This window comes from Theropithecus gelada, chromosome 19 (assembly GCF_003255815.1).
Source record: "Theropithecus gelada isolate Dixy chromosome 19, Tgel_1.0, whole genome shotgun sequence".
NCBI classification, from domain to species: Eukaryota; Metazoa; Chordata; class Mammalia; order Primates; family Cercopithecidae; genus Theropithecus; species Theropithecus gelada.
This window is the reverse complement of record NC_037687.1, coordinates 33,466,432-33,526,807: the sequence shown is the minus strand read 5'-3', so window position 1 is coordinate 33,526,807 and position 60,376 is coordinate 33,466,432. Positions and strand designations below refer to the sequence as shown.

The following is a 60,376-nucleotide window of genomic DNA, read 5'->3' as shown; positions in this document are numbered from 1 at the left end:
TTCAGGAAAAAACAAACAAAAAAAAACCTATGAGGCATACACAAATGCAAAAATCAACACCTTACCCCACCAAGAAACAAAACATTCATCAGAACTAGACTCAGAAATACATAGCTGTTGGACTGACATGGAACTCAAAGGAACTATGAGTAGTATCTTAAGAGTTGTAATGGAAAAGTGCACAACAGGCAAGATTAGATGGGTAATTTGAGCAGAGACACCAAAACTATAAGAATAAAATGGAAATACTGGGAATGAAAAAAGCAGATGAACAATGTCTTCTATGGGCTCATCAATATTCTTGACATAGTCAAGGAAAAGGTAAATGAATTTGACGTTTGGACAATAAAAGTTAAACTAAAACATAAGTCGGGTGGGGTAGGACAAGAAGGAACAGAGAATCCAAGAGCTCTGAGAAAATATCCATTGGTCCAACACATACACATAATTGGAATCCCAGAAGATATAGAATAAGTGGGACAGAAGAAATATTTGAAGACATAATGGCCAATATGTTTCCAAAATTTATGAATCCAGAACACAAATCTATGAAGCCCAGAGAATCTCAAGAAAGATAAATATTAAAATCACACACACACACACACACACACACACACACACACACACACACACCACCTCAGCCATATTATGTTCAAACTACTGGAAATAATCTTGAAGCAAGCCAGAGAGGGGAAAAAATTACATATAGAGGAACAAAGTTAAGAAACTTACAGCAGACTTATCAGAAGTATTGCAGGCCAGAGGACAATGTAATGGCATCTTTTAAGAGCTAAAGAAAAAAACTGTCTTCATGAAATGTTCATGAAAATCTTTCAAATTGATAAATACTCTCAGAGAAACAAAACTGAGAGAATAATACATTAAGACCTACTCTACAAGAAAAGTTCTTCAAACAGAAGGACGGTGAAACACAACAGACACTTGGAGATACACAAAGAAAAGAGATGCGGAAATGGAATACATGAATGTAATAACTTTTAAAACTTATCTAAAAAAGTAACTGGCTGTCTTAGAGTAAAAATGTACCAGGTAAACAGCATATAAAAGTAAAATATGACAAGCATAATGGATGTCAGAGAAAATGGGAATATATAAGATCTTAACATGTTAAGTTGTATATTATTTGAATGTATATTCCAATTAAAGATGTAAAGTAACAACTGAAAATGTTTAATTAGATGTAAACAATAATATAAAATAGAATTATTAAAAATGGTCATTTAGACCATAGAAGGCAAAAACAGAACAAAAACCAAAGAACAGATAGAACAAAGGATAGAGTTAACAAGGTGGATAGATTTTAATCTAACTATATATTTAAAAATATCAAATGTCAATGATCTAAATATACCAGTTAAAAGACAGAGATTCTATGATTGAATGAAAAAGCAGTATCCAACTATAAACATACTTTAAATATAAAGGCATAGATAAAAGTTAAATGGTGGGGAAAAGATACACCATGCAAACATTAACAAAAAAGCAGAAATGACTATATTATTATCAGATGAAGTAGACTTCAGAACAAGGAATACAATCAGGGATAAAGAGCAAGATTACATAATGATAAAAGGGTCTGTTTACTGGGAAAATGTATTTATTGATTGATTGATTTTTTTGAGACAGAGTCTCGTCTCACTCTTGTCTCCCAGGCTGGAGTGCAATGGCGCAATCTCAGCTCACTGCAACCTCCCCCTCCCGGCTTCAAGCGATTTTCCTGCCTCAACTTCCCAAGTAGCTGGGACTACAGGTGCCCGCCACCATGCCTGGCTTAATTTTTGTATTTTTAGCAGAGATGTGGTTTCACCATGTTGGTCTTGAACTCCCGACCTCAGGTGATCCACCTGCCTCAGCCTCCCCAAAGTGCTGGGATTACAAGTGTGAGCCACCGCGTCTGGCTGGGAAAATGTAATTCTAAATGAGTACACGTTGAATTGCAAGGAAAAATGATAGAACTGCAAATAGAGAAAGACAATTGACAATTGTCATTGGAGACTTCATCACTCCTCTTGGTAATTAATAGAACAAATAGACAAAAAATCTGTAAGGATATAGAAGACCTCAACAACATAATCAACCAACTTGACCTGGTTGACATTTGTTAATATAAAACATTCCAAACAACCCACATTCTTTTTAAGTGTTCATGAAACATTCACCAAGACAGAGTATAAATATTAATAAATTTAAAACATTATTTTGCAAACTATATTCCTTGACTATACCAGAATTAAAGTTGCAATAAACAGAGACATCTGAAAATATTTGGAAGGCTTAAATTACAAATTCCTTTTTTTTTTTTTTTTGAGATGGAGTCTTGCTGTCGCCCAGGCTGGAGTGCAGTGGCATGATCTTGGCTCACTGCAAGCTCCACCTCTCAGGTTCACACCATTCTCCTATCTCAGCCTCCGAAGTAGCTGGGACTACAGACACCCGCCACCACGCCCGGCTGATTCTTTTGTATTTTTAGTAGAGATGGGGTTTCACTGTGTTAGCCAGGATGGTCTCAATCTCCTGAGCTCATGATCCGCCTGCCTTGGCCTCCCAAAGTGCTGGGATTACAGGTATGAGCCACCGTGCCTGGCCACTAATTCCATTTTTCTAATATAGAACTGAATATTTCTTCAGTAAACCTTGTTAACTTCTTTCAAGAATTTTTAAATTGTCAAATTATTTGCATAAAGTTCATAACATTCTTTTATTCATTTAATAACTGTATCATTTGTAGTGATACCACATCTGCCATTCCAGATACTGATAACTTGTAGAATCTTTTTTTTCTTTGCCTGCAATTTTTTTGTTTCATTGACCTTCTCAAAGAACCAGCTTTTGTTTTTCAGGTTTCTATTTCATTGGCTTCCGTTCTGATTTTTATCATTTCCATTCTTGTGTTAACTTCGGGTTTCATTGCTCTTCTATTTCTAATTTGTTAGGTGCAAATTGGAGTCATTGATTTGAGTCATTTGTTTTGTAACATTGACATTTAGTGCCACTGTATTTCTTTCCAAGTACTGTGGTACATCCCATGCATTTTGATGTGCTTTTTTCTAAGTTTCATTCAACTCAAAATATTTATTTTCCCTTTTGATTTCTTCTTAGAAATATGGTTACTGAAAAGTGTGTTCTTTTGTTCTAAATATTTGGGTGTTTTCTAGTTACTTTTCTGTTATTGATTTAAATCCATTCTGGTTAGAAAATATATTTTGTGTGACCGGGCACGGTGGCTCACGCCTGTAATCCCAGCACTTTGGGAGGCCGAGGCAGGTGGGTCACGAGGTCAGGAGTTCAAGACCAGCCTGGCCAAGATGGTGAAACCCCGTCTCTACTAAAAATACAAAAAACTTAGCCAGGTGTGCTGGCAGGCACCTGTAATCCCAGCCACTTGGAAGGCTGAGGCAGAGAATTGCTTGAACCCGGGAGGCAGAGGTTGCAGTGAGCCGAGATGGCACCACTGTACTCCAGCCTGGGTGATGGAGTGAGACTCATCTCCAAAAAAAAAAAAAATAGATAGATAGATAGATAGATAGACAGACAGACAGACAGACAGACAGACAGACAGATAGATAGATAGATAGATAGATAGATAGAAAGAAAGAAAGAAAGAATGACTTTAATCCTTTTCAATTTACTGATATGTGTTTTAAGGCCTGGAATTATTGTCTGTCTGGGTGAACGTTCTGGGTTCATTTGAAAAGAATGTGTGTTTTACTCTTCTTGGGGTGAATAGTTCCACAAATATCAATTAGGTCAAGCTGGTGATAATGTTCAAGTCTTCAATATCCTATTTGTTCTATTTACATGTTCTATTGAGAGGCATGCTGAAATCTACAATTATAATTCTGGGTTTATTTCTCCTTGTAGTTCTTTCAGTTCTTTCCCCAGTTTCAGGTAGTTTCTTCACATCCATATTCTGATCTGTACTCAGGTAAAAAAAAAAAAAAAAAAAAAAAATAGAAAAGGAACACAGTATAGATTTTTAGATGCGTTTTTTTTTTTTTTTTTTTTTTTCCTTTTCTGAGAGCTGTCTCCTCTCAAACTCTCTATCCTGGGAATTCTAGCCACCTTGATCTCCCTGACTCCTAGCTCCATCACCTTAATTCGTGGAGATCTGTACCACAGCCTGGAAACTCCATGCAGTTGTCTGGGGAAATCCTTGGACTCACCTCATTTGTTTCTAATTTCTTAGGGATCATTACTTTATTACCTGATGTCGTTTTTTAGTATTTCAGATGGGAGATTAAATTATTCCCTAGGACTCCATCTTTGCCAGAAGTGTAGACTCAGATAAGGATTTAGAGAGGGTGATGACAATGAGGAATCTAGGATTTTTAATTTCTAAAATAATATTGCAATTAACATTCTTGTACATATGCTTTTGTAAAGATTTAACAATATTTTTAGAGGATAAATTATTGGGTCAAAACGTAGGTATATTTAACATATATTACCAACTTGTCTTTCCTATCCAAACTACTATCTATCTGGAGTGAAGTAGGATTCTTAAGAGGCATTTTATGTATGTTTCTTCATTGCAGCCTGCATCTCCCCTCTTCCCCACACAACGATCAGGATGTATCAGTGAAGTTTTTTCAGATTTTCTTCCGACTTTTTCTCCATTATGCTGCTTTTCCCAGAGGGCAGAGAAAACCAAAGATGCTGGCACATTGTTTTAGTGTGAGCCTACTGTTTCTGTATTATATTTTCAAGTATGTGATATGAGGTAGTGCAATTTTCTCATTCCATGATGCTGGCACACTCTTTTCATTTTGTTCAGTTTTAATGAAGGAGTGTTCTGTAATTTTGAGCCTACCATTATTGGTAAGATCTGTGAATGACTGGAGTTTTTAATTTTTGAATGAAGTGAGCTTTTCCTGATCTACTTATTTATGGAAGGACCGTGCTTTACACTAGCAGATAATTGGTTTTACTCCAGTGAATCTGAAACAATGTGTACAGATCACCTGGAGATCTTGTAAAACTGCAGATTCTGAATGATTAAGTCTGGATTAGGGCCCAAGATTCTGGAATTTTAACAAACTCTCAGGTGATGCTGATGCTGTTATTCCATGGCCCAGACTGAGTAGCAAGGATTAGTCTTTACTTTGCATTCTTGCACATCACTGGCAGTATTTTCTTTCCTCTATTACATGATAAAGCATTTTTTAAAACCCATGCATTTCCTCCTTAAGCCCTCCTGTCACTCACAGAACACTCTGCAACTATAATAGAGTTTAGGAATGCTTCCAAAGCCAGACTGTTCGAAGTGATGTTGTGACTGCAATAAAGGTGCCCTTTCTTTTGCCTTTCCAGATATGCTACTGCCTTAGGAAAATTCTGTGCTCCTCAATGCAGCAGTATTTTCTTTTCCCAGGATTTCCCACATTTGGCAGCATCACTTTGTGGATTTTGAAGCTCAGAATAATACATGTTTCTTCACTTCATTAAAGAAGAAGCCTCTACATGCATTTCTTACTCTTGTTGCTTTAACTTGGTTTCAGAAAGGAGAGACAAACAGAAACTACTTCATTCCATCTTGTTAAATGTAGAAGTTAGTAAATATTTTTAAAGGCTTCTCACACATATATTCAAACTTGTCTCCTTGTGGGAATACACCAGTCTACCACTCTGCTGTAGAGAACAGGATAAGGGAGTAGGAAAATGAAGTTCCTTACCTGAAGACCACAGTCTTTATAGATCAGATCTGCTTTCCTTTATACAGGTAAGCCGTCTCACTTTCTGTGGGTTGTATGTCTGACACTTTCTGCAAGGGAGACCTTCTGTGGAGTGTATAAAAAGGAACTCCCTTGAACCGTCTCACTTTCTGTGTGTTGTATCTCTGACACTTGCTGTGAGGGAGGCCTTCTGTGGAGCATCTTAAAAGGAACTCCCCTGATGTCCCCTGGCATGCTGGGTCCAGGTGACGCTAAACCAATTCTTGTCACCACAGCCCCAGCCTCTTTCTGCTGGGGTTACTTTATCCTGCAACCTTCTCTGGATTACTAGCAAGACAGCTTAATTACAAGCCACTTTGTGCTATGTCCATTTGATCCATAAAAATATAACTTACCTATGCTTCAGAGTCTGAGGTAGCACCCCTGAATTGAACAAATTAATATTTCTCAAGAAAAAGATATGAATGTTTATACTAAGTGGAATCAATATCAATAAATACCTTCATGTCAATTCAGGTCAGGTATTGCCATTATCAGAAATGATTCTCAACCTCCCTTTAACCAGGCCCCATTCTGTTTTTTTGTTTGTTTGTTTTTGTGAATTGGTCAGTTCAGTGATTCAGTCTCTCTGGAAGAAGCATGTGCACCTGACACAGGCTGGCTAGAGTACCCCACATACCATGGACCCCAGAGTGGGCACACAGCCAAAACTGAAACAAATCATATTTTCCTCCCAGGGATTGACATGGCGGCAGAAAGACAGAGATATTGCCCTACTTTTCAGATTAAATATTCTATGGACATTTTAAGTCTAATATCCTCAGATGCCATTTCTTTCCCACCAAGAGACAGAACCTGGAAAGAAGGAAACTACTGAAAGCAGAGCTGAGTTACAAAAATCTGATAAGTCTGAGCACTTAAATCCAGCCTAACACTATGCCATACATGTTCAATGCTTTTTGGTTACAAGAATCAATAAATACCTGTTTCCTAAACTAATTTTGTTTGGTTTCTGACAATCCTGACTACTGTTGCTGTTTCTGGACTTATTTTTATACACTCTTTATAAAAAGTCTTTTATGAAAGAAAAGGATTTAACTCATTCCATGTGAGTTATATTTTATCACATTTGTTGCATTTTAACTTGAAATATAGCTAATCTATATTTTCTTATTCCATCAACTTTAAGCATATCTCCGGAATCTCCTCTGCGCGATGAGATTATTGCCACTTCCCCTTGCTTCAATCTTTCATCTTCCCATCTGCCTTCCACCATCCAATCAATCAGCTATATTCTGCCTTTCATATTACTAGATATTTGTTATAGATAATACTTCAGTGATTTCTATATTATAAATGTAGAAAATAAAATAGCGTTGCATTGCTACTAACATTTGTTCTTCTCTGAAGAGCCAGTGCCAAGTAATATGTAAAGATTACATTCCTCCTCTACACATCCAATGTTATGATCTTAGTACTCAGTTAAAGGGAAACTTTTTCAGTTTTCTAAAATCATGCAACATTTCATGGGGAGTTGCTTAATGTTAAGACCATGATATCTAGTATGGTTTTTCCTTTGTCTTCTCCAGAGCCAGTTTCTTTCCTTCTCCTATGAACAAAATTTTATCTCCATCATATCACTAAGATCCTCCAACTTCATATGAATTCTGTTTAATGGAACCCATTCCATTCTTCAAAAAGTTTTTCTTCAGTGACTCCCTGGATTCTTAGTCTACCAATAATTTGGATTGTTTTCTATGCTTATTGCAAAGTGGGTATCCTTGTCATCCTCAACTCCAGTCTCTTGGGTTACAACCACTGTTCACTGAAGCCTATCCTGCTGTCTTCTTCCTTTTTCATCTACATTTTGCTTGAGTTAATCCTTTAATACCCTGGATAATGGATATATGGAAATAAATTCCATGTCTGTAAACATCAATATTTGGCCTCATGCTTTAAATATTGTTGGCCAGGTATAGACTTCTAGGTCCAAAGTAATTTTATATCATGAGTTGGAAAGTGCTACTCTGTATTCTATACAATATTTGACAGGATGAAGGGCTAAAATCATCCTGATTCTTGTTCTTTTTTAGATGACCTAATGATTTTTGAAAACTTTTAGAATGTTTTTTTCTTTAATATTCTGAAATTTCGCAAGCATATTTCTGGATTTTCCTGTTATGGTTTTCCTAGTTCATCCTGTCCAACATTCAGTGAGCTAACCCAAGCTGAACATGTATGCCTTGTTTCAGTTTAGAAAGCTTCTCATTCATTTGATACATTCTTTTATTTTGTTAAATTTTTTCCCAAACATAGATATTGGACCTTGCAAATTTCCATGTCCCTTTTTGATTCTCATTTTTCTTTTCAATTTATGCATCTAAAGTTTCTTGTCTTTCTGCCCTTTATTAAATTTATTACAGCAGTATTTTTTTTATTATTTCTTAAGAGTTCTTATCTAATTGTTCCCTTTATTTTGTAGTTCCAAACCGCAGGCTAAAATCAATTTTTCATTTTCTTCTGTTATTACATGACTTTCCCCACTCAGGATTCAATTATATCTCTTGGTGTTTATTATGCTGATAGTTTTCTTCATGTGATGATACTTAGCTATCAGTTTCCATTTAAGTAGGACATAGTTTGATTACCATAGGTAAATGCCAGGGGGTCCTTTGTTTATTTCCACTGTAGGTCTGTTTGCCTAAATGGGAAGGGTTACCAGGGTATCTGTATGCTTGGGAAGGGCTGGCAAGTCAAGCAGAGATTCTCTGAATTCCAAAAAAAAATTTTAACTTAGACTGCCAACTTTTCATTCTAGGTGTCCTAGTTCTTTGTAAACTCAATTTTTTTTCATGTGAAAAAAAAATTTTTTTTAAAATTATTACATTGATGTTTAAAACTTCAAACAGTACAAATAACACTAAATCTTCCTTTGACCAGAGCATCCAATACCAGTCCCTTCCCAGAAGAAACATTTATCAGTTGGGCATCTGTTCAGAACTTTCACTAAGCATTTGCATCCTTCTAGAAATGCATTAAAAATAAATGTTTAAATATACATTAGTGTGTGCCAAAAATTTTACGTTTTCAACCAGTAAGTCCTTTAGTCAAATTCGTATGAACATTATCAGCCCATTCTTTTAAATTCCAGCATACAACTCCCAGTCATTACTTTGATAGAAATTTAGGTTGTTTTCAGCATTTTGTATACTAACTATACCCTACAAAGTGGCTATAGTGAGCATTTTAAAAACTTCACTGCCTCTAAAGTAGCTGTAATGAGAAATCCTGGCTCCACACCACTACTAATATCTGGTATTATATTGTCTAAATTTGAATCTCTCCACCTGTGATGCCAGCACTTTGGGAAGCTGAGGGAAAAGGACCACTTGAGCCCAGGAGTTTCAGATCAGCTTCAGCTACAAAGTGAGACCTCATCTGTAGAAAATAAATAAATAATAAATGAACAAATTTGCATCACTTAATACTAATGAGGTTAAGCAGAGACTTAGATTTATTAGACATCTCTATTTCTTCCATAATTTGCCCATTCTTATCCTTGCATATTTATATATATGCTTAGTTGTCCTTTACTTATTGACTTATATGTGTTTTACATGTGTCCGTTATATTACAAATGTGTTTCTTCATTCCTGTTGCTTATCTTTTAACTTTCTTTAAAAGCACACTAATTTTTGTTGTTGTTGAGGCAGAGTTTTGCTCTTGTTACCCAAGCTGGAGTGCAATGGCATGATCTCAGCTCACTGCATTCTCTGCCTCCTAGAATCAAGCCATTTACCTGCCTCAGCCTCCCAAGTGGCTGGGTTTACAGGCATGCACCACCACACCCAGCTAATTTTGTACTTTTAGTAGAGACAGGGTTTCACCATATTGGTCAGGCTGGTCTCTAACTCCTGAGATCAGGTAATCCACCTGCCTCAGCCTCCCAAATGCTGGGATTACAGGCATAAGCCAGCATAAGCCAGCATGCCTGACCAAAAGCACACTATATATATGTGTGTGTGTGTGTATATATATATATATATATATATTTTTTTTTTTTTTTTTTGAGACAGAGTCTCACTCTATCGCCCAGGCTGGAATGCAGTGGTGTGATCTCGGCTCACTGCAACCTCTGCCACCCGGGTTCAAGCGATTCTCCTGCCTCAGCCTATTGAGTAGCTGGGATCACAGGCACCTGCCACTGCACCTGGCTAATTTTTGTATTTTTAGTAGAGACAGGGTTTCACCATCTTGGCCAGGCTGATTTTGAACTCCTGACCTCATGATCCACCTGCCTACATCTCCCAAAGTGGTAGGATTACAGGCATGATCAACTGCGCCTGGCCAAAGCACACTAATTTTTGACACAGTCAATTTTATCAATCTTTTCCCTTACGGTATTTGAATATTTTAGAAAGACATGTCTGACACCAAAGTCATTAACATATCCCACTATATATTTTTTCTAATAGTTTTGCTTTAGTAATTTACATTTAGATTTTATTGTTAGAACTTATACTTGTTAATGCTGTGAAATTTACTTATATAAGAGAGGGGAGAGTAAGGAGGCTTTTGGCAAGGGTTACTGACATAACTTTCACATAGAAAGGCTTTAAGAGGTTTTTCGTCATGTCTTCTTAGAAGCCACAGCCCGTACAGAAGCCAACTCCAAGCTTGAACTTCTCTAGGGATCCTTTGGGCAGACTAGATCCCATTTTCAAAACCCTTCAGTCATTCACATATAACATGCAGCATCTTCTGCTACATTTCATGAATGAACACTCTTCCTTGTTTTGCCGTTTACAAAATTATTTCATCCACTCAAAAGCCTCACTTTTTTTTTTTAAAGTATCGTTTACATTGTTCTACGTGTATAATAGGATCTGGAGGGAAAGACATTGTGTGCCGAGTTTTTGAACTTCAAAATAAAATTCTACTTTTCCCAATTAAAATTCTGAAGTTGACAAATTGCCTACCAGAAAGTTTGTACAAACCCATGCTCTTTTAAATTTGTGCATAGTATCTCTTTTTCTATGCTTTCAATGCAAAGTTTTATTAATCTGGTATTGAAAAAATAGTATTTCATTGGCCTAAACTGTATTTCTTCTGATCCTAGGGAGATTTAGTACTTACCACATATTTATTGGTCACCTGTTGCCTCTTCATATCCTTTGACTATGAGCTGGAGAAACGCATCATTTCCTAAGAGATTTTTATGAGCAATTTTATGTTAAGGATACGAATTCCATAGTTTATATGTGCTGCGATAAATTTCTCCCATTCTTAGCTTTAAAAAATATTGTATCTTTGTTTTGCTATCTTTGGTCATATAAAATCTTTATATAGTTCTGATACAGTCAAACCTATGACTTGTTGGCAGGAGGTGGGGAGGCTTCTGAACATCATGTGATGTTTAGGAAGGCCATTTTCATTCCATGATTAGAGTGTGCCACAGAGTTCTCTAATCACTGTTTGTTCCACATTTAGACAAACCACTTGAAAATAACTTTCACATATGTAAAGAATGAATTGTTGTATAGAGAATAAATTTTTCCAAAACTGTTAAACCACTGATGTGATAGGTCACTTTTGTTATATATTTTCTTTATATGTGTAACAGCGTGAATATGTATGTTCACACATACATGTTAAAACCTTATAAAATGTATTAGAATTTTGTTAGAATCTGTAGATTAATTCATGGGCTACTGACATCGGTATGATAGTGAATCAATCTTTTTTTTTTTTTTTTTCTGAGACGGAGTCTCGCTTTGTCACCCAGGCTAGAGTGCAGTGGCCGGATCTCAGCTCACTGCAAGCTCCGCCTCCCAGGTTCACGCCATTCTCCTGCCTCAGCCTTCCACGTAGCTGGGACTACAGGCGCCCGCCACCTCGCCCGGCTAGTTTCTTGTATTTTTAGTAGAGACGGCGTTTCACCATGTTAGCCAGGATGGTCTCGATCTCCTGACTTTGTGATCCACCCGTCTCGGCCTCCCAAAGTGCTGGGATTACAGGCTTGAGCCATCGCGCCCAGCCTAGTGAATCAATCTTACCATATAAAGGATAAAATATTTGTCTTCCTTTTCATCCTCCATTAAACTTTCATCATTCTGTTTGTATCTATAGTCATATGTGAATTGATTATTGCATTGATTATATGCCAAAAGACTTCTGGGGCCAGGAAGTAATATTAAAAAAGGTCAGATATAAAGGATCAGGGAGTGGTTTGAATGTTTGAGAAAGGGAAAACACATGGTCTGCTGAAGGTATTCGCATGTATTTTAAACTTCATGCATACAGAATCAAACATGTTTGTGGGCCAGTTTATGAGAACTCACCTACAGTTTTGGTTTCTTTTCTTCACTAGTTTTGAAATTTTAGTAATTTAACAACCTTTATTAGTTTAAATGACATAGGTTTGATATAACTCATTTACCCAGGTTTAGAAAAGGGGTTCAAACTTAATTTTCTACTCTTCATTGGTTACTGATTGTTTCACAACTTCTTTTTAATTTTGATTTTGCCTTTGTTTACATGTAAATGATGAATACATCTCAGTAAACTGTCTAATTAAAAAATGACTTTTTATGCCAGGCACAGCAGCTCACGCATGTAATCCCAGCACTTTGGGAGGCCAAGACAGGCGGATCACCTGACGTCAAGAATTAGAGAAAAGCCTGGCCGACATGTCAAAACCCTGTCTCTACTACAAATACAAAAATTAGCCAGGCATGGTGGTGCATGTCTATAATCCCAGCTACTCAGGAGGCTGAGGCAGGAGAATCACTTGGGAGGTAGAAGTTGCAGTGAGCCAAGATTGCACCATTGCATTCTAGCCTGGGCAACAGAGCAAGACTCCATCTCAAAAAAAAAAAGACTTTTAAAATAGGACATCAGCTTCTTAGAACTGTTAAATATCTAGTCAATGCTGAGATAGAAGCCACCATTTTACCCTATATGACGGACTCTAATGTCAATCCTACTGTATTAGATACTCTCCTTACCTACTTTTAGAAAAATGCCTACCATTCCTAATAAAAAAAACACTTCACAATCTCTCAGTCCTGAGCTGCTGCATCTCTTTTTTTATTTCTGAGATAATCATGGCCGAGATGATCGGCTCTTCTATGTATAGTATGGTTATCTTTTTACTTTACATTAATGTTTAATTACTTTATGCTAGGCACGCTGCTGAGCAATTTACATGCATTATTTCATTCTTCTATTAACTTCTGAGGTAGAACCATTATTATTCCCACACTATAAATCAGACTGAAGCTTACAAAGCACAAAATGCTGCCCCCAAATTAGAGGGCAGAAAATGGAAGTGCAAAGATTGGAACCCAGATCTTTTTCGTTCTGGAAAATGTGTCTTAATCCTGGATAAGTATTCAGAGAATGAGATGGGTAGTGACACAAGATAGGAACTTTGGAAGGTAGCCTGGAACAAGGTGTTAGAGGCTAGGTTTTTAGGCTATTTTGAAGAATGTGTACTTTAACTTAAAAACTATGGGATGCCACTGAGGAATTTTAATGAGGGAGAAATGATACTCAACATATTTTTTTAAAATACAAATTTGGCTGCAATGTGGACAGCTGACACAGACAAAGGTGAATACAAGGTGACCAATTGGAAAGCTACTCGAGTATCCCATGTCAAATATATTAATGTGCATTGGACAAGGATGATGGAATGGAAATGGATTAAAGAGGTGAGATTTCAGACATATTCAGGAGATGAAACCTACAGGTCTTGACAACTGATTTGATGTGGAGGGTGAGGGAGAGGAAAGAGTCAAGAATGACTCCATAGTATGAATTCTTTCATGATGAGCAAGATGTGCACGCTGCCTGAAAGATTTCCTGCAATCTTTACATTCATAGGGTCTCTCTCCAGTATGAATTCTCTGATGTAGAGTAAGAGATCCACTATAGCTAAAGGCTTTCCCACAAACATTACATTCATAAGGTTTCTCTCCAGTATGAATTCTCTGATGTTGAGCAAGGCCTGCATTCTGGCTAAATGTTTTCCTACATTCCTTACACATATAGGGTTTTTCTCCAGTATGACTTCTCTGATGTTGTGCAAGTGATGAACTATTGCTAAAGGCCTTCCCACATTCAATACATTCATAGGGTTTCTCTCCAGTATGAACCCTCTGATGTTGATCAAGGTATGCAATTTGGCTGAAGGCTTTCCTACATACTTTACATTCATAAGGTTTTTCTCCAGTATGAACTCTCTGATGTTGAGCAAGGTGTGCATACTGGCTGAAGGCTTTCCTACATTCCTTACATTCGTAGGGTCTCTCTCCAGTATGAATTCTCTGATGTACAATTAGGTATCCACGATGGCTAAAGGCTTTCCCACACACATTACACACATAAGGTTTCTCTCCTGTATGAATTCTCTGATGCTGAGCAAGAAATGAACCATTACTAAAGGCCTTTCCACATTCAATACATTCGAAAGGTCTCTCTCCAGTATGAACTCTCTGATGCTGAGTCAGGTGTGCAATCTGGCTGAAGGCTTTTTTACATTCTTTACACTGATAGGGTTTCTCTCCAGTATGAACTCTCTGATGTTGGGCCAGGTGTGCATTCTGGCTGAAGGCTTTCCTACATTCTTTACATTCATAGGGTTTCTCCCCAGTATGTATTCTCTTATGTTGTGCCAAGTTTGCACTCTGGCTGAACGTTTTCCCACATTCAACACATGCATAGGGTTTCTCTCCAGTATGAATTCTCTGATGAAGAGTAAGGGATGAGCTCTGGTTGAAGACTTTCTCACAGTCATTACATTTCAAAAGTTTCTTTTCTACATAGACTTTCCTATGTTTCATTTCAACAGATTTTTTCCGGTAACTTTTCTTTTGTGGTTCATGCTTATGTTCTTTTTCTTTGGTGGGAAAACTCTGTTGTATATCAAAGATTGTATCCTGGTGGAATGTTTGCCAAGATTTGTTATATTCTTTATTTTGAACTTCTGGAAGGATTTCCTTATGAGTGATGATTAATTGACTAAGATGTACCTCTTGACTTCCCAGCTGGTTCTTATACCAGTCCTTACCTTGACAGTCTTCTCTCAAATTGGGGTAGTCAAGGCTATAACTAAGATGTCTTGTTCCCACTGTCACAACTGTGGATGATTCTTCATATGTCTCTTGCTTTGATGAAAATTCACTGTTTTTAAATACATACTCCCAATCTAAAAGATATCAAGAAACAAATGTCTTTTGTATTTAATTCACTAGAAGAAACTTAAACATGTGAATAAAATACATAACAAGTTAAAGGATTTAAAAGCTTATAATGCATTCTAAAATAATGACATTATAAATAATAAGAATTTAAGAGAGTTGATTAAGGAAATAATCATTGACAACCAGTAAGGTAAATATAAGAAGAGCAAAACAAGGTGGTCATCCAAAATCATAATCAGCTTTTTATATCGAAGTTAATAACAGACTTCAAACACCTGTCCTCTCTTATCATAGGTTATCCTGCATTCAAGCTAAGTTATCTTTAATAAGCCAGTTTTATGATGTTAACATGATTTAAAAACTCCATTGGAATCACAGGCCTAAAAACAACACTAGGCACTATTAATATCCTTATTAGGATACATGTAAAATTTTATGGTTGTTCATATTGTTCATAAAACTCTGTGGGTAAACATCTGCAGTTAGAAAAAAGTCTTCCTGAAAATCATTTTCTATGTAACAAATTCCAACCATATGTAAATTTTCAATTGATCCCTGAAGCTAAGATGCCTTCATATAAGAGTAGTTTTCTATTAAACTGCTTGGTCTTACTAACCTAGCACAGAACTTAATCTGCCTTCCCGTGTTCAGTTCCAAATCAGATCACTTCATTTTTCTGCTTAAGATTTTCCTGTAGTTTCGTACTATATTTATAATAAAGCCAAAATTCCTACCCTGGTTTATAAAACTCTACATGACCTGGTGTTCTCTGATCTTACATTCTACTACTCTCTTGCTTGCTTCCTCCACTTCAGTCATATGGGTATTCACTATATTTCCACTTTAGGAACACCAGACTTGCCATTTCTCTGCCTGAAAAGCACCTTCCACAGATACCTGATTGATCCCTTCTCTCAGTGCACTTCTTCACTTGAGGTTCTGTTCACATATTACCTCTTCAGTATGGCCTTTGCTGAACATCCAATATGAAGTATTCCATACTCCCCTTCCTCCTGCTTTGCACTTCACAGCACCTAACTTATTTAATATCATATTACATGTTAACTTACTCGCTATTCTCATTAGAATGTAAACATTCATGTGTAGGAACTTTTTTTCTCACCCTTGAACACCCATTGCCTAAAATAGCCTGGAAAGATAGAAGATGCTTAGTATCTTTGGAATAAATACTGAATCAATAATACGTAAAACATCACACTAATTCATCCTCTTATTAGAATGACATGCTTGCATGAATGGGGTAAATGTCTGAAATCAAATGGAATATTACCACTAAAATGTTATAGTGGATAACGATATTTGGAAGGAAAAGAATCTGAAGGCAACATACTTAAATTGAGGCTGCTGACTCCCACTGTGCTGCCTCAGTGCCCTTCCAAATTCCACTTTCCTCTCTAAACAGTTGCAAATCACACTCATGAATGCCCTATAGAAAGTCAACATGAAAATTAAATTCTGAAGACTCATGGGTCAAAAAAGAAATATGAAATGACTGCCAAGGAGCAATGATCTAATTAAATAAACCCAGAATTAGGTTGATAAAACTATAATAAGGAAGTAAAAACATAGGTATAGTCATTGATGAATACTAATTCTCATTAGACTGAAAAGGATGGATGTTATAATCGTTACAGGCATGATTCTTACATTTTAGAGTGTATCAGAATTAGATAAAACTTGCTAAACGACAGATTGCTATACTCTGTGCACAGAGTTTTTGATTGAGTTAGTGGAGGTTGAGGGCTGAGAATCTTCATTTCTAATAAATTCACAGGTGATGCTGCTGGTCTCAGGACCACATTTTGAGCATCACTGCACGATAGCACCCACTGGAAGCATAATATAAAAAGGTACAACAAGCCAGCAGATAAAATAAAATGGAATTATAAAAAATATTCAAACATCCCAAAAGAAGATAGAGATGAGCAAATATTTTTTAATGAGAAATATTAAAGAGAAAACAATAGTAGACCCAACTCAAATTATACAAATAATTAAATATTAATGAACTCATTTAGTTAAAAGGCAGAGTTTATAGGAATCAACAAAATGAAAGACACAATTATATGCTGTTTATAGAAACCTCACATTATATATAAGAATACATTAAAAATAAATAGTAAACAGATAAAGATGTAACATTCAAACAGTAAGCATAAGGCCAGACTGACTATATTCGTGTCAGATAAAATAGACTTTAAAACTGAGTATTACCAAAGATAAAGAGACATATAGTAATAAAGGGATCAATTCACCAGAAAGAAATAATCTTTAATGTGTGTGCACCTAATATAAAGCCTCAAAATACATAACACAAAAACTGAAAGTGTAAGAAATAGGTAATCCTATAGTCATAATAGGCAACTAACGCATGCTTTGCTCAGAAACTGACAAAACTACGAGAAAATAGTAACAAAGAGGATCTCAACAGGGTTAACTACTTTGATCTAATTTATATTTATACAACACTACAATCAACACTTGTACAACATGTATTCGAGTGCACACAGTGTGTTCAGTAAATAAGATAGACTATAAACCAAGTATATACAAACCAAGTCTCTATAAATTCTAAAGTACCGAAACCAAGGTGAGTATGCTGTCTAACCTCAATAGAGGTTATATATCATGGGCCAAATCATATAAATCATGGGCCAAAGAGTATAGTAAGAGAAATTACAAAATATCTTGGTTGATAATGACAATACAACATATCAAAATCTGAGGGATACAGCTAAAATGGTACTTAAAGGAAAATCTAGTTTTCAAATGCTTATATTAGAAAACAACTAAAAGTCTAAAAATCAATAATCTAAGATGTTACCTCAAGAAGTGAGGAAAAGGCCGGGCGCGGTGGCTCAAGCCTGTAATCCCAGCACTTTGGGAGGCCGAGGCGGGTGGATCACGAGGTCAGGAGATCGAGACCATCCTGGCTAACACGGTGAAACTCCGTCTCTACTAAAAAATACAAAAAACTAGCCGGGCGACGTGGCGGGCGCCTGTACTCCCAGCTACTCAGGAGGCTGAGGCAGGAGAATGGCGTAAACCCGGGAGGCGGAGCTTGCAGTGAGCTGAGATCCGGCCACTGCACTCCAGCCTGGGTGACAGAGCTAGACTCCGTCTCAAAAAAAAAAAAGAAGTGAGGAAAAGACCAAAGTAAACTTAAGGAAAGTGGAAGCAAAAAGTTAAGAAAGAAAATTAACAATACAGAAAAACAACAACAGAGGAAATAAAACAAAAGTAGGTTCTTTTAAAACATCAGTTATCAAGAAAAAAAGAACAGATATCAGCAACACCAGAGGAGTTATCATTACATATTGTACAGCTGTTTTTAAAAAATGTTAATAAATTGAACAACTCAGATGAAACACAGAAATCTCTTGAAAGACACAGCCTACCAAAGCTGATTCAACAAAAATCAGATAACCTGATTAACCCTATATCCATTAAAGCTGTTATTTAAAAAATACTTCAGGCCCAGATGTCTTCATTGGTGAATTCTATCAAATATTTAAGGAAGAAATAATATCATTTTATCCAAACTGTCAGAAAATAGAAAAAGATAAAACACTTTCCAACTTGGTTTCATAAGGCCAGTATTATCTTGATACCAAAACCAGATAAAAAAATTTTAAGAAAGTAAACCTGCAGGCCGGGCGCGGTGGCTCATGCCTATAATCTCAGCACTTTGGGAGGCCGAGGTGGGCAGATCACGAGGACAAGAATCATGACCATCCTGGCCAACTGGGTGAAACCCCGTGTCTACTAAAAATACAAAAATTAGCTAGGCGTGGTGGCATGTGCCTGTAGTCCCAGCTACTCGGGAGGCTGAGGCAGGAGAATCACTTGAACCCAGGAGGTGGAGGTTGCAGTGAGCTGAGATTGAGTCACTGCACTCCAGCCTGGTGACAGAGCAAGACTCCGTCTTGAAAAATATATATATATACAAATAAATAAATAAAAGTAAACCTGCAGACCAATGTAGCGCATGTACATAAGGCAAAATCTTTAATAAAACTGGGCAAATCAAATCCAGGAAAATATGAATAGCATCATCTTGACCAAGTAGAGTTTATCCCAAAAATGCAAGATTGGTTTCACATTTGAAAATCAATCAGTGTAATTCGCCATATTAAAAGGTTAATGAAAAAAAAATCACATTATCATTTCAACAGATGTAGAAATAGTATCTGATCCATTTATTATAAAAATGCTCAGCAAACCAGGCATAGAAAGTAATATTTTCAAACTGATCAAGGACATCTAAGAAAAACTTACAGCTTACACTGACTTAACAGTAAAGATAGAATACATTTCCCCTTAAGACTGGAACAGCACAAGTACATCTCCTCTTACCCTTTCAATTACACATTAGACAGGAGGTCCTAGCCATTGCAATACATCAAGAAAAATAAGGTGTAAGGTGTAAGGTGTAATTCTCAAAGGATCAGAAGGAAAAAAAAAACTATTTGTAGATGGCATGATTGTCCATCCAAAAAATCCTCATAGACCTACAAAATAACTGTGAGGGCAACTATTAAATGAATCTAGCAAGGTCATAAGATGTAAAGTTAATACAAAAATCAATTTACATTTTTTGCATACTAGGGGCAAACTATTAGAAAACCGAATTGTTAAAAAATTATATTTATTATAGCACTCAAAAAGCTATTAAACACTTAGGAAAAAAATTTAACACAGTACCACTACACTGCATACTACAAAATATTCTTAAGATAAATTTTATTATTTTTCCTTTTTCTTTTTCAGACAGAGTCTTGCTATGTTGTCCAGGCTAGTCTCAAAGTCCTGGACTCAAGTAATCCTTCCAACTCAGCCTCCCAAGTAGCTAAGATTACCAGCGCACACCATCACACCCAACTTCGAGACATTTTTAAAGACTAATAAATGGCTTAATAAACCATACTTATATTAGAAGACTCAATGTTAAGAGGTCAGTTCTTTTTCAATTGATGTACAGAATCAATGTAATCCCAGCAAAAATCTAAGTTTTTTGAGTAGAAATTATCAACTTCATTCTGAAATTTATATGAAATGCAAATGATCTAAAACAGTCAAGGCAATTTTACAAATTGCACTATCTGATATCAAAACTTACCATAAAGCTACAGTAATCAAGGCAGTATGGAACTGGTGAGACAATAGACATATAGATCAATGGAACAGAAGAGATTCCAGAACTATACCCACACATATATGGTCAAGTGATGATCAGGAAAAGTAGCAAGGTGATACAATTAGGAAGAGAAAGTGTTTCCTGACAAACGGTCTTGGGGCAACTGTATATCCATATGGAAAAAAAAATGAACCTCAACCTTTACCTCACACAAGACACATACATTACCTCAAAATCATTCACAGAGCTAAATGTAAATGCTAAAACTTTAAAACTCCTAGAAAAATATCTTTGTGACCTGGGAGTAGCAAGAATTTCTTAGATATAAGAAGCACCAACTAAGACAAGTTAATAAATTGGATTTTACAAGAATTGCAAACTTTGCCTCCAACAGTGGTGGCAGTAGAAAAACAAAAAGGCAAGCCATAATTGGCATACACATAAGCCAATACATATAAATGATAAAGAACTTGTTTTAAGACAATATACAGAACTCTTACAACTCATAAGATAAACAATCCAATAAAACATGGGCAAAATATTTGAACAAATATTTCATAAATGTTATATGCATGGCCAGTAAGCATATGAAAAGAGGCTCAACATTATTAGTCATTCCAGAAATGCATACTAAAACCACAACACAACTTTTAGAATGACTAAAATTAAAAATACTACTAATGATACCAAGATTTGGTGAGAATGTGGATTAACTGGAAGTCTCATACACTGCTAGAAGAATGGTATAATTCCATCAGAAAGCTGACAGTTTCTAACAGAGTTAAACATATACCTATCATATAACTCAGTTCTCTTCCATCTTAGGTATTTACCCCCAAAAAATAAAAATATATGTTCACACAAAGTCCTGTACATGACAGCTGTATAGCAACTTTATTTGTAATAGCCCCAAAGTGGAAACAACCCAAATGTCCATCACTAGGTGAACGGATAAATGAAATGTTGCATTCATACTGCAATAATATAGATAAATTTCAAGATCATTATGCTGAGTGAAATAAGCCAGACATAACAAAATACATACTGTATGATTCCATTTACTTTAGATGCAAATTAATAAAAAACAACAAAGATCAGATTCATGTTTGTTTGGAACTGGGAGTGGAGAGTAGGATAGATGGAAAGACACAAGCAATCTTTTGGGGTGATAGAAATACTAAATGTGTCTTGATTGTGGTGACAGTTTCATGGGTATATGCAAGTGTCATCAAACTGTACAATTTATATGTATCCAGTTTACTGAATATAAATAATTCCTTAATAATAATACTATCTGATCAAATACAATAAAACCAGAAAACTCTCTTTTAAACAACTCTGGGTGAAAGAAAAAAATTTTTAAGGTAGATTATCTAGTATGAACAGCAGTAACAAAAACACAAGTATCAGAATCTACAGGAGATAGACAAAGACAAACTTAGAGGAAAATTCACAGTCCTTAATAATCTCATTACTAAATAAAAGAATGAAATTAATAGATCAAGCTCTCATTTCAGAACTATGGAGATCAAAATAAATAAGAAAATTAGAAGGAAAGAATTAGTAAGGAGAAAATATTTTATGAATTAGTATGGAAAAAAACAGAAAATTGGAAAAGAATACTAATACATAAATCCATAAGCTACTTATTTAAAAATAAACTTATTTATGAACAGAGCGACCTAATAATACATGTATTCTTTTTTTTTTTTTTTGAGACAGAGTCTCAAGTTAAAGTTCAGTGGTGTGATCTTGGCTCACTGCAGCCTCCACCTCCTGAGTTCAAGTGATTCTCTGCCTCAGCCTCCTGAGTAGCTGGGATTACAGGAGCCTGCCACCATACCTGGCTAATTTTTGTATTTTTAGTAGAGGCGGGGTTTCACCATCTTGGCCAGGCTGGTCTTGAACTCCTGACCTCATGATCCACATGCCTTGGCCTCCCAAAGTGCTGGGATTACAGGTGTAAGCCACCATACCCGACCAATATATTCTTTTTAAAAAAGAATAGTTATACAAAATAAGAAATTAAAATTGGAAACCATTATAGATATAAAAAAAGAAAAATAATTGTATATTACTTTGCTCAAATTCATGAAATCTGATAACCTAAATGAAAAGAACAATTATCTAGAAAAATTAAAATGCATAAAATTTAACTAAAGACAGGCTGGAGGCAGTGGCTCATGCCTGTAATCTCAGCACTTTGGGAGGCCCAGGTGGGCAGATCATTTGAGGTCACAAGTTCAAGACCACCCTGACCAACATGGTGAAACCCCATCTCTACTTAAAATACAGAAAAATTAGCTGGGCATGGTGGCACATGCCTGTAATCCCAGCTACTTGGGAGGCTGAGGTGGGAGAATTGCTTGAACTTGGGAGGTGGAGGTTGCAGTGCACCACTGCACTCCAGCCTGGGCAACAGGTCAAGACCCCATCTAAAAATATATATATATTAACCAAAGACAAACTACAGAGATGCCATTTACCATGGAGGATACTGAGAAAGTTGTCAAAGATTCACTTCTCCCACAAAGGCCTCGGCATCAGGCTTTATCTCTTAAACTCTTAAGACCAGTGATCTCATTCATTCACACTGACATCTCTAAATCAGAGTATTTTTCTCAGACCCTATCTTCTAAACCAGTTGCATGTTGCATTTCTTTGCTTGGAACTCTCCTCATCTTATACATATAACCCTCTTATGTCCACAGCCAAATTTATCATCTTTCCTCCTATCAACCTATTCTTATGATTGTTTCTATTAAGTGTTATCATCTTGTAGTTACCCACACTTGTAAATAAAATTGGCTTTCTTTTTTCTTTGCTGGTGTATAAGCCTCTGAATAATCCCAAGAATTTAGCAGAATCCTCTTCTCAAAACATAAAGTCGGCTGGGCGTGGTGGCTGAAGCCTGTAATCCCAGCACTTTGGGAGGCCAAGACGGGCGGATCACGAGGTCAGGAGATCGAGACCATTCTGGCTAACACGGTGAAACCCCGTCTGTACTAAAAAGTACAAAAAACTAGCAGGGCGAGGTGGCGGGCGCCTGTAGTCCCAGCTACTTGGGAGGCTGAGGCAGGAGAATGGCATAAACCCGAGAGGCAGAGCTTGCAGTGAGCTGAGATCCGTCCACTGCACTCCAGCCTAGGCGACAGAGCGAGACTCCATCTCAAAAACAAACAAACAAACAAAAAAAACATAAAGCCAATGAGGCTTGGAAAAAGAATAAATAAATGCATCAATCCTTCAATCTAAAAGGAATGAGTAACTGAGAAAGGAAAAAAAACAAAAAACAAACCAAAAAAACCTAGCTTCTTTTTTTTTTTTTTAAAGACAGGCTCTTGCTTTGTTGCCCAGGCTGGAGTGCAGTGGCGTGCTCTCAGATCACAGGCTCAGGTGATCCTCCCACCTCAGCCTCCCATGTAGATATTACAGGCGCATGCCACCAGGCCTGGCTGATTTTTTTTGTGTGTGTATTTTTAGTTTTACCATGTTGCCCAGGCTGGTCTCGAACGCCTGGGCTCAAGTGATCCACCCACTTTGTTTTCCCAAAAAGCCGGGATTATAGGCACCTGGATTTTTAAAAAATGAAACAAAGCAACCTGTATAAAACTAAAAGGCAAGGACAAGGAGATGCTGTGACATTTGGATCCAACAACAGGAAAATGGGTTATCAGAGAAGATTACTGTCAGAGAAGACCATAACTTGTGAGAGAATATAAACAGAGAGAACATATTGAGGAGCTCATGCTAAAGATGCCTCAATATTTCTTCCCAGACTTCGAATCTTTAAGAAAAGCTACCCAGGAAACATCAATGATGAACTGAAATCTTTCAGAATTGCCGAGCTTTTCCTGGCAATGTCTTCTATCTCCCTATTTCTCTCTTACTCACCAGGGCATGTGCCTCTTGTTCCCTCTTTCTTCACCATCCAGGGCTCTTTTCCTTGCTCCAATAATGAGATCACATCTGGCTTAGAAACAGAAACTCCTGCTTACAAAAAATAAAAGGGGCATTAGGCAGGTATACAAGTAAGATCAAGTTTCTGCATCATCAAGAAGGTGGGAGCATAATGGGAGGGAGCTGAGGAATAAGAATGGGGAAGATGAAGCTGCCAGTTCTACACATTCAACCTGTTTTGGGAAGCACAAGAAAGGGAAATTTAGTGAAGGACATCAGAGGTTTCCCAACATTACGCTGGAGCTCAGTCCCATGTACAGATTCTGAATTACAGGAGACGTCCTTACCCAGTGATACCAGGCTCCTGTAGTTCTCCAACATCACTTTCCTGTACAAATTCCTCTGAGCGGGGTTCAGCCATTCCCATTCCTCTTGAGAGAAATTTACAGCCACATCCCCAAATGTCACCAAATCCTGAAATGACATAAACACATTCTTGCTCAATGAGTGTTCATATCCTCACATGAGCCTAGGTTAAAAAGTTAAATTGTCTATACTTTGAGAGAGAAATATTGCACATAGCAAAACTTTCTGACAGTATCTTAGGTTCTAGGCAACACATGTCAGATAATTACTAGATGACTTCTCTGTGCTTTGTTTGGATATTTTGTCATGGGAAGTATCCAATTTGAGAGATAATCCTGTTGGAGAAAAGGATTTATAACACACACCAAATTGGAAAATAACAGAACACTGTAAATCAAGTATAAAATATGTTATTCATATTAAATGCCAGAGTTATTTCTCAATATTGGAAAATCAGATACACTGGGGAAGTAAAGAGCTTCAAGGAGGAAACAGGCTGAGTTAAGCTTTATAACGTGTATATGGCTGAACCTGGCATTTTTCCAAACTCAGTACAATGAAATGGTCAATGTTCCAGAGACATCAATAGGGTTGTATAAAAATACATATAAATATGTTTGATGCTTACAACATTGACTTTCTGAAATTAAATATACGTAATAGAAACAGTAAACAAAGTTGTATACTGACTTGCAAAAATATGGCTTAAATGTATACCATAACAGAGAGCAATCAAGAAGCTGAGTGACAGATTACCTAATGTGTGGGGAAGTATGCCACTGAATTTGTGCTTGGTGGCAAAGATAACATTAGCTAATCAGCTGTCAAAGTGATGCATTTCATCTCACTGATGACCTCAGGTATCTCACGTATTTTTTACATTTCATAGTACACATTTCATAATGACAACCTAGGTCTTGTGTGTGTTGTACTTTAAACATTTGTTTTACACAAATTCCTCCCCTGTAGATGGTTTAAATGAACGGAAGGCGTATGGTTTAGATGAACAGCAGCTTCATGTCACAAAAGGTATCTGAATCAGGCCAGAGGTGGTGGTGCATGTCTAAAGTCCCAGGTACTCAAGAGGCTGAGGCAGGAGGATTGCCTGGGATGCTTGAGTCCAGCCTGGGCAATATAGTGAGACCCTGTTTCTAAAGACAAACAAACAAAAAGGTATCTCAATCAAAACAAGAAAAAATTTGTCACAGATAAAATGAAGTTGATCTCCAAGACTGTGACTTCTAATGTCTTGAGAAGAAGAGTGCTATTATAATAAATGTTTGAATCTGTATAATCAGTACTTGATAAGAAGGAATCAAAGAAGTACAATAAAAGTTATTTCAATATAGGACAAATTTCCGTTGGAAATAAAAATTTTCCTGAGACTGTGTGGAAGAGGCAACAAATGATTGCCTAACAGCTCTTGATAACCCCACTAAGTTGTAAAGATAGTTGGTAACTTATAAATATGCTACATAAGAGACAAAATAATATAATTTAAGCACTATTAATTTACTTAAATAGTGAACGTCTCCAAGTCTGATAATGAAATGCATCAAAAAATACCCACCGCTCTCACTAGAGGAACATACACAACTGTGCCTGTTTGATGAGCAAGAGAGTTTTTAAAATGTTACAGTACAGCTCCCAAATACTACTACTGCATGTTGAAGTAAGGATCTTTAAGATAACATGGAACGAGACCTAGTTCGCTCCCTAAAAATTAAAAATGGGTCTTCTTCCTAACAAGATAAGTCAGCTCAAGACTTACCAGGGCTTGCTGTATGGTTAGGCATATGCATCTTGGTTTTGACATGTCACAGAGCAAAGCCTTTTCTTAAGCTGGGCTGACATAGAGATGGGATTCAATGGTACACACCTGAGCAGCTATGTTGATTCCTTATATACTAAAATATTGCCACACTCACTGGTAAACAGCTACTGCACTGAGTGCTGCTAGTGACCAGATTTCTCCATAAGGAATTCAGCAACTGAAGATTAATGCCCAGCATGGCAGCAAACGCCAGGATCCCAGCTAAGATATGTTCTGCTGTGTGCCTTTGCCTTGTTGGTTGTCAAATATGAACATCACCCCTACCCTTGTATGACTCTTTGCAGAGTAATGCTCCTGTTGAAGAAATACTCAAATACATCAGTGATTTTATTTAGAAACCTTTTTAATGGAAAAAAAAAATGAGTCAATGTTAACTGCTACTGTCAGAACGATGCACAAAAATGTTAAGGAGGTCATCTATAAAGAAAGCAAAAGTATGGCTCCAAGAAACATCAATTACATGCATCAGCTGTTTAAAAAGCTTCCATCTCTGAAACACTTCTTAATACAAGGATATCTAAGGAAGTGACTTGTCACTTCAAAAAAGGAAAGGAATGTGAATCAGGTCTAAAAAGTAAAACTTGTGCTGGATAGGCCTGGGCACTGCTCAAACACTTCAATACAAACTCTTTAAAATTTTGGGCAGGAAAGTGTTCCACACACATCATTTATTGTGTAGACATTAATGAAGAAGCTTTTGCTACACAAAGTCCTCAAGAGACATTTTTTAGCTGCACACATGAACTAATGCATTCTGTGTTTTAATTATCTGACATTTTCCTCTCAGCCAATGAGACCATGAATACCTTGCAAATGCTTTTTATAATTATTTTGATTTAATTTAAAAATTACTATCATTACAGAAACTTAAAAATATACTCTCCAGTATTTCTACCCTCAGTGATTTCCCCCCACTCCTTTTTTTTTTTAATTTTATTTTTTAGGAGACAGGATCTTGCTCTGTCGCCCAGGCTGGAGTGCAGTGTTACAATCATGGCTGATTGCAGTCTCAACTTGTAAGGCTTGAATGATTCTCCCAACCTCGGCCTCTCAAGCAGCTGGGACCACAGGTGCTCATCACCAGGCCCAGGTAACTTTTTAAATTTTTGGTACAGATGATGTCTCACTATGTTGCCCAGGCTGGTCTCAAACTCCTGGGCTCAAGAGATCCTCCTGCCTTGGCCTCCCAAAGTGCTAGGATTGGAAGTCTTTCACCCCCATGCCTACTCCCGTGTCACTCGACCTCCTAAAAGCAATTATAATTTATAGTTAGTATAATCTGTTCAAACAGTTCCTTATACTGATGTCTATGATTATGTATATATTTCACTTACCGATAATGTCAATTATTGGCTGAATAATATTAAATAGTACAATTATGCCCTGTCTTACTTACTAACCCCCATGCTTATTTTCAGTTGGGTAAATCTTAATTTTTTCTTTTTTTTTTTGAGACGGAGTTTTCTGCCCTCGTCACCCAGGCTGGAGTGCAGTGGCATGATCTCGGCTCACTGCAAACTCCACCTCCCATGTTCAAGCAATTCTCCTGCCTCAGTTTCCCAAGTAGCTGGGATTACAGGCACCTACCACCATGCCCAGCTAATATTTTTGTATTTTGAGTAGAGATAGGGTTTCACCATGTTGGCCAGGCTGGTCTCGAACTCCTGACCTCAGATGATCCACCCGCCTCGGCCCCTCAAAGTGCTGAGATTACAGGCGTGAGCCACCGCACCCGGCTGGGTAAATCTTAATTTTTTACTATGATGTTGCATAGGTCTTGAATTATTTTTTTTAAATTGATTCATAGACGTCATTCTCTCCATTGAGACCAGGATTTCACAAAATTACTTAACCTCAAAAAAATTTTTAATTACACTATTTTGACCCAGCAGCAATACGGTCAAATCATTTTTGAAGTGAAAAAAACCAATTAAGGGTGGGAGTAAAGTGTTGCCTTGCACTCAAAGACATCCTCAAAGAGTTCTTCAGGTAGAAGTAAAACAGAAGGAAAATGGAAGCATGAAAACACAGGAATAAATTAAGAGTTCTAAAGCAGTAACTATAAATAGAGCGATAATAATACTGTGGAGTTAAATCACCATAGGCATCTCATCCTGTTCAGGAGAAACAAAGGAAAAAAGAACAGATGGGATAAATGGAAAACAAACAGAAATACAGTAGTTTTAAAAACATATCTACAAGTATTATATTAAATATGTAATAAACACTAAAAGATTAAGATGATCAGGCTAGCCTTTTTAAAACTAGTCAATTATATGCTGCTTACAAGAGGCATACTTTAAATATAATCTTTAAAGGCAGAGGTTCTCAAAAGCCATGCATTAAAATCATCCTGGATACCTGTAATCCAGCTACTGGGCTACTTGGGAGGCTGAGGCAGGAAGATAACTGGAGGCCAGAAGTTCAGAACCAGTCTGGGCAACACAGTGAGACCCCATCTCAAAAAAAAATAATAATAATCCTGGGAAACCCAATAAAAATGTGTTTTCTTAGGTGCCACCAAGAGACCATGATTCAGGAGGTCTGGGGAGGGGTCCTGGAAACAGCATTTGGGCTAATGGATTCCATCTATTCTATACATCACACTTTCAGCTTTTTCTTTCTTCTGTTACCAAATCAGTAGCAGGAAACAAGAGGTGTCTAGCTCTAGCTATCCTGGTCTCACTCACAGATGAGGAATTCATCTGAATGCCTATTACCAACCGGGCACTATTCTAAGAGTCAGGAATACAAAGGTGAACAAAACAAAGTTTCTCCTCTTAATATTCTAACAAAGGAGAAAAACATTAAACATAAGGTCATACACGTCAGGTAGTGACATGTGACAAACAAAAGAAGGTAAAGGGTGATTAAGAGTGATAGGGTGTTTATTGTAGATGATATGGTCAAGGTAAGTCTAAACGAAGAGGTAAGGTTTGAACAATAATCTGAGTGAAATGGGAGGGCAAGCTATGTCAACATGTAGGGGGATGGGGGAGCAAATGCAAAAGTCCAGAGACAAGAAAAAGCAGAGTAAGTCTGAGAGACAGCAAATTCACTACTGTCATTAAAATGAAGAGAGGTAAATATTTGTAGAAAATGAGGTCTAGGAAAGCCAGGAGCTGAAGCACAAAGGGCCTTATAGGCCATGGTTAGGATACTGGATTTCATTCCAAGTAAGACAGGAAGGCAATAAAGGTTCCGGGCATGGGAGTGAAATAATGAGCCCCATCACAGTCTCGCTACAGTGTCCTTCATCATTTTCCACCACCCTCTTAATATCATCACTCACCATCATCGACGTTACTGACCCTCAATGTATATTACAACTTCTTACATCTGACTCAGTCACTAACTGGTTACGTGGACATGTCACTCTCTTCCCCTGGCCTCCTTTTCTTCATCTGTAGAATGGGAAACTTGGACAAGATCACCCATAATTATCTTCCCGGCTTTACTGTTTTATAAGCCTAAGACTGTGCTGTCTAATACACTAGCTACTAGCTACATATGGCTAAATTTAAATCAAGTAACATTTAAACATTCAGTTTCTCAGTCATGCTAGTATATACAAGTCTTTGTAGCCACATCTGGCTAGTGGCTTCTATATTAAACACTGTAGATATAGAACATTTCTACTGTCAATCATCACAGAAAGTTCTATTGGACAGTGCTGTACTAGCTGATTTCTGCATCTGCCTCACCTTACTCTTTCTCCATTCTCTATATTTTAACCTAGAGGTTTGTGTTTTTTTATACATATTTAACCTATATAATGTATTTATCCTCTACGTATTTTTACCTATGTGTAGAGAAATTTTTTTTTTTACTAAATGAATATTCTATCCCTTCCCTATTGATTTAAAATAACATCAGTACATCATATAATTAAACTAGTATACATTAAATTCTATGAAGACAAAGACAGGGCCTATTTTTATTTATCACAGCACTTAGCATAAGGTCTTTAATAACTATATGTTCAGTGAATGAGTATTTCCATTCTTATGGAATTCTTATACTTGGATTTGTTTCTTAACATTATATGTTTCTTCTGGCTCCATTCCACACTATCTACTGTTTTCATTATTATAGATATATACAGCTTTTATTTTAATGTAGATTTAAGTGCTCTCCCATTACTCTTTTTCAAAAAAAGTTCTATTTTTTACATATTAATTCCACTTAACTGGATGACCTAGAATAACATAGCTGTGGACACTGAGAATGTCCCTAAAATGGTACCTCATTATTCCCTGGAATACTATTCTTTAAAGCCCACAGAGTGCTTGGAAAAATCCCTGCCCTAGCTGACCCACACTTTAATATTCAAAACTCAACACATCTCACTCCTCAAAATCACTTTGAGCAAGAGACTCTGCCCTGTTCTGTGACTAAGACCACCTGACAACCCTCCTGTCTCGCCTTCTTTTCAAACCTAGGTCTGTGGAAAAGCTTTATTTATGCTAGTGGTTACATCTGAACATACACCTCAATCTCAATGAATCAACTTACTACAATGAAGGTTTTCATATACCAGTGAGTGTATTTTTGCATCGTGAGAGCTTCTAACAGACACTAAACCCAGAGGAGGTGCCGAACTATTTCTTGAGTGAAGATAAAAATGCTGGCTGTGGAAAAAAAGATGACTAAGCTTTTGGGGACTTTTACTGGAAAGCAAGATATGAGGAACGAGTCACTGGATGAATGGAACCTTGTTAGGTTGGAGTATTTTGGAAGAAAAACAAAATGTTCGTATAACCTAAAAAAATAAGATGGCATTTTAGGGAAGAGAGAAGAAATGCTTCCTTACCTTGGACATGGCTTTAAGGATTCCAGAATTTGACAATTCTTCTGTCCTACTCCTTCAGGCTCCTCTCCAGGAGAGGGATGGTATCCTGAGAAAGTAGAGCTGGAGAAGGAAAAAAACCCATAAAATGCCAGGCCTGCCCTGCAGCTCTCAGTATCATCAGCCTAGAAACCTTTCCTTCTCTTTCTCCTTCTTTCCCCAACCTCAGGAGTAAATTAGAGATATCACTGAGCAAGTCATTTATATCTAAATTTACAATTCTTTTGCCCACATGCTTTGGATCTTAAGAATACAACATATGGGCCAGGTGCGATGGCTCACGCCTGTAATCCCAGCACTTTGGGAGGCTGAGGCGGCGGATCACGAGGTCAGGAGATCGAGACATGAGGCCAGGAGATCGAGACCATCCTGGCTAACATGGTGAAACCCAGTCTCTATTAAAAAATACAAAAAATTAGCCGGGTGTGGTGGTGGGCGCCTGTAGTCCCAGCTACTCGGGAGGCTGAGGCAGAAGAATGGCATGAACCCGGGAAGCGGAGCTTGCAGTGAGCCAAGATCACGCCACTGCACTCCAGTCTGGGCAACAGAGCGATACTCTGTCTCAAAAAAACAACAACAACAACAACAAAAAATACATGTTCTGTGCTTAAGTTACCTTCCCTTTTATAATTTAAAACAAAAACAGCAATTACACAATGGCATTACCAAGCAAGGATTTCCCTCTTTTTCACACACGAAGGCTCTTCATCAGAGTAATTAATTATTCAAGGCATCATGGTAATAAGGAATTAAGCCAAACTGGAAACCAGGTCTAACTCTTAATTCTTTCCACCCGATCATGATGTTGAAAGGAAATATGTTCCCACCCTTTCTGCAAGGATGAGAGATAAAGCTACAAAATAAAATTTCTCAGAGAAAGCATCTCTATACACAGAGTGAGCATCAGAGGGTCCATGTGGTGTGGTGGACACTCGATCAAAGAGTCAAGACGGCCTGCTTCAGGTCCTGGCTTATGACAACCCACAACTGAAAACTAATCTCTTGACTTTTCTGGGCAATCTCCTCAGAGAGAAAGAAGGAGAGAGGGAAGGAGGGGCAGGCTATGCATGAACAGTCATCCAAACCCTTATCATTAATTCTTATCCACCACACCTCACTGTCTTAAAGAATAAAGCTATTACCTAAGAAGCAGCATAACTTAGTGGTAAGAATGACTAGGCTTAAGGATCAGAACACTTGGTCTCAAACAGCCAAACCACGACATGCTACCTCTACAACCTCTGGCAAGTTAGGTAACCACTGCAAACCTGTTTCCCTATCAGTGAAACGGTAACTATTCCCTATCAATTGTTGGGAGGATTCTGAAATGATCTACATAAAGCATTGAGCACAGTGCTTGGTACATCCTTTCTTAAATAAATTTTCATCTTTCTGTCATTTATTTTCATAAATAGCACATGGTAGGTCTCCCATTCCTTTTTCCTGTTAAATTCCTCACATGCCCCCAGAGACTGAGAGGGATGGAAAAACTACTGTGCCAGAGGACAAGCAGCCAGTGTTTTCAGGCTTAAGTCTGAGGCTCCTGTCTGTCTATCCCTTTCCAGCTCTCTTCCCCTCTCCCTTTTTCCATCTTCTCCCCTTCATCTCCATCTCTCTGTCTCTCCACCACAACAGCAGTCTCCCAAACCCCAGAGAACACCAGCATCTCCAAGCACCCACATAGCTTCCTGCCCACACAAATAACAGACAACAAACCACACAGTTTGTCACTCTGGCACCTCCCCTGGCAACCTATGGACATGCCCCCACATTGTAGCCCGCCCTGCTCTCACAATGGGTCATATAAGGCCATTCTGAGTCACACTGTCACACTCACTGTCGGAATGACACACAGTGCTAAGTCACACAATCTCCCTCAGTCTCACATAATCACACACAGTCATGCACAATTTCACTGTCACATACAATCTTAGTCCAACAACACGAACTCTGTTCACATAGTTTCACATACAGTGACAGTCTGCAGTTTCACGTGGTCCCACATCAACAGCCACATACCGTACACAACCACACATAGCCTCACACACGGTGACATGGCCTCACATACTGTCACAGTCTCACGTGATCCTACACACATGGTCAAACTCTGTTCACAAAGTCACACACACTGTCACATGGTCTTACATTATCCCGCACACAGAGGTCACACACACAGTGACATGGTCTTACACACTGTTCACACGGTCTACACATAGTGACAGTTTAACACTGTCACACACTCCCAGTCAGTCTCACACATGGTGATGTGGTCTTAAACACAACCCACACGGTCCCATATACTGTCAAAGGCTCCTGCACACACAGGGGCAACGGTCTCATACTGTCACACACATTCTCACACCCAGTCTCACACTGTCACACACAATCCCACATTTGTCCCACATGGTCTCACACTGACACACATATTCACACACGGTCTCACACACATTCTCACACAGTCACACAGTCTCACACACGGTTCCACACTGTCAAACACATTGTCACACACGGTTCCTTAATGTCACAACATTCTCACACACTGTCACACACGGTCCCACACACGGTGGCATGGCCGCCCTCGGCGTCAGCTCCATCCCGCGCTCCTCACCGCCTCCTCCCTCCGGTGGGTACTTCCTTCGCGCGGTCCTTGGAGGCCGGGGCTGGGCCAGGGCCCGGGCCAGGGCTCGATCCTGGCCGCCCGCCGCGCTCACAAAGGCGCCGCAGCGCTAGGGCAGGCCGCAGGGGCCGCTGGGAAATGAAGTCCAGGGCCGGCGCGGCGCAGAGGATGCTGGGATGGTGGCCGAGGGTCCCTGGCGGCCGCAGGTCTCGCCGCTCGTTGCAGGTAGTTTCTGCTGCGCCGCCTTCCCTAGTAAGCCCACCTCCGCTGGCCTTCAGAACCCCACTCGGACCAGCTGAACCCTCTCAGGTCGTTCGACCGCCCGTTCACCCACCCGTTCCACCTGAGGCCTGGGAGGACCCGCTCTGACTGCGCAGGCGCAGCTGGCTCGGGTCCCCAAAGGCTGCCAGGCCGGGGCGCTAGCGCGGTGACGCGCACGCGCAGTAGCCGCGTCCGCGCTTAAGCGCTCGGTGTGGGGCTGTGAGCTCAGCGCTGAGAAAAGGGAGCCTGGAGGACCAGTGTGTGGCCAGAGCCAGCTGGAGAGGGGCCCGGTAGGACGTATGGGTGATTAAGCTGTCTGGCAGCCCGGGCTTTCTCTTTCCTTTCCCTTTCTGTTTCTTCTCTCTCCGCCTTACCCTGTTTTTCATTCACCATTTATTGAGCGCCTACTGTGTCGGGCACTGTCGTAGGCCCTGGGCACACGGCAGTGAACAATCAGACAAAATCCCCACTTCATGAAGCAGCGTTCTAATGCGGGAAGAATTCAATAGGAAATATTAATAATAAAGGACACTGATGCATACTGGGAAGTAATGCGTGTTATGAAGAAAAGCGAAGCAGAGTGTTAAGACCATTCTTTCAGTTCTTCCTTCCTTCAGCTATGCCCTCTGAATCAGTGGAAAAAACAAAAGGTGCATTTTTTTTCCTATTATCTCGAGAACTAATCGTAACAAGACTTCTCTGACCAAATATGGGGGAGTTTCCCAAACATACCAAGCACCCGCATACCAAGCAAGCAGTGAGTTCAATGAGTTCTGCAGTGAACACCAGCTGGGTGTCCTCCAGTTCAATTCCGACGCTGTCTGCTTGGAGACGGGTCAGACACCATTCGCTGAGGGCTCAGTTCCCAAGCCTGCCTCCCCCTTCCCACTAGTCACAAGTCCAGTCTCTGGAACATCTGACCCCACCAACTTCAAATTGGGATTTTCACCACCCCCTCTTTGCAATTCAGTATTTTGCTAGAGTGGCTCACAGAACTTAGGAAACACTTATGTTTACTGGTTTATTATAAAGGATATTACAAAGGATATAGATGAAGAGATGCATAGGGTGAGGTGCAGAAGAAAGGGTGTTGCACCCAGGAACCTCCACATGTTCAGCTATGTGGAAGCTCTCCGAACCCTGTCTTTTGGGAGTTTTACGGCTTCATTACATAGACATGGTTGATTAAAATCCCCTCCCCTCCTTGGGGTTGTGGGTGGGGTTGAATGTCCCAGCCTTCTAGTCATGCCCTGGTCTTTCCATAACCAGTCCCCATCCTGAAACTATATAGGGGATGCCAGCTATCAGTCAACTCATTAGCATACAAAGAGTTTTTACTCTTACTTTGTAGTTTCTAAGGATTTTAGGAGTTCTATGCTAGGAAGATCAAATATATATTTCACAATATCATACTCTCTTATTCCTATTCTTCAATGTTTTTGAAAATATTTTATAAACTCCTATCTCTAGTTCTATCTCCCAATCCTGTACCATCCCTTCCAAAATCCTGTTATGCCCTTCAATTGTTTCATTTAATTGTCTGACCAAAGTTGCCAGTGACAAAGAGCATCATAGAAGCTGGGAATTTTATTTGAGAAAATAAAAAAAATGCAACTATGATAGCAGCAAATACTAACTGAAACTTCTTTTTTTTTTTGAGAGGGAGTCTTGCTCTGTTGCCAGGCTGGAGTGCAGTGTTGCTATCTCAGCTCAATGCAACCTCCGCCTCCCAGGTTCAAGCGATTCCCGTCTCAGTCTCCCAAGTAGCTGGGATTACAGGCACACGCTAACATGCCTGGCTAATTTTTTTTTTTTTTTAATCTTTAGTAGAGACAGGGTTTTACGATGTTGGCCAGGCTGGTCTCGATCTCCTGACCTCGTGATCCCCCACCTTGGCCTCCCAAAGTGCTGGGATTACAGGCATAAGCCACCATGCCCAGCCAGGGTCCTGAGATTTATTTTCCTTTCACATCTATCCGATTGAAAACTATACAACTTTTTAAAAGAATAATCACATGGCAATGAAGCAACATGTAAAAATACTTCTTGTGTTAAGGTTTCTTAAAGGAGGAACAAAACTGATGAAATTGCATTATGACTGCAACATTGGAAAACTATTCCTATGAATAAAAAGTAAAAGGAACACAATCCACAAAAATTGTAGTTGGGTTGTGTTTGAGTGTTGAAATTGTTAGAAATAAATTTTCGGGCTGAGTGCGGTGGCTCATGCCTGTAATCCCAGCACTTCAGGAGGCCGAGGCAGGCAGATCATGAGGTCAGGAGATTGAGACCATCCTGGCTAACACAGTGAAACCCCGTCTCTACTAAAAATACAAAAAATTAGCCAGGTGTGGTGGCAGGTGCCTGTAGTCCCAGCTATTAGGGAGGCTGAGGCAGGAGAATGGCATGAACCCAGGAGGCAGAGCTTGCAGTGAGCTGAGATTGCGCCACTACACTCCAGCCTGGGCAACAGAGCAAGACTCCATCTCAAAAAAAAAAAAAAAAAAAATTTGCTGCCGCAAAAGAAGTAGCACTCTAACATAGATTTTCTCAGCAAGGCAATTTTACTTCTATAGAAGGGTACATCTTGCAGATGGAGCAATGGTGAGAGCACACCTGAACAATGGAGGGGAAGGGGTTCTTATCCCTGATGTAGGTAGCCCCTACTGCTGTGTCATTCCCCTATTGGCTAGGGTTGGACCACACAGTCTAAGCTAATTCTGATGGGCTATATTAAAGATAGCAGCGGTAAGAGCCAGAGTGGTGGGGTGAGCAGTTTTGGCAGGAAAGACTGTTATGGAACAGGTGACTAAAGGTGACTTAGGTTAGAGCGGGTGACCAGGGGTGACTCACGATGGAGCAGGTGACCAGAGGAGCAGATGTGAACTACTGATCAGAACTGGCAGGGAAGTTGTTTACTGAAACTAGGGGCAAGGAGATGAAGAGAATGAGGAAGTTAAACTTTAAAATGGAGAACAAAGAACTGAACATACTGACATACTGATTCTTTGAAGAGAAACTTAGAACTCACTGTCTTGAACAAAATTATGATTGATATCTTCCCCTCGCTTTTTCAAACCAGACAGACAAGACTTGTTTAAAATAAGGCATCAGTAAACTTCCAGGTTTTGGCAGTCTTTTCAACATTTCACAGATGCGTGAAGAGAGTAGGCATCTTTACGAAACCACCTTTGCAAAGACTGTATCAGTGAGAAAAATTATTACAGTAAACTGAGCTAACCCCTTTCCCTTAATTATTCCTGGGCTATAGGGCTGAGCTAACTTTGGAACACACTTACACTATAGTCTAAATAACGGGCGAATGGGAGCCATCCGTCTGAGAGGAGAGGAGGATGGGTCCTGCTAAGGTGGTGCCATTATTCAACTGTCAGCCATTACTCCAAAAGTTTTAAGATATGCAACTTCCCCAATTACTACTGCAAATAACATCACCACTGTAGAACCTCAGATTGGCCTTTTGAGATATCTTTTCGGGTTTTTTCATGTCTGACACCCATGGCTCCACCTGGACCCGATGGTTCCACTTGGACTAACCAACCCAGCTCCCGTGGCACCACCCAGCAGCAATTCAGCCCACACAAGGAGAGCTCTGACCCCCTATGATTTCATCTCCAGCCCAACGAATCAGCAGCAAGCACCCGTTACCTGGCCACTCTTACCCCTTCCCCCAAACTGACTTTGAAAAACCTCTAATATAAGAGTTTTGGGTGAGATGATTTGAGTACGAACTCCATTTCCCATGTGGCGTGGCCAGACTCATGTCTGTTAACCTCTTTCTCTACTACAATGCCATGGGCTTTCTTTATGCAGTTGGCAGGAAGAACCCCTTGGGCAGTGGTTACATTTAGCCAAGGAGGCTAGATGGTAACATTTTTTATTTTTAGCCATCATCTCTTAAGCTTCTCCTTTTGGCAGAACCTTCTACAAAGCTTGGTAAGAGTCACTAAGTAAACTTTGATTTGCTTAAAAACCACATATATTCTTTGTCTCAGGTGAGCAGCAACTATTTGGGCTGGTGGTGCAGAGGTAAAAGAACTTACCAAGATAGTTGTGGGTAAAGAAAGGCAGATTTATTTATTTATTTATTTATTTTTTTTTTTTTTTTTTTGAGACGGAGTCTCGCTCTGTCGCCCAGGCTGGAGTGCAGTGGCCGGATCTCAGCTCACTGCAAGCTCCACCTCCCGGGTTCACGCCATTCTCCTGCCTCAGGCTCCCGAATAGCTGGGACTACAGGCACCCGCCACCTCGCCCGGCTAATTTTTTGTATTTTTTAGTAGAGACGGGGTTTCACCGTGTTAGCCAGGATGGTCTCGATCTCCTGACCTCGTGATCCGCCCATCTCAGCCTCCCAAAGTGCTGGGATTACAGGCTTGAGCCACCGTGCCCGGCGAAAGGCAGATTTATTAAAGACAGTATGAAAGTGTGTTATCAGGGAGCGACAGGCAGAATCAGCAGAAGAGGAGCTGACTGCAAGGAAACAAAGGCTTGCTGGAGATTTTATAGGATGGTTCCTGGGCTGATGGATAACGCCAAGGCAGCAGGGAGCTAACCTGCATTCTTCTGTCACTCAAGGTGTTTGATGATAAATGTTTGCGTGCGTTTGATAAGCAGGGAGTTTGTGAGTTATGTTCATGATTTGCTCCGGAGGGCTGTATGTCCTGAGCCATAAAGAAAAGCAAGCCTATAGCTTATCTGCTTCCTTTTTCTGTTTATATATCCTGGACCATGAAGAAAATGCAGATCTATAGCTTATTTGCTTTATCTCTTTGCTTTCCGCTGGTCCCACCAGCCTGACTCCTTTTCCCTAAGTAGGAATCCACATTCGTCCTAATGGGTAATCAGCAGACATATGTCTACCTAGCACACCTAAGTTTAACATAATTATCTAAATGCAAAATCTTGAGGAATAAAGACAAAAAAACCCTCTACCAGGCACAGTGGCTCATGCCTGTAATCCCAAGTGACATAGGAGTTAAAAAGAAATTATTTAGGCAGATAGTGAGGGTAAGGAAATCCTCGGTATGGTTTTCCTTTTAATGAAAAGCAACCCCTGAGTCATTTCTAACAAAGAGCAGCCTGAAAAATCAAGCCGCAGACATAGATAAGCAAGCTGGAAGCTTGCACGGATGAATGCCGGCAGCTGTGCCAATAGGAAAAAGGTACCTGGGGGCCAGGCATGTCCAACATGGCAGCTCCATCTTCCCTTTTGTCAACCAAAAGGGAAGTATACAGTAAGGAACAGACAGCATGGCCCTGGCCAGGTAGGGACCCTATTTGCATAATAAAAGATTAGGGTGGGACAGCCAGCTTTTGATTGGCACACCTGGTCCAACCAATCTTTGGGGCCTATGTAAATCAGACGCCACCTCCTGAAGCCAGTCTACAAAACCCCATGCCCCGTGGAAGTCCTACCTGGGAGCCCTTCTCTCTCTGCAGGAGCTAGAGCTGTTCTCTTTTCTCTTTTGCCTATTAAACCTCTGCTCTTAAACTCACTTCTTTCGAACCTCAGGTATTTACCCTAGACAACGATGCAGCATCATCAGCATTTTGGGAGGCTGAGGCAAGATGATCACTTGAGCTCAGGAATTCAAGACCAGCCTGGGCAATACAGTGAGACCCCCATCTCTTAAAAAAAAAAAAGAAAATAAAAATTTAGCTGGTGTAGTGGCACGCACCTGTGTTCTCAGCTACTTGGGAGGCTGAGGTAGGAGGATTGCTTAAGCCCAGGAGGTTGAGGCTGCAGTAAGCCGTATTTGTGCCACTGTGGCAAGCCAGATCTCACAAAAGCTGAACAGGCAGGCCTCCATAACAACTGTTCCAGCATTGACTAAATGGTTAGGTTAAATATTAAAGGCTGAGAGAGCCAGTGCCCTAACACAAAGGTTGCTGATTTGAAGCATGACAAGATAATGAAAGAATGGTCACACTCCTCATCCCAGGATCCATTTAGGATTAAACAAGTTTTAGTAAGGGTCCCCAGACCTCCATAACTTAGTAGGAGACAAGGTAAGGGTAATCACCTTTGGCACTTGGACCCAACTAGAGTAAGTAAAATTACTGAGGCTCTGGAGGAAGGTTCCCAAGACTCAGATCTTAGTTATAGATGAGAAGAAATTAATCACTTATATCTTTAGATGAATGCACACTTACATGTAGACATATAGCTTAGAAGGTGGATAAGCACTGGAAAACTGTGTAATTTTGAGTTGTCTGGCAATATTTTTCTGGCCCTCTCCCTGTACCCGGTTACAGAAATAAAACTCTCTTATTTTACATCAACATCTTGTTATTGGGCTGCGAGAAAAAGCAGCCTGGCCCTCGGTTCAGTCCAGGAACACCACTGCATACCAGCTTGGGTGACAGAGTGAGACCTTGTCTCTTAAAAAAAGTCCTCAGAGGCCAGGTGCGGTGGCTCACGCCTATAATCCCAGCACTTTGGGAGGCCAAGGCGGGCGGATCACGAGGTCAGGAGATCGAGACCATCCTGGCCAAGATGGTGAAACCCCGTCTCTACTAAAAATACAAAAAATTAGCCAGACGTGGTGGCGAACACCTGTAGTCCCAGCTACTTGGGAGGCTGAGGCAGGAGAATGGCGTGAACCCAGGAGGCAGAGCTTGCAGTGAGCCGAGATTGCGCCACTGCACTCTGGCCTGGGTGACAAAGCGAGACTCCGTCCCAAAAAAAAAAAAAAAAAGGTCCTCAGAGAGAGAAGACCACACGTATTCTATCCTCAGTTGTCACAAGGAAGATGCAATACATGTATTTTTCTCCTGGATTAGTACTGGAGAAAAGCCTTTTATCCTTTTTCTTTCTTGGCTATGGATGTCCAGTTGCTGCAGCACTGTTTGTTGAAAAGGTTATACTTCCTCCATGGAAATTTATTATTATTATAGTGCACAGATTTTAGGTCAGAAAAATTGGGGGAGGTGCCCAAGGTCATTCAGAGAGTAAGTAGCTAAGATTGGGTTAGAGCCCACTTTGTTGTGTGATTCCTTGCTTGGATTACTATGCACAACAGAATATGGCCCACCTCCCCACAGTTGATCACATTTGAGTGATAATGGGTGATCCTGAAATAGAAGGAATCTGGCAGAAGGATGGATATGGCTCGGTGGGGCAGGGTGATGGTTAACAGGAGAGGGAGCTGCTGGAACTCTGCATGTGCTTTGGCACAGGAATGTGTACTGGGAAGTGGCTGACTAAAGACCTATGGATTCCATGGAATAGAGAGGCCAGCTCAGAGCATTCTCATACTCTTAAAAGGAAGAAACTGGAAGCCACCTTCTAAGTGGACCCTGAATGATCCCTGCCTCCTGGTATGTATACTCTTGTGTACCCTCCACCTACTTAGACTCACAGCTGATTTTGTGACCAAGAGTATAATGGTGTATGACTTCAGAGGCTTGGTTCAGAGTCAGAACTGGCCATTTCATCATCTTCTAAATTTCTCTCTGGCAGATTAATAAATGTGAGAAAGTAAAAATGGTATAGAAGAAAGCCTGAGAGATGGCTGGCTTTGTACCTGTTTGGTCCTTTTCCTTCCTTTCCTCCATAAGCAAATACTGATGCATGTACATATAGACACACTCACACAGTGGGATGTTAAAGGGAAACTAGAGCCACTCGCCCCTTCCCAAGATCAGAGAACCTAGGAAAGATTATGACTTTTTGCATCTACCCTCTGCTCTTGAACTCACAACACTGTCCTGAACCACAAATAAGGTCGAGTAGGATAAATCTACAACGGTCTCCTCGATTCTCTGCTCACAAGCGTGAAATTCAACCATCTTTGCGGAAGTTGTCTCTTAACCAACCTCTGAGCTTTGCTTCTATTATTACATCATTTTATTTGACCCACAGGACAAAACTGCAAGCCCAGCATTACATTCTTCCTTTTATGGACAAAATGAAGAAACTAATAAATGGCTGAAATGGCATTTGAATCCACACCGTCTAACTCTAAAAGTGTGCTTTCTACCACAACACTGTGTCTGCAAGGAAAATACAGCCTCTACCCTCTCCTGAAAATGTGTAAAGAGGCAATATGGTGTGTTTTGGAAAAAGCATCTTTGCAGAAGGAAAGCAGTAGCTTCAGTCACATCATCATCCTTATCCAGCAGCAGTAGCATTATTTTACACATATTAGCTCAGTTACTCCTCCCAAACAACTCGATGTGTTAGATGCTATAATCATCCTCACTTTCAAATGTGGAGACCGAGGCACAACTCTAAGACTAGAGTTCGGCCGGGTGCGGTGGCTCAAGCCTGTAATCCCAGCACTTTGGGAGGCCGAGACGGGCGGATCACCAGGTCAGGAGATCAAGACCATCCTGGCTAACACGGTGAAACCCCGTCTCTACTACAAAATACACACACAAAAAACTAGCCGGGCAAGGTGGCGGGCGCCTGTAGTCCCAGCTACTCGGGAGGCTGAGGCAGGAGAATGGCGTAAACCCAGGAGGCGGAGCTTGCAGTGAGCTGAGATCCGGCCACTGCACTCCAGCCCGGGCGACACAGCGAGACTCCGCCTCAAAACAAAAAACAAAAAACAAAAGACTAGAGTTCAGGCATTCTGGCTCCAGTCTTAGAGATGGTTAAGGGCTCACACTCTTACCCACTTATTACACCACAGAGCTCACCAGGTCTGAGGGAAACAGGATCAAATCAAAAGACAGTAACTCAGGACTCCGGGCCTGACTCAAGGACGAACTGTTCCATCTCGGACAGGGAGGGCTTCCTCATTCTGAGACCCAGAATAACAGGTCCTGACCGGCATCTGGCACTCGGACTCCCCATCATATTGGACCACACTGGCTCGGGATGTGTAAAGTCCTGGGCTTCTCACACGTGATGGCACCAAAGCCGCCTAAAACCAAGAGAGAATTAACACCTACCTGTGGCGGTCTGGTATTTGGCCAAGAGATGCCGCCCCATAAAACTCCTTTACATCTTTATAACGTTTTTATTTTGCGTTCTCCTTCATAACCCACATTTAATTCACCATATATGTAATGTTTAAAATTAGTTACCAGATAAACTTACGCTTCCAAACTTTTAAGGCTCCTTCCAAACCTGGTAAAACTGCTGTTCCACGGAAATGGGAACTTAACGGATGAGGGAATCTTCCACAGCGGCACACAATTGTGTATCCACCGCTAAACGGTACCAGTCACACAGTCAGCGACCCACGCGGAGTCGAAGTGACCACCACACACCGTCACAACAATCACGCACACACAGTGACAGCCCCTTGCCCACTCGGTCACTCGCGCACAATCTCTCGCTAGAGAATCACACGCAGATAGTACAGCACCAAGAACCCCCAGGAAGGGACCCAGGGACTCGAACACACAACTCTCTCCCGCGCGCAGGGGAAGCACGCCTGCGCCCGGCTCACCTCGAAACATCGCGAGATCCGGCTTCAAGGCCGGGCTGCGGCCTTCACGCCTAGAGACTATGTTTCCCAGAAGTCACTGCGGCGCCGGCCCTATCATGGCGCAGCATCGGTGTGCTTTGTGCGTCTGCGCCATCTTCCGGCTGCGCACGGCGAATCCGCCGGTACCGTGGTGGAAGCGCGCCCTGGGCTGCTGGGGGCGCGGCCGCGGTGGCACTTGAACCCGAGGAGGCGGCAGGTGAGGGGCTCCGGAGCTTTCCAGGTGCTCTGGGGTCCAACAGGAGCTGGTGCCGCGGCCAGGCGGGTCTCAGGCCTGAGAAGAACCGAGACTTCTCGCCCAATCGTCGCTCTGTGGCTTTACCGGCGTGAGACTACATTTCCCGCCGGCCCTCGCGGCGCGCGCCGGCTGGCGCCCCCTTTCTGCGTCCAGCCTCATAGGCCAGGTGCATGGACCCCTTAGGTGGGTGCGCAGGGGTCTCCGACCCCCTGAAATTGCAGATGTTTTGCATTCACTGTTATGCGTGCTTTTTTTTTTTTTTTAAATCTGAGAGGAAATCTTGTTTCATGAGGTTCTCAGAGAGTTGCAAGACCCCAGAAGACTTAGAACCGCTAGTTTAGAAAAACTTATACTTGGGAACATTTTATATGACCTTGTTCAAATTCTGTGTCCAGCAATGGAGAAACACTTGAGTGAATCACAGGCCATCCTGTGTAAATAGGATATGGTGCAGTTAATACAAATAATGCTTATAAAAGTGGTCATAATAAAGAAAAGCTGCCTATTACATCATATTAAGCAACATTCATAATTATTTCACTTACAAGTTACTTAGAACCAAATGTTTGTAATGCAATAGGCACTTTATATACTTACTGCTTTACAAAATACTTCTTGTTTAACATTGAGCTCAAGAACTGGTTAAATGACAACACTGCAAATACTTGGGTGTTTTTCCTTCCAGTTTTTTTGTTTTGTTTTGTTTTTAGCCTGTGTGTTAGTGAGTTTGACTTCTTTTTGCTGAATGTTCTCAGAGGATCCAGTAGTTAACATCTTTGCTTGTCAGTTTTTGATAGTCATTTTAGATAGTCACTTGGCATCGCATTATATGGCTGTGCCAAAAATGATTCAACCACTTGCCTACTTGTGGACTTGCTTACTTATGTACTAATTTTCAGTTCTATTATTTAGCAAATATTATTGGGCCTGCAGCTTTGTGCACTGCTGTGTCTCTATGGAAGGACACATTTATGGGCTGATAATGGAGCACTGGGCGTACTGCGTGTGATTTGTCTCTGACTGTTCCTTGCAAGTCTGTCCCATTTGTTGATGTAAGGCATGCTCCATGAAGTGGCAGTTTGGGCTGTAAAGGGTTTTGTAAATTCGGCAGTTGGGAAAAGAGCCAGGTAGACTTTCGAAGGTGTTACATTTGCTGCAGGAAAGAGTTAAATGGCCTAGTCCTGGAAAGGCTTTATTCTAGGCTGGGGCTATGCAAATTATGCAGACCTTCTATGCTTCCTGGCTTGAGGGAAGCCTTCCTTGCCCTTGAGGTAACATGTGGGTCTCAGTCAGTAGAACAGCCCACAGCATCCCCGTCTCAGTCTTGCATCTGCAACAAAACAGAACCACTGGATGTTTAGGGGAAATGGGAGGGAACGGACCACTGGTTTCCCTTTGCCTTGCAGCAGCTAAAGCTGGTTTCCTGGGGTTGGGTGAGGATCCCTTTGTCCCCTCCCCCCCCCCATTTTCTTGGTGGGCAGAGGGGCAAGCAGGTGGGAACTTGTAACTTTGGCATTCTAGGAGCTGTGAGGCAAGCCTAGCCTCTCATATTTGCTCTTTCCTCCCCCAGCTCTGCCATCGCAGGACTCTGCCCTTCCCCAAGAGAGGAACCAGGAGGAGGACCTATCAGCCCTTGAAATTCTAAAAGTCATGTCCCTTGTGAGTTTTAACATCCCACAAATATTTGCTTTCCTTATCTTGAAACTTTCCACCTGGGTTCCATCCAGGAATTTGGTTCTCAGACTTTCCCATTTTAGGGAATAAAAGTACTAGGCAGGAGTCCCCTCTCCCATTGTCCTCTCCTCTCTGACAAATGCCCACAGATTTATTCTCTATAGCATTCTGCATCTCCTGATGGTTTTCGTCTGCTAGGAGGAGAAACTCATTTCCCTGTATGAAAGAGAGCATCCTTTGTAAGAACTGAAGTGTGAAGAGATGGAAATGAATGGTTAGGAGCAATCGCATATAGAAAAGCAGGGGAGGTGGTGTTGGTTGGTTTCAATTTCAGCACGTGGTACAGTGTCCTGCTTTGGGGGTGATTAATGATTGGATATGTAATTGAGGTTTGGCTGGGAATCCATCAAGATTCAATGCCAGAATTAAAGTCTAGTTTGACGTTGAACAGAGCATTTGAATCTGGGACATCCTCCATTAGTTTCTTTAGCTTAAGAGCAAGAAAAGTACAGAGCTGAGGATGGTGAGTGATACAGAAAGTGAGATGATCAGTCAGCTAGGTGAGTGAGTGGTCAGGGCTTGGAAAAACCTTAGAGATCTGATCCAACCTCGGGATCCAAAATAAGAGGATGTTTGGGTCATTCATTTCACTTGATAGAAAACTGTACACTCAATAAAAGTGATCTCCATGGTTTTTCCCATGAAGAAAAATGCTTGTGTTATGTTCCAACATAATGATGAACTTTCATCTCCAAGAAATTCTTGACTTATATGAAAATCCTGTATCTAAGATAGACAACATGTTTCCATAATTTAAAAAATAAAATAAAATATTTGGGGAAAATCCATCAGAAATATTTTTTATTGTTATTGTTATTCCAAAAGATAGAAATGATAGGTCTCACTTTGAGAATTTATTGTATGCCAAGTACAGAGTGGGCAGTGTGCTTTATTACACTGTTTCTTACAATAAGGAAAACTCCGTTTAGCTTGATTTTAATTTTCATCCCAGACCTGTACACAGAGCTTTGATTTGCAGTTAAAAGGAGTGTTTGAGAACATCTGAACATTCTGTTTTACTCATACCCATTTCTTCTGTCACTTTTCACATTCAGTCCCACCTTTCTTGTTCAACAAAACAACCCCCCTCCTGCAAAGACCTGCCCCACCTCCTTTCATCCCACTGTGAACCATTGGAATACATATATATCATACATGCCTGCCATTCCAGGGGTCAGAATTGTTCAGAGATGTGGCCATAGTCTTCTCCCAAGAAGAATGGCAGTGTCTGGCACCTGCTCAGAGGGATTTGTACAGAGATGTGATGTTGGAGACCTACAACAACCTGGTCTCACTGGGTAAGGTGATCTCATCTGTTTAGTTTGGAGGTTATCCTTGGGCATGTTCCTTCCTGGTCAGTTTTTGGGTGCTTTGCAGTCTTATGACTGATCATTTTTGAGGGGTTAAAGGGCAGCGCTGTCAGCTGAAGCTGCATCTTCCCCTGCCCTCAGGCAGTTGTCCCATCTTCCTCTGGCACTTCCTGCAACTGCCTCTCCTGCTTGATGACCAGGTCCTGGATCTGAATTCTGGGGCCCTCACACCATAACCAGGTGGCATGTTTCTTCTCATCTCCAGGTCTTGCCATTTCCAAACCTGATGTGATCTCCTTCCTAGAGCAAGGCAAAGAGCCCTGGATGGTGGAGAGGGTGGTGTCTGGAGGCCTGTGCCCAGGTGAGTGAGGTATCAATGGGAAGGGAGTAGCCACTGCAGGTATCAGGTCAGCTGGAAGTAGCCCTTTGCCTTAGAAAATCTTCCCTGCAGATTGCTACATTCAAAGCTTATGTCTTAAGTGTTGTCATCCTCTCCTCCCAACCTCCATTCTCTGAAAGGCCCCAGTGTGTGTTGTCCCACTCCATGTGTTCATGTGTTCTCATCATTTAGCTGCCACTTAGAAGTGAAAACATGCAGTTTTTGGTTTTCTGCTCCTGTGTTAGTTTGCTTAGGATAATGGCTTCCAGCTCCATCCATGTCCCTGCATAGGACATGATCTTGTCCTTTGACCATTTTTCTAAAGGAATGTGTACCGGTTTGTTTGAATTTTGGAGAGTCAGTTAACAAGTACTTATAGCCTGTAATCCCAGCACTTTGGGAGGCCGAGACGGGCGGATCACGAGGTCAGGAGATCGAGACCATCCTGGCTAACACGGTGAAACCCCGTCTCTACTAAAAAAAATACAAAAAGCTAGCCGGGCGAGGTGGCGGGCGCCTGTAGTCCCAGCTACTTCGGAGGCTGAGGCAGGAGAATGGCGTAAACCCAGGCGCAGAGCTTGCAGTGAGCTGAGATCCGGCCACTGCACTCCAGCCCGGGCGACAGAGCGAGACTCCGTCTCAAAAAAAAAAAAAAAAGCCAACAAGTACTTATAAGCTTTTATTATGCACCATGGAATATGCCACAGTATACATTGATGAGGCAGGCAGACATTATCCTTGCTTTCAAGGAACTTACACTGCAGTGGGAAAATAGACATGAAATCATACAGACACATGGACATGAGCTAATATATGAAAGAAAAAGAACAGGTTGAGTCAGGGTGCATGGTAGGGTCAATGGCCTCTTCAAGGATGAGGCGTTTCAGTTGAGACATGGAAGGTGTGATGTAGCTGGGGAATACCAGTTGCAGCCAGTGAGTGTGAAGGACCTGAGCAGGGAGCCCTTGGTACCTCTGAGATAATGGACGGCCTCTGTGGCTGAGTTCAGTGAACAAAGGAAGGAACACAAAGAAATACCCTAGGGGCCAGGCATGGTGGCTCATGCTTATAATCCCAGCACTTTGGGAGGCTGAGGCGGGCAAATCACTTGACTAGCCTGGCCAACGTGGTGAAACCTCGTCCCTACAAAAATCACAAAAATTAGCCAGGTGTGGTAGCACATGCCTGTAATCCCAGCTACTTGGGAGGCTGAAGCATTGTTTGAACACGGGGAGTGGAGATTGCAGTGAGCCGAGATCGAATCACTGCACTCCAGCTGAGGCAACAGAGAGAGACTCTGTCTCCAAAAGAAAAAAAAAAAAAAGATAAGCTAGGAAAGGCAACCACATTAAGAAGTTTGGGGTCTGCACTGTGGGCAGAGGGAAAGCAGTGTAGAAATAGAGCCAAGCCATGATTTTGTGGTCCACCTTGAGAGGATATTAACTACTGCACGTCTCACATATTATTCACCTGCTAGTTTCAGAAGTCATTGATAGTTTTCCCTTGGATCAGATATGATTAATAGTTACAAAAGAGTGATTTTTAAGAAAACTTTATTCTTCTTTATTTATTAGATCACATGCTCCTGTAAGGAAGAGCTTTCTCCCTTTCACGATTTGTTTCTTCATTTATATCATATGGATTAATAGTAGGTGGCATATTTTTTCTCATCTCCAGGTCAGAATAAAATAAATCTTATTTTATCCTGTAACAGATGGTTACCCATTATCATTATTTATCACAACATTCATGTTTTTCCAAATTTGGCCAGTGACACCCTTTCAGACTGGCTCTTGGGCTCTTTGGACATAATCCCCCGCACCTTTTTTTTATAAGCACGTGTTTAACTTTTTTAGTTTCAACAGTTAGTAAAAGCTGGTCAACATCAGTACAGAACAAGTCCACAGAGTTGACAGCCATGTACGTAAATGCAATACCAAACCTCACGCGAACCAAAAAGTATCAGCTCTGACAGTGTTGACTATTTAGCTGTGACTAGTAGGTCATAAATCTTCGCCTGAGCAAGGTCCACATTAAAATGTTTTTTACAACTAAGACTAAAACAAGAATTTTATGTTTCTAAAAGGAGAAGCATAAAAGTCAGTGTGTCGAAGAACATAAGGATGTGATAGAAAAGAGATTTGAGCCGGGCGCGGTGGCTCACGCCTGTAATCCCAGCACTTTGAGAGGCTGAGGTGGGCGGATCACCAGGCCAGGAAATCGAGACCATCCTGGCTAACACAGTGAAACCCCGTCTCTACTAAACATAAAAAAAATAGCCGGGCGTGCTGGGGGGCGCCTGTAGTCCCAGCTACGTGGGAGCCTGAGGCAGGAGAATGGCGTGAACAAGGGAGACGCAGCTTGCAGTGAGCCAAGATTGCACCACTGCACTCCAGCCTGGGCGACAGAGCGAGACTCTATCTCGGAAAAAAAAAAAGGAGATTTGAGTGGGCACAAAGTTAGTGCCGCCTGTTAATACTTTTACACATAAGGATGTGATAGAAAAGAGATTTCAGTGGGCACAAAGTTACTACATCACGTTAATACTTTGACATATTAAAATCACTCTGCAGCCAGGCGCAGTGACTCACGCCTGTAGTCCCAGCTACTCAGAAGGCTGAGAGAGGAGGATGACCTGAGCCTAGGAGTTTGAGGTTGTAGTATTACTGTGATTGTGCCTCTGCACTCCAGCCTGGGCAACAGAATGAGACCCCATCTCTCAAAAAAGAAAAAGAAAAATGTTTTGGAGGCAAACTTTATATAGAACGTTTGTATATAGGTTTTTTAAAAAGTCATCAGTGTCATCATTAAACTAAAATGCAGATTGTGCTTTTGTCTCCAAACTGATTGTAATATTTTTGAGTCAAAACATCTCAGAAACATCCAGTTACTGTTGATGACAATGAATGTGACATGCTGACAGAATTTAAGAGGATACCATTTTTCACTGGTGAGAGCCGAAAAAGCTTGGTAATTTTCAGTAATGTTGGGGTCACTATAGTGAATAGATCTGCAAAATGACATATCTTAAACCCAGACAAATGTTATGAATACTGGTTCTGTTTAATAAACGACCGATGTTGTATAAAAATACTTAACGTAGAATTCTCTCCTGCTCTTTCACCCTCAATAAATGCTATAAAGTGCATTCACAAAGAGCCGTATTAAGATAAAGCTGCTGCACGAAAGATCCCACTCATATGTACTGAAATGAGTAGGATCACACTGGAGTTTAATTGTGCACATTTTATATACCAGTATAGCAGCATCCTTAGCCAGAAGTCTCAACAGAATTATCATGAATGTGTTTAAGGGTTATGTACATATATCCATTTAAAGTATTAAAAGGTACATTTGAACTGAATGGCAACATTTAAAAATGATATCCTTGTTAGCACATCAACTTGAGTCTTTCTATGATGTACGATTCAGCAAATTAGGACAGAATCAAAGTCTCATCAAAAAGTCCTTTGAGCTGGGCGCGGTGGCTCAAGCCTGTAATCCCAGCACTTTGGGAGGCCGAGGCGGGTGGATCACGAGGGCAGGAGATCGAGACTATCCTGGCTAACATGGTGAAACCCCGTCTCTACTAAAAATACAAAAAACTAGCCGGGCGTGGTGGCGGGCGCCTGTAGTCTCAGCTACTTGGGAGGCTGAGGCGGGAGAATGGCGTGAACCCGGAGGCGGAGCTTGCAGTGAGCCGAGATCACGCCACTGCACTCCAGCCTGGGAGACACAGCGAGACTCCGTCTCAAAAAAAAAAAAAAAAAAAAGACCTTTGAGGCTGGGCATGGTGGCTCACGCCTGTAATCCCAGCACTTTGGGAGACCACGGCAGGCGGATTGCTTGAGCCCAGGAGTTTGAGACCATCCTAGGCAATATGGCGAAACCTCATCTTTACAAAAAAATACAAAAATTAGCTGAGCACGGTGGTGCCCACCTGTAGTCTCCGCTACTTGGGGGCCTGAGGCAGGAGGATCGCTTGAGCCCCAGGAGGTCGAGGCTGCAGTGAGCCGAGATCATGCCACTGCACTCCAGCTTGGGTGACAAAGTGAGAACCTGTCAAAAAAAAAAAAAAAAGAAAAATGTACCTTGTTCATTTACAAAAGTATAAATCAAAAATTACCTGCTGAATTAGACAGCAGATAGCCCCTTTTCTATAACTGTATACTGTTGTTGATATTAATATAATGTGGTTCAAATGCTTACTGTGGAAACAAGCAGAGAAAAATTCAGAAGTGGTAAATGTTCCTCCTTTGAGCAAACAATATCTAGGTATGATAAACAGGCGGGTTCATAATAAATCACTGAAAGGACAGTTGAATTCTAGCTGTCTTCATGTACCACAAAGTTAGGGAAGATATGAGGATGTGTTCATAACACTGGAGTGACCAAAAATCAACATTTTACTGCTGTCCCAAACCATTAGTAGTTTGTCCCTAATTATTAGCATTTGAGTTTGGTATATTTATTTAAATGTCCAAATTATGCTAAACATCAAGCACCTGTTAGAAGTGGAAAATAAAATATTTTAATGCTAAGACTATACATAAGATTTTTAGATGTTGTTTCATTGGTTGCACGAAACAGTGACTTCTGCCCAAATAACTTTAAAATACTGTGCCAGATTTTGTAAAGAAATGTGAAAACATAGAAAACATCATTGTTGCTATTTTGCAACCTTACAAGTTAAATAGAAGCAGGAAGTTCGAAATTTATGACGGATAGTACTCTCTTTGGATAGTTATACAATAGTATTTAATCAGGAATGGCTTTATTTACAGGAGTAGAAATGTGTTCATGGAATAAATAACACTATACCCTGCTGTAAATCAACAGAGCTGAACTGTGCAAGGTGGATGTGGTAGAGAAAATGGCATTTTGGAGAAAAGAGTGCTTTAAAAAGACACTTCCTTGGAAGCAGCCAAGATTTTTTTCACATTGCCAGAAAGACCAAGTAATACGTGTTCACTTTAATTCCTACAACCAAAAGCCCAGTTAGGCAGTTAGCTTGTCTCAAATGTGTGTTGTTCTGTACACCAGGTTGGCTTTAATATTCCATGGTCCACTGCAGTTTCTTGGTTTTCCTTTTTCTGTAAGATGGCTGCCACATATCCCAACCATTGAGTAGATTCATGCCCTCATAGGTAGATAGGTGGCTGTGTTTGGAAACTGTCTCACTAGTTGAGTTGTTAGACCACAGTAGAGACCCGTAACCTGACTCTTGAACAGCCAAACACAACGTCTGAAAAAAATACCTTTGTGTACTCTTTACATAGTCTTGTTCTTACAATGGCATGTGTATACACTATAGTTGTGGCACAAGTCTTTGAGGTGACAGCAGCCAGCATTATTCCCACAAAACCCAATGTTTCTTTCACAGTCTTTATCGTCTTCCATTGTAGAAGCAATCTTATATTCCAGTAATTTTAGCTTAATATTTTCACAAATAACAAAATGAATAATAGTATCTGGTCTGCCACCATATGAAACCTGTATGTGCCTATAAAGTCCTCCAAGGCTGTCTGTTCCATACACGCCATGAATACATTCAAAAGCATCCATTCCTTTTCTCTCATGGCTCCTTGTGTCAAGCTCTATCTGAATCTCTTTAAGTCAACTGCTATAAGGGGGTTGGTTGCTATAAGTACAGTAAAACCTGCCACTGTAGCTGAAATCATGGACCAGATAGAATCACAGTCCCTTATACCATTCAACTTTTTCATGCAGTTTGAATAATTAGCAAAGTATGTTGCTCTAGAAGGACCCACCCTCAATCAACTGGCCTAATCCTCTAAACAAGGAACAAAGCCTTTCTTTTTCCAAGGTCACCTTTAAGAAATAGGTTCAGAGGCTGGGCACGGTGGCTCAAGCCTGTAATCCCAGCACTTTGGGAGGCCGAGGCAGGCAGATCACAAGGTCAGGAGATCGAGACCACAGTGAAACCCCGTCTCTACTAAAAATACAAAAAATTAGTCGGGCGCGGTGGCGGGTGCCTGTAGTCCCAGCTACTCAGGAGGCTGAGGCAGGAGAATGGTGTGAACCCGGGAGGCGGAGCTTGCAGTGAGCCGAGATCGCGCCACTGCACTCCAGCCTGGGCGACAGCGTGAGACTCTGTCTCAAAAAAAAAAAAAAAAAAAAAAAAGGACATAGGTTCAGGTAAATGAATGACATTTAAGAAATTTAAGAAATGTCATTCAGTTGACAGTGGGCTTCAGCCCTGGCGTTCAGCTATACTTCAGATAAAAAAAACACCATGGTGTTCAGCTAAACTTCAGATATAAGAAGCTTCACAGAGGAAGACAGCAGCCATGTCATTCTAACTTCTAGCAGACACATGAGAATAGCTGCCACTGTACCAGCATGTTCGTCTGGCTCATTCTCCTGCATGTCTTCCAGGCGCTGAGGCAGGTTGCAGATCCAACCACACACTTCCTCCGTCACTTTTATTTTTATTTTTTTAAACTGCGGTAAAATACCATGCTCACCATTTTCAAGTATACAGTTCAGTAGTATTAAGTACATTTACACTGTTGTGCAACCATCATCACTGTCCATCTCCAGAACTCTTTTCATCTTGAAATCCCCATCCTCTTTTAAAAATTCACTCTTTTGGCGGCATAATTTACAGTCAATAAAATGCATTTTTAAAATGTAGTATTAATGAGTGTTGACAAATTTATACATCCACATAACCATCACCTCAATCAAGATAGCGAACATTTCCATCAACCCAGAAAGTTCCCTTGTGCTCCTTCCTGCAAAGTCCCTCAAACCAATGATTTGCTTTGGTTTCTGTCACACTATATTTGTCTTTTCTAGAGTCTCACGGAAACATTTATTGTCTTATAAAATATGGTTCAACAGTGATTCTGACCCACACCTTTATTTTTTTTTAAAAAAAGAGTCTCCCTCTGTCATCTGGGTTGGAGTGCATTGGCATGATCACCGCTCACTGCAACCTCAAGCTCCTGGGTTTAAGCAGTCTTCTTTTCTCAGCGGAGACTACAGGCATGTGCCACTGCAGCTGGCTAATTTTTAAAAATTATTTTGTAGACATGGGGTCTTACTATGTTGCCCAAGCTGGTCTCAAACTTCTGGCCTCAAGTGATTCTCCCTTCTTGGCTTCCCAAAGCACTGGGATTACAGGCATAAGCCACCATGCCCAGCTCCACACTAACATTTTAGAATTTTATAACCTCTCTTATTACCTCCCTCATCTCATTTATGTTATTTTCCTTTCACTGTTCTACTTGTCCATTTTCTAATTGCTTAGCTACATTCAAGAGTTAATAGGCATTGAGTCTAAACCTTCCAATTCTTACTTTAGTTCCTTTATTTGGAAAAACAAACAAACATACTTGCTTTTTTCATTCTTTTTCAGTATTGGAGTCCAGATATGATACCAAGGAATTATCTCCAAAGCAGCATGTTTATGAAGTCGAATCACCCCAATGGGAGATAATGGAAAGCCTTACAAGTTATGGTCTTGAGTGTTCAAGTTTCCAAGATGATTGGGAATGCAGAAGCCAGTTTGACAGACAACAGGGAAATCCAGACAGACATTTCCATCAGATGATCATCAGACATGAAGAAATGCCCACTTTCGACCAGCATTCATCCCTTAGTTTTTATCAGAAAATTCATACTAGAGAAAAAGCTTTTGGGTATAATAAATGTAGAAAAGACTTCTGGCAAAAGGAACTTCTTATTAATCATCAAGGAATTCATCCTAATGAGAAGCCCTATAAATGTAAGGAATGTGGGAAGGCCTTTAAATATGGCTCACGACTAATTCAACATGAGAATATTCATTCTGGTAAGAAACCCTATGAATGTAAGGAATGTGGAAAGGCCTTCAATTCTGGTTCAAATTTTATACAACATCAGAGAGTTCATACTGGTGAGAAACCGTACGAATGTAAAGACTGTGAGAAGGCCTTTAGTCGAAGCTCACAGCTGATTGAACATCAGCGAACCCACACAGGTGAGAAACCCTATCAGTGTAAGGAATGTGGCAAGGCCTTCAATCGGATCTCACATCTTAAAGTACATTATAGAATCCATACTGGTGAAAAACCCTATGCATGCAAGGAATGTGGGAAAACCTTTAGTCATCGTTCTCAGTTGATTCAACATCAGACTATTCATACTGGCAAGAAACTCTATGAATGTAAGGAATGTGGGAAGGCTTTTAATCAAGGCTCAACTCTTATACGACATCAGAGAATTCATACCGGTGAGAAACCCTATGAATGTAAAATATGTGGAAAGGCCTTTAGAGTGAGCTCACAACTCAAGCAACATCAGAGAATTCACACTGGAGAGAAACCCTACCAATGTAAGGTATGTGGTAGGGCCTTCCAACGGGTCTCACATCTTACCGTACATTACAGAATTCATACAGGTGAAAAGCCATATGAATGTAAGGAATGTGGGAAGGCTTTTAGTCATTGCTCACAATTGATTCATCATCAGGTTATTCACACCGAGAAAAAGCCCTATGAATATAAGGAATGTGAGAGGACCTTGAGTCATGATTCAACTACCGTTCAACCTCAGAGAATGCATAATAGAGAAACACATGTGAATATAATAAATGTAGAAAAGCCTTCCATCAGCACTTACCCCTTACTAATCATCAGAGAATTTATGTTGGCAAGCAACCATATGAGTGGAAGTAATGGGGAAAGCCCATTAGCTTAGGCTAATCATGACTTAACTCCTTCCTCTTCGAGAAAGACTTGAAGAATGTAATGCCAGTGACAATGCCTTCATTCAGAGGTCATCCTTTATCCTAAGTCTGAAAATTCGTATCAAAGAAAATTTTATGGATGTAAATTGTTCAGACCATGATTGTCAAAGAAGCAGGGAAAGGTTGGAAGAAATTTTATTTCTAACACATTCCAGAATCACATTTTCTAACCACAGTGTAGTGATTTTATCAAGAACAAAAAGTTTTAGTTTTCTTACAAGTTAAAAAAACAGCCAAATTATCATTTGCTTAACAAAGAAATCATGCAATTACCATAAATGGTAATGAAAATAATGAGAGTTTAACATGCCAAGAGATGTGAAATGTGGCCAAAGAGATGTGAGGGGAAGGGGAAATCCGAAGCTACACTGGAGGAGTTTTTACAGCCTTTGAATGCATGCATATACATGAAAATCTGAAAGATAAACTCATATGCACTAAACATACTATTCAAGACTACGAAATACCCAGGCAGTGAAAGAAGAAAGTAACAGAAAATGATAAAGCTACCATCTTACAGTAATCTTGGTTTTTGTTTCTTTCTGATCCAGAAATAATCTAAATTTAGGAGAATATATCTTAATTTCTACGTTGGTATGTTGTTTTATGTGACTGGCACAACCATTGATTGCCATCCCAGCAGCCATACCCAATTCCCCTTGTTATTGGCAGCATCTGTGTCTTGCCTTAGACTCTGAGGATATCAGATGGCAATTTTCCAGTCTCCTGTGCAGCACAGGATGGCCAGTATCTCCCAGTGTTGCTCAGTGGGATCTGCCAGGGCTTCTGGGAAAGGTTTTCCTCATTCAGAAGAGACAGGTTTATCATGAAGACTTCCTCCTCTCTCGCTTCCTGCTTTTAAACATTTTTCTATGTGAACATGATGCCTGGAGCTGCTACAGCTATCGTGCAACCAAGAAGAGAAGAAAGTGGACCTCAGAGAAGCCGACCCAGAGCCTAAGACTCAGCTACTAGGCCAATTCTGGAACTGCCTTTTTGATGCCTTGTTATGTAAGAAAAATAAACCTTGATTGCTCACTTTTAGTTGAGTATTTTGTAAATTCGTAGCCAAAAGCATCCTAAGTGATATAATATCAAATTTAATTTTATTATGGTTGGTAAATGTGGCCTGAAGTTATCTACTTTTTTGAATTTTCCTTTTTTTTTGGATATAGAGTCTCACTCTGTCACCAGACTGCAGTATAGTGGCACAACCTCTCCCTCCTGGGTTCAAGTGATTCTCCTGCCCCAATCTCCCCAGTAGCTGGGACTACAGGTGCGTGCTACCACACCCAGCTAATTTTTGTATTTTTAGTAGAGATGAGGTTTCACCATGTTGGCCAGGATGGTCTGGATCTCCTGACCTTGTGATCCACCCACCTCGGCCTCCCAGCACTCCCTGTAAGTGCTGGGATTACAGGCATGAGCCAGTGTGCCGCCCAATTTGACCTTTATTTATTCATTTTTTTGTGGTTAAGTACAAGATTAATTTCTATATATGTTCCATGAACACTGAAAAAATATATATTCTGCATTTTTGGATACAAGTTTCTAAATAAGTCCTTTAAGCCACTAGATTGCAATGGTAAAAATCTCCATGTTTTTATATAATTTGGTATGCTGGATCAGAATTTCCTAAAACATTTTTGCCAACACCTTGAGTTTCCAGACATTTATGCTTTTTAATTTAAATTGTTTGACTTACAGGGACACACTAGTAACCCTCTATTTAGGAATTACACCTTTATCTTTACATAATATCCCATTTTGCCTAGTGCAGGGTCTAAAAACCAAATCCAGCCTGCTGCCTGCTTTATAAAGTCTGAATGTGACACATTGCATTTATGGTCTACAACTGCTTTGGCTTCACTACAGCAGAGCTGAGTAGTTGCAACAGAGACTGTATGGCCACAGCACCTATATTTATCTTATTTTTATTTTGAGATGGCATCTCAAACTGGAGTACAGTGGCACAGCCATGGCTCACTGAAGCCTCAACCTCCCATTCAAGCAGTCTTCCTACCTCAGCTTCCTGAACAGCTGGGACCACAGGCGTGTGCCACCACACCAGGCTTATATTTTTAAAATTGTTTCGTAGATACAGGGTTTTCTTATGTTGCCCAGGATGGTCTCAATTTCCTGGGCTCAAGTAATTCTCCCACTTTGGCCTCACAAAGTCCTGGGATTACAGGTGTGAGCCACTGCACCTTGCCTTCTCTGGTTTTTTAATTAAGTTTGGGCCAGGCACTATGGCTCCCGCCTGTAATTCCAACACTGGGAGGCTGAGGCAGGAGGATCACTTGATACCATTGAGTTCTAGACAAGCCTGGGCAACAAAGGGAGACCCCGTCTCTAAAAGAAACAGAAAAGTTAGCCAGGTGTGGTGGCATGTGCCTGTATCCCAACTACTTGGGAGGCTGAGGTGAGAGGATCATCATTTGAGCCCAGGAGTTCAAGGTTGCAGTGAGCTGTGATCATGCCATGCACTCCCGCCTGGTCTACAGAGCAACACATTGTCTCAGTTTACTCTTATTGGCAGCGGATGACTTGCCATTGGCAAACTCGTGCTATGAGCCAGAACCATAGATTTCTGAAGATCAATCTCCGCAGATACTATTATAAACCTTCTACCCATATGGTAGTTATGGCTCTCCTTGCTTTTAATGCCAAGAGCTATCACTTGGCTGCTGCCATTATTCTGAGATCCTATCATTACCATTGCAACTAGAGAGCCCAGTTCCCTAACAGCACCTCTTGCAGCCAGCTCTCGCCTAGGGACAGCCACTATCGGCCATCTCCATGATACTTGTTCTCCCTTCTTGTTTATCCACTTATTTTGATCTGGTCCTCATTTGTCATGGCAGTTCTGCTATCTCCATTTTTTAAATGAGAACCAATGCTTTTTACAAGCTTCAAAAACTGTTCCAGCATCCATTAGAAGCATCTTTTTCCCTTGCCAGTGTGTTAATCCTGTCATACAGTGACCTCATAGCAGAAAACTCTCCCCTATTCAACTTTGCATTCTACCCCCTGATGCAGCCGTCTCAGCATCTCCTCCCACGTATACTCTTCTGGTTCTTGCTTGTACGTTAGCCAGGTCCTACAGCTCCTTTGGTGTCTGAATCCAGTTCTTACCACAGCAGTCCCAGAACTTCCCCAGTTTGGGGTTGCTGAAATTTGACCCATTATTGATTTGGGGGAAAGATATGTGGAAAGAAAGCATTGTTTTAAAGGGAGCATAGACGGTATAGGGAAATCTGGGGATTTGAGCAAGGTACTCGAATGCACGTGCTAAGAAGTCTACATCCTGACTCAGAGTTGCCACTTCTTCCCCATTAAGTTTTTCCTCCTAAGATTGAAAGTAAAACAAAGGTCCCTACATTTATCACTTTCATTCAACACTGTCCTGGAGGTCACACAGCAATTGCAATAAGAGGAGAAAAAAAAAAGGACAGCATGAAGACCAGAAATGAATACACTTTCTATTTGCAGATGACACCATTGCTTATGAAAAAAATCAATAAATCTCTATGACAACTCCAAGAATAAGTGAAATGTTCCAGACAACATGCAAGATAAATGTACAAAACTCAATGTATTTTCATGTACAAGTAGCAAACAACTGGAAAAGGACAAACCAATTTACATATTGTGAAAATGTCTATGAACAAGCTTAAGAAAATACATTCAAGATCTCTATATAGAAAATTACAGGGTATTTCTTTTTTTTCTTTTTTTGAGGCAGAGTCTCGCTCTGTCGCCAGGCTGGAGTGCGGTGGTGCGACCTTGGTTCACTGCAAACTCCACCTCCCAGGTTCAAGTGATTTTCCTGCCTCAGCCTCCCGAGTAGCTGGGACTACAGGCGCGCACTACCCAGCTAATTTTTTGTATTTTTAAAATAGAGACAGGGTTTCACCATGTTGGCCAGGATGGTCTCGATCTCTTGACCTCATGATCCGCCCGCCTTGGCCTCCCAAAGTGCTGGGATTACAGGCATGAGCTACCGCGCCCGGCCTACTACAAAGTATTTCTGAGAAAAATTAAAGGAGACTGAAATAGAAGTTATGCTAAGGTTACAGACTGGAAGTCACTGCTGTTAAGTGTCAATTCTCTTCAAATTTATCTACAGAGTTGATGCAATCTCAGTTATAATACTGACAGGCTTTTTGGTAGGAACTGACAAGGTGACTCTGAACATTTATTTAAAAATGCAAATAAGCTAGAGTAGTGAGGCCAATTTTTATTTGTATTTTATTTTTTAACCCAGAAAAGCATCACCAGGATTTTTTTTTTTAAGAGACAGGGTCTCATTCTGTCAACCTGGCTGGACCACAGTGGTGTGATCACAACTCACTGTAGCCTTGAACTCCTGGGCTCAAGCGATCCTCCCACCTCAGCCTCCGAGTAGCTAGGACTACAGATGGGTGTGCCACCATGCCCAGCTAATGTCTCAATTTTTTTGTAGAGACAAGGTCTTGCTATGTTTCCCAGGCTGGTCTTGATCTTCTGGGCTTAAGTGATCCTCCTGCCTGGGGCTCCTAAAGTGCTGGGATTATAGGCATGAGCCACCATGCCCAGCCTAGAGTTTGTTAAAATAACAACAAAACTGGAAGACTTAGAC

The 60,376-nt window shown here is 40.5% G+C and overlaps 2 protein-coding genes across 6 annotated transcripts; one reads left to right on the top strand and one right to left on the bottom strand.

The window, feature by feature from the left end:
* Positions 1–13,211: 13,211 nt before the first annotated feature.
* Positions 13,212–33,741, bottom strand: ZNF583 (zinc finger protein 583). Of its 3 annotated transcripts, none has more exons than XM_025368811.1 (5): positions 33,615–33,741; positions 30,971–31,069; positions 24,305–24,431; positions 23,952–24,047; positions 13,212–14,904 (listed from the first exon to the last, which is right to left on the bottom strand). In XM_025368811.1, the coding sequence occupies exons 2-5, from the start codon at positions 30,977–30,979 to the stop codon at positions 13,427–13,429; spliced, it is 1,710 nt and encodes a 569-aa protein (XP_025224596.1). In that variant the 5' UTR covers positions 30,980–31,069; positions 33,615–33,741; the 3' UTR covers positions 13,212–13,426. The 3 variants fall into 3 exon arrangements, with proteins under 3 accessions (XP_025224596.1, XP_025224597.1, XP_025224595.1); XM_025368812.1 differs by having other exon boundaries at positions 33,638–33,717; XM_025368810.1 differs by lacking the exons at positions 30,971–31,069; positions 33,615–33,741 and having other exon boundaries at positions 24,305–24,443.
* Positions 33,742–42,554: 8,813 nt separating this feature from the next.
* ZNF582 (zinc finger protein 582) lies at positions 42,555–56,796 on the top strand. Of its 3 annotated transcripts, none has more exons than XM_025368814.1 (5): positions 42,555–43,538; positions 45,148–45,236; positions 46,483–46,609; positions 46,887–46,982; positions 54,385–56,796. In XM_025368814.1, exons 2-5 carry the CDS (start codon positions 45,228–45,230, stop codon positions 55,704–55,706), a joined length of 1,554 nt encoding a protein of 517 aa, XP_025224599.1. In that variant the 5' UTR covers positions 42,555–43,538; positions 45,148–45,227; the 3' UTR covers positions 55,707–56,796. The 3 variants fall into 3 exon arrangements, with proteins under 3 accessions (XP_025224599.1, XP_025224598.1, XP_025224600.1); XM_025368813.1 differs by having other exon boundaries at positions 42,555–43,760; XM_025368815.1 differs by having other exon boundaries at positions 43,509–43,743; positions 54,385–56,790.
* The last annotated feature ends 3,580 nt before the right edge of the window (positions 56,797–60,376 follow it).

Excerpts from the sequence above, each read along its gene's own strand:
- ZNF583 (XM_025368810.1), bottom strand. The coding sequence starts at position 24,443 with ATGTCATTTCAGGATTTGGTGACATTTGGGGATGTGGCTGTAAATTTC. Across the intron at positions 24,048-24,304 it reads CAGGAGCCTGGTATCACTGG|GAGTTTCTGTTTCTAAGCCA; the intron begins GTAAGGACGTCT and ends TTTTGTAAGCAG. Across the intron at positions 14,905-23,951 it reads AACAAGAGGCACATGCCCTG|ATTGGGAGTATGTATTTAAA; the intron begins GTGAGTAAGAGA and ends GATATCTTTTAG.
- ZNF582 (XM_025368813.1), top strand. Across the intron at positions 46,610-46,886 it reads CAACAACCTGGTCTCACTGG|GTCTTGCCATTTCCAAACCT; the intron begins GTAAGGTGATCT and ends TCTCATCTCCAG. Across the intron at positions 46,983-54,384 it reads GTCTGGAGGCCTGTGCCCAG|TATTGGAGTCCAGATATGAT; the intron begins GTGAGTGAGGTA and ends ATTCTTTTTCAG.